General features: G+C 43.2%; 1 protein-coding gene across 1 annotated transcript; it reads left to right on the top strand.

Moving 5' to 3' along the window:
- The first annotated feature begins 1,616 nt into the window (after window positions 1–1,616).
- LOC135515020 (pleiotrophin-A-like) lies at window positions 1,617–51,914 on the top strand. The gene is made up of 5 exons (XM_064938812.1): window positions 1,617–1,852; window positions 39,544–39,638; window positions 39,969–40,142; window positions 43,370–43,531; window positions 51,065–51,914. The coding sequence occupies exons 1-5, from the start codon at window positions 1,788–1,790 to the stop codon at window positions 51,118–51,120; spliced, it is 552 nt and encodes a 183-aa protein (XP_064794884.1). The 5' UTR covers window positions 1,617–1,787; the 3' UTR covers window positions 51,121–51,914.
- The last annotated feature ends 6,483 nt before the right edge of the window (window positions 51,915–58,397 follow it).

The following is a 58,397-nucleotide window of genomic DNA, read 5'->3' as shown; positions in this document are numbered from 1 at the left end:
AGTGTAAAAGCAGGTGAGCTGGTTCTACTCTTTTTGGCCATTTTCTGGTGCTTTATGGTAAAAAAAACTGAGTGAGTTGAACATAACAAATTAATCCTGTTACCCATAGATAGACAGGCTAGAAATGCCCAAAAAAAAATTGCCTCTCCCTGCTGCAGTCAACAAGCTTCCTTTCCCCCTGTCACAAAGGGATTCGTGGCTGATTTAACTAGTAATTACCAGTTTGAGGGCCATTCAAGTGGATTTTCCCCAAATGTGGTAAATTCCCACTCCCCACTTGGATACAAACACACCATAACTCAGCTAACCATCCACTGTAGATCCATATAATACCACTCATTGGAAGCACAAGACTTACACCAACATTTTGACATATTGTGGAGTGTTGTACGAATAATCGTTTTTATTTAAACCGATAACTCAAATACAAAAATTATAAAAATAGCTTCCCTTTTTTGTCATTATTTAATTAAGCTGAAGTAATACATTTTTTATTTTGAGATGGGAACATTTTATAAAGTTGAACGTGCTCTTTATGACAGAATGTTACATTTAGGTGAAATCAAACGTACATTACTTACCATAACAATTTTGGGCTTAGTGGACCAAAAATAATTATCACCATTGATCAATACATAATCAGTAATTTAAGAAGCTGACATAGGAACCACTTTGACCACCCGGTAGATTAGGTGTCACTGTCATTCATTTCTGGAATATTGTCAGTCATTACATGCATTTGAGCAAAGATGCAAATGTATGTACATGTACACTACCGATCAAAAGATACCACCCCTACCTTGTCACAACACAACTGATTGGCTCAAATGCATTAAGAAGGAAAGAAATTCCACAAATGAACTTTTAAGAAGGCACACCTGTTCATTGAAATTCATTCCAGGTGACTGCCTCATGAAGCTGGTTGAGAGAGTGTGCAAAGCTGTGTCATCAAGGCAAAGGGTGGCTATTTGAATAATCTCAAATATAAAATATATTTTGATTTGTTGAACACTTTTTTGGTTAATACATGATTCCAAATGTGTTATTTCATAGTTTTGATGTCTTCGCCATTATTCTACAATGTAGAAAATAGTAAAATAAAGAAAAACCCCTGAATGAGTAGGTGTGTCCAAACTTTTAACCGTTAGTGTATTTGAAATACATTTTATGTGACGTTAAATATATTGAAAAATATTTTTTCCTGTATGGGTACTGTTCTCCATGCTGTTGTCCATGTTGTTCTTTATGTTGTTTATATAACTACTGCATATTAGATGACTGGGGCTATCCTGTCAGAGCCCATCTGTAGCTAACCCCACCCCACCCCAACCCAACCCAACTCAACCCAACCTCTCTCTCTCTCTCTCTCTCTCTCTCTCTCTCTCTCTCTCTCTCTCTCTCGCTCTATCTCTGTCCCCAGTGTGACTCCATAGCTCCAGTTCTGGCTCTAAGTGCTCCCTCTCCTCCCTCCTGTCTCCCTCTCTACCCCCTCTTTCTCTCTTCTTCTCTCTCTCTCTCTGAGTGCTGTTCCCCTGCCAAGCGGGCCGTCCCTGGAGTGACCTTGTGGCAATGAGATCCTGATCACGAGTCAGGAAACCAAGCTTTTAAGAACGCCCTCCTCTCTCAGCAACAGAAATGAGAGGAAGAGAGAGAGGGAGAGAGAGAGGGGGGAGAGAGAGAGAGAAAACAGCTTTGTGGAGAGACAAGAGTGAGAGAGTAAGTGAAAGAAAGAGAGGGAGGTAGAGAGAGAGAATTAGAGAGTGACTGACAGCAGGGGTGAGGAGCAGATGAGAGGAGAGTTCTCACAAACTATTGCAAAGCGTTGGAACAACCACCAGACCTCCAGTTCAAAGTAAGTACTTATAACTGGAGCAGGGTGCACACTTGGATGTGTGGTGGTAGTTGGGTGACCAGGAGAGTTGTGGTGTGTGAAGCTATTGGGGCTGAGATGAGGAGGGAGATTTCAGAACTGTGAGAGGCAGGCAGGGACTCGCAATGCTGGGAGGCTGTGGAGTATGAATGGGCCGAGACTCAATCAGATCCAATCCAACTGTAGCCTAGACAGATATGGACAATTAGTGATGGCAGAAGGAGCGTAGGGGGTGTTTGTGTTGTGGGATAGTGGAACTGGTGTCTTTGAGTTGGCAGCATCGTTATTAACTCTCTGTGTAGTAAGTGTTCTCAGGCTGGCTTTGTTTTGGATGTCGTGCCACATCCCAGGCTAATAATACACTAAACACTGCGACAAACCAAAGTATCGCTCGAGAACCTTTTTGTGAAGTTTTTTTCCTTGGATATCTCGATTATAATTTATGGTTGCAGATACTAATCACCACAAGTTATGGGTGTTGTTTTTGTATCCCTTTTTACTGTAAACCATGTTGATTGTGTGTTTTCTATGGTCTAATCAGGTATATGAACATAAAAGCTCTTGTTTTTTCAATTACAAAGGATGTATAATTTAAACTGGATATATTTCTCTTTCAGGCTTTTCCCCCCCCCTTAAATGATCTAGATGCACTATTGTAAAGTGGCTGTTCCACTGGATGTCATAAGGTGAATTCAGCCAATTTGTAAGTCGCTCTGGATAAGAGCGTCTGCCAAATGACTTAAATGTAAATGTAACAAATAAAACAGTAAAGAACAAGAAGCTCAAAACAAGCTCATGAGGAAATGACAATAGTAGAGAGAGCTGCAGGGCTTTGTGTTTACCATCTCCCTGTAACATTTAGTGTTTGCATTACAGTAAGGGATTTACTCCAAAAGTAGCATTTATCCAAATACTTAGAATGCTGTAGGACTCATTGCAAACTTCAAGACTTCTAAGAGCATCTATGTTTCCTCTAGTCTATAAAGATATTTCGTTTTTCTTCATATTGTAGCACAACTGCTTGAATCACTCCATCAGTCAAGTTTCACAATTCTACAGAGGTGCACGCCCACCAGAACATAACCCTTCATTCTCCAAGCATATCATTTTATTGGCTTCGTTTGGTGTCCTCTTATAAAGACCTATGCTTGCAGTGTATGTGAGTGTGTTTGACAGAGCGTATTTGTGCGTGGCCGTGCATGTGCGTGCGTATCTGTGTTGTTGGGGACAGGGTTTTTCCCAGGATATTGTAATTTGGGTCAGGCCTGACTGGAATGAGAAACTGAGGGCATCGGTATTGTAGCACTCCTATGGTTGAGCAGACCTTGCGCCTGTGTTGCCATAGTTATGTACACCCCTGGTATAGGAACCCCAACTTCGACCAACATCTCTGGCATTCCTACTGTGTACAAAAGAGCCCTGGTCTCGATCTAGATTTAAATGAGCTTTGGCCACTTCATTGCTTTAGAAGTAACACATGGTGTGTTCCTAATGAAAGAGCTGGGAGATTAAACATGAGGCAATAGGTGGAGAGATGAGCTTGAGAAACCAGCTTTGGTCAGTGGGAAGTCAAGCTCATTGAGAGACCCGAGGTGGAGCTGAGCTGCCCGGATGGAAGCCAGGAGGGTGAGCTAACTCTCACATAACAAGTCCCATTTATCAATGTGCACTGGCGTTTATGAAAGGGCTGCCATTTGAGGAAGATAAGGCAAGGCACATTTTACGGATCCTGCTTTCCCTCAATGTTATGTTGTCCCTTACATTTCAAACACTTTCTATGTGCAACACTGAGAGATGCTATTTAGCATGGAACACAAAGCCAATGCATTTCACCCATGTATTTCACCCATGGAAGACCTGGAGCAATAAGGTATAGAATGGTCTGTGAGATGCCTAAGAAGGCTGCTTCACAGTGGGGAAGGGTCACGGTCTCAAAGGAGCCAGGTCCGGTCTATAGGGAGTAAGTGGCTGAGAGAGAGAGAGAGAGAGTGGCAGGGATAAGGAAAATGCACAAAGATCCCCACTTTGAGTGGCTGGTTCATTCTTGTGGTGTACACATTGACCTCTCACATCACATGTAGGCTGAACACAGAGGCTGTTGATGGGGTCTGGAGAGGTAGGGAGGAAGAGGGCTGTCAGACCCAAACCAGAGACGGACCCCAGTCTAGGCCCTGAGAAGCCCCTTCCCCTGTTTTCACCGAATAGCCCTCTCTGGCTGTCGTCATGCCAACGACAACCTCATAAGTTGTCAGTACAGCACAACAGTTCTGGGACCAGGCTGAGCTCGGAAGTGCATGGGCTGTATGCTGTTTGGTACTGTAGCTAGACTAGAGCCATCAGCTGGGACCCTGCAATAAGATAGATAAGGGTCAACAGTATCCACTATCACAGAGCTAGAAGAGGCTACTAAGATACTATGATACTAAGAAATGACTGGCTCTCTATTTCATCAAATCTTCTCAGAATGTCCATAGGTAATCATGGTATGGGATTTAGTCTAAGCTGAGGGGCTGTGTCGTTTAAATGGTTAAATGTTATATTGAGGAAATGCACATATTCTAAGACATATTCTGAGACATCAATTAGACGGCTATTTCATTACAACAAAACCGCAACAATTTCTGGCTTACTGAAAATCCTTAAATCCAGCTATGAGAAAATGAATTTCACAGTTTTGAAATCTGCCATTGGCCCATTGCTTGACAGAGTCTCTTTGTAGGGAGGAATCTGATGGGTGCATCATGTCTGTGTCCATCTGTTTGTGTGTCTGTCTGTGTTTTTGTCTTACTGTGTGTTTGATGGGACAGACTTCGAATCACATAACCATGTACATCAAACTTCAGATTCAGACCACCTTCCCACCAATGGCCAAATAATATATTCGTAGGAATTGAATGAATATGAACTTTCTGTGGAGTACCTATATTGTGGATAGCTAGTTTGCCCGTGGTAATATAAAGATCTAACTGTGACTGTGGCGTCCTGTGGAGCGCCTGTGGTTTGGCCCTTGTATCTGCCTCATTGGCTGTATGATCCTCTGAGGAACAATGACGGCCAGAGGCCTTCCACCCTGATCAATTAGTTCATTAGTCTCCCACAGTCACAGCTTGGCTGGCATACTCCTGGCACCATCCCTTGGCCTCTGATTGGCCCACACTGCTGGTGAAGTCATAGGTCAGGGGGGTGATGTCTGTCTGTAAATACCAATTACACAAGAAAGGAAAACTCAATGTGTGACCTGACAGGGTTTGTGTGTGTGCGTGTGTGTGCGTGTTTGTGCGTGTGTGTGCGTGTGCGTGTTTGTGCGTGTGTGTGTGTGCCTGCACATGTGTGCATTCCCATGCATGCGTATGTAATCAGTCAAGTTGAATCAGATATTTGTGTCTGTGGAATAGAATGCAAATAAAGCCTCCCTCCAGTCCTGTTGACTGTGACTGGTGCCATGAGAGAAGTTTGGAGTCCAGTGTCTGTTTGATAGACGTTTGGAGTCCAGTGTCTGTTTTGATAGAAGTTTGGAGTCCAGTGTCTGTTTTGATAGAAGTTTGGAGTCCAGTGTATGTTTTGATAGAAGTTTGGAGTCCAGTGACTGTTTGAAAGAAGTTTGGAGTCCAGTGTCTGTTTTGATAGAAGTTTGGAGTCCAGTGTCTGTTTTGATAGAAGTTTGGAGTCCAGTGTCTGTTTTGATAGAAGTTTGGAGTCCAGTGACTGTTTGAAAGAAGTTTGGAGTCCAGTGTCTGTTTTGATAGAAGTTTGGAGTCCAGTGTCTGTTTTGATAGAAGTTTGGAGTCTGGTGTCTGAGTGTGTATAGGATGAGCATTTCTCCCTTTCTGTGTTTGTGTGTACTGGCTGCAGTTACCACACCATGGAGGACCAGCCTGTTTGTGTTTGTCTAATGAACTGAGGGAACACAGAAGGGAGAAGATAGGGAGATGGAGAGAGGGATGGGGATGGAGAGGGAGGGAGAGGACAGAGAGAGAGAGGAAAGAGAGAGCAAGAGAGAGGGAGAGAGAGAGAGAGAGATGAAAGAGAGAGCAGGACAGAGAGAGGAAAGAGAGAGAGAGAGGAAAGAGAGAGAGCAGGACAGAGAGAGAGCGAGCGAGCGAGGAAAGAGCGAGAGGAATGAGAGAGAGCAGGAGCGAGAGAGAAAAGAGAGAGAGCAAGAGAGAGAGAGATGAAAGAGAGCAAGATAGAGAGAGAGCAAGAGTGAGAGAGGGCAAAGAGAGAGAGCAAGAGAGAGAGAGAGCAAGAGAGGGAGAGAGAGCAAGAGAGAGTAAGAGCAAGAGAGCGCGAGAGAGTGCGAGAGAGCAAGAGAGAGCGGAAAGAGAGAGAGAGCAAGAAACTTTCTGTGTTTGTGTGTACAGGCTGCAGTTACCACACCATGGGGGACCAGCCTGTTTGTGTTTGTCTAATGAACTGAGAGATCACAGGAGGGAGAAGATAGGGAGATGGAGAGAGAGATAGGGATGGATAGGGAGGGAGGGAGAGGACAGAGAGAGAGAGGAAAGAGAGCGAGCAAGTGAGAGAGAGGAAAGAGAGGGAGTGAGAGAGGAGATAGAGAGAGAGGAAGGGAAGAGAGAGAGAGAGAGAGAGAGAGGAGGGGAAGAGAGAGTGAGAGACAAGAGAGTGAAAGAGAGGGGGAGAGCAAAAGAGGAGAGAGAGAGAGAGAGAGAGAGGAGGGGAAGAGAGAGTAAGAGAGAGAGAGTAAGTAAAAGAAAGAAAGGGGGCAAGTCAGTGGAATAATTGACCGAGAAGAAGAGATGTAGGGATCTATGCTTTCATGTCTGTGTCATGTGGCGGTATAGATTCTTGTATGTGGTGTGTAGAAGTGAGATTCAGAGCCATTCATCAATCATGAAGCACATTCTACATAGTGACAATCCATCCATCCTTACAGTACATTGCATTGTTAAAATCGACTGGTTTACATAAGCTAAGCAGGGTAGGGCTGGGTTAATCCCTGGATGGGAGACCACATCAGAAAGTGTAGTTGCTGTTGTTGGAGGTGGTACTGGAGGGCCAGTAGTAACCTTTTCTCCATATGGTATTAGGGAATCTCTCCAAGTACTACACATGCTCACTGATGCATTTAAATGCACTATATAAATGCAACAATCCATTACAAACAACATTAAATGTGTCCTTTTATGCATATTGGGAAAATGCAACTATCCATATCCCTTTCAGCAACCTTTCCTGGCAATAGAGGTGCCTATATAACATTTAACACTCCTTGAGGGCACAATAACATGACATACAGTCTATGTGCCACCTCCAATGCAAAAATCTAAAATGTTCAAATCTATAAAGGCAATCAATGCTAATCTCATTGTATTTACCTGACCTTTTAGTTGCACTGTGGCTGAGTTACTTCGATCCACCGTAGAGGATTTTATTCAATATTATGGCCACTGTTAATCAGAAAGGAGACTGTCGTCAGGCATAAACAGTGCAGGGCTAAAAAGGAAATACAGAAAATGATCGAGACACCGACCAAGAATACTCCCCATATTGGTTTGATGAACCATAGTCCGTCTTTAGGGGACTGTCAGTCTGTCTGCCCTTGACAGGTAGGCTGTACGGCTGTACAGACAGACACAACTGAGAGCCATTTCCACTGATGTGGCCAGTCCACTCAAGGTGAATGGAAACATTAACTGAGCGCGAGCAGTATCCTGCAGCATTCTACCACTTTGTTTTCTTATTCCATTCTCACTGCTAATAGGATGACTAATGCAAAGGAGAGATGCAGTGGAATGGGGATAATAGCCTAATGACAAGGCATTGCACGGCTCAAATGGAAAGTTTTGATGGAATTAAGTTAGACATCCTATATTCGATATACTGTGATGCGGAGATGATTTTGAAGCTGATTGATGAATGATTATGATGAATGTAAGGATGTTGCCAACAGACCATCATCACAAATGACATTAGATCCAATCCATTTATCAATAATCTGTTTGTATTTGTCTCTGACTTGATCAATTCTTGTTAAAAACAAGAGCATACGTTGCATGTACATGATCAAGCCTGCAATCAATGCCAGACATCCTCTTATCTTTGCCTAGTTCTGCACTTGTTTTTCTTTTTTAAAATCTGCATCAGTTATGGATGACGGCTGTTTTTAAAGTTGCCTGAATTGGAGATGTTGCAAAAAGCTATATTTCAAAGTCCTTGTTAAAGTCAAATGTAATCAGACTTTGTGCGTTAAATATGGAGCTTAATCCTACTCCATTTAAATCTCACCAGGTTTTAATGGGACTCTGTGGAGACATTCACAAGCTGATAGCGTTCTGGGATGTTTTTATTTCTTTGAGGGCTGCGTTCAGGAGTGAGAGAATGATTTGATAACTTTACCACATAGAATGGCTAGGGGGGGATTAGGTAAGCCCACTCTATGGAGCTAAGACCAAAGCGGTGCTAGTACCCACCAAAAGGTGATCAGAGCTTCAGGATCACAACAACTATGAGGAGGGTTGCCTTCAGCAGCGCCTCAGGGGGACATTCAAGAACACTTTTTATCCCTGTCCTCATTAAACCTCCCACTAAATTCCCCCAGACTGACTTGTGTGGCTCAGAAATCCCTTTGCAAATCCCTCACTAAGGAAACAATCTTTAATGTGCTTGAAGTTGCGTCTTCAATGTGGTGGATTATGGCTCACACATACTGTGTTTGTTGTGGAGAGAGAGAGAAAGAAAGAGAGAGAGAGAGAGAGGGAGAGAGAGGGGAAGAGAGAGGGAGATAGAGAGAGGGAGAGGAAGAGAGAGAGAGAAAGAAGGAGAGAGAGGGGAAGAGAGAGGGAGATAGGGAGAGGAAGAGAGAGGGAGAGGAAGAGAGAGAGAGAGAAAGAAGGAGAGAGAGGGGAAGAGAGAGGGAGATAGAGAGAGGGAGAGGAAGAGAGAGTGAGGGAGAGGAAGAGAGAGAAATGAGAGAGAAAGGAGAGAGAGAGGAAGAGAGAAAGAAGGAGAGACAGGAGAGATGAGAACGATGGAGAGGGAGGAAGAAAGGTGGAGAAATAGAGAGGAAGCGGGTTGGAGAGTGAGAGCGCGAGAGACAGGCACCCCATTAGTCATAAATTAGTATTCTGTCCACAGCTCATAGTGAGAGACAGCCGGTCTACACTAACACCAGAGAAGGACATGGCTCATTAGAACTTTCTACTCTTTTTTTTACCAATAGCTCAAATTCTCCTGACTGTATACAAAAGGCAGAGAAACACATCCATATTTCAAAAAACAGAGAAACACCTCCATGTTTCAGAAGGCAGAAACACATATCCATGTTTCAGAAGGCAGAGAAACACATCCATGTTTCAGAAGGCAGAGAAACACATCATGTTTCAGAAGGCAGAAAAACACCTCCATGTTTCAGAAGGCAGAGAATCACCTCCATGTTTCAGAAGGCAGAGAAACACATCATGTTTCAGAAGGCAAAGAAACACCTCCATATTTCAAAAGGCAGAGGAACACCATGTTTCAAAAGGCAGACGAACACCATGTTTCAAAAGGCAGAGAATCACCTCCATGTTTCAAAAGGCAGAGAATCACCTCCATGTTTCAAAAGGCAGAGAATCACCTCCATGTTTCAAAAGGCAGAGAATCACCTCCATGTTTCAAAAGGCAGAGGAACACCATGTTTCAAAAGGTAGAGAATCACCTCCATGTTTCAAAAGGCAGAGAATCACCTCCATGTTTCAAAAGGCAGAGAATCACCTCCATGTTTCAAAAGGCAGAGAATCACCTCCATGTTTCAAAAGGCAGAGAATCACCTCCATGTTTCAAAAGGCAGAGAAACACCTCCATGTTTCAAAAGGCAGAGAATCACCTCCATGTTTCAGAAGGCAGAGAAACACCTCCATGTTTCAAAAGGCAGAGAATCACCTCCATGTTTCAAAAGGCAGAGAGACACCTCCATGTTTCAAAAGGCAGAGAAACACCTCCATGTTTCAAAAGGCAGAGAATCACCTCCATGTTTCAAAAGGCAGAGAAACACCTCCATGTTTCAAAAGGCAGAGAAACACCTCCATGTTTCAGAAGGCAGAGAAACATTGATTCCAACGAAGTTCAGGGATGTACTACTTGTATTTGCGAACAAACTTCCATATTCTCCTCAGGAATTTTATATCTCCAGGAAAGGGAGGAGAAACCAAGGTCCAGAGAGAAAGGTAGTCAGGCAGATAGAAGAAATTGTTGAAGCAAGATTGTTTCTCGTACCCCTCGGATGAACACTAACGGATTGCTCCATACATGCAACTGGGTAATGCCCCCGGTGATTTGCGTCTGCTGGTTGAGGGGGATTTTCTGTCATCCCCCTGTGCCGGTCATCCAGGCCAGACACCCCCTGGAGCTGCTCGGAGAGAGCCCCTGGGGGCTAATTGGACCAGTGCATCGTGAGCTGAACACTGATGCTGCACTGTGGACACTGTCAGACTGTTGTGAGAAGGGGCCAACAGCTAAACCGGCATCAACAACCAGGGTTGGGTAGGTTACTTTCTAAATATAAGCCGTTACAGTTACTAGTTACAGTGCCTGTCCAAAATGATCAGTAATGTAACTTTTAGATTACCCAAACACAGTAACGTCTGATTACTTTTGGATTACTTTACCCTTAAGAGACATTAGAAGAAGATGAAAAGGATCCATCAAACGCATTTGGTTTGTCATCATAGTGGTCTTTGACTTGTGGTCAGATTCGCTCAGGTGGAACAAACTTAAAATTGTGCCTGTTTTCAATGCTGAATTGAATGTCATTGAGAAAACAGAAATTTGTCATGTCTTTTTTTGCAAACATCCTTTCTGAATTTAAATATAATCCAATTAGTAATATATATATATATATTTTTAAGTATCTGTAATCTGATTACAATATTTTTTTAAATGGTGCCTATTTTCAATGCTGAATTGAATGTCATTGAGAAAACAGAAAGTTGTCATGTCTTTTTTTGCAAACATCCTTTCTGAATTTAAATATAATCCAACTAGTAATATATATTTTTTTTAAGTATCTGTAATCTGATTACAATATTTTAGCTGGTAACGGATTAGTTGTAGTTGTTTTTGTAATCAGATTACATGTAATCACTTACTCCCCAACCCAGTGAATAACCAATTTATGCAACTATGGTGGATGTGTAACCAGGACAACCCAGTACAGCTCAGCTTGGTTTGACGCAGAAGTGTGAAAACGGTATTAGATAACTATACAAACACACACCCAGACAGACAGGTCAGGATCATTAAAAAAAAGTGTGATTTCTTCAGTTTTGACGTGCCGATCTGTTGTGATGTATTCTCTGAGGGGGAAACCACATATGCCATAACCTGTTTGTCTGTGTGACCCAGTTCAATGTGACAGAGGTGGTCAGAGAAGGCATGGCACGTTGCACAATCAACCACACTTCAACTCATGGAAAAGGAGGGTGTTTCTGCGCAGTCTTGCGTAATGTTCTGTGGCATGTTGAAAGGGCCCGGTCAATGCTCTGGGCTGTGCTGTGTCTGTGAGCAGGTGGCCGGAAACTATCTTGATCCCACCATGACCAGAGACAGTGATGGGAACACTGCAAGAAACATTTAGTTTTTTCTGAGAAGAAACATAGGGATTGAGTGGAGGTTGTCATGTATGCTGGCTCCCTGGAGTGTTGTTATTCCCTTTGAGGAAGATGAAAGTGGAAAACTATAAGCACTCCACAGCAAAAAAAAAGAGCTCCTCAATGTACTTGCAAGTTGTCCTTTGGAAAGAAGCATGTATGTAGGGTCTACTAACCACCTGTCCTGGCAACCCACACTGCGTTCACCTGGCAACCATCATTGTGCACACCTGCTCCCCATCGTTAAGCACACCTGGACTTCATCACCACCCTGATTACTCTCCGTTCATATAGCCCTCAGTTGCTTCATTCATCAGGCAGTATTGGTTAAGGTTACGTTCAGCATGCAGCTTCTGTTTTGTAGTATTGTCGTGTTTATTATTGAACTGACATTCTGCACTTGCTTCCTGACTCCCTGCGTATACGTTACAGATACTTATGTTGGTGGGTTAACAGGGTGTGCATCCCAAATGGCACCATAACCCTAGGGGTCCTGGTCAAAAGTTGTGCACTATATAGGAATAGGGTGCCATTTGGGAACCAGGATAACAATACATGTGTTATGGATTTGCATGTGTTGAAGAGGATGATGCCAGTGATGTGAACAGATGAAGTTGGTAGACAGGGTTGGCAGAATGTTCCTCAGTAAGGACAATAAATGAAATAGCCTCTGAAAAGAAACTGAGGCAGGAATTTCACATGCAAATGCTTTTACTCGTGTGTGTGTGTGTGTGTGTGTTTGGGACCTTTGGTTTTGGCAATGGGAGTACATAAAGCTGACTAAGGCATTGTGGAGTTGATGTTGTATTTTATGTGTGGTACTCTGATTCAAATATGCCAAGGAGACACTAATTGTGTCATGACAGAATAGTTCTGGTTAGTATGGCTTGAGACGGTAACATTCAAAATAGCTAGCTAGCATTGGAGACTGAGGGGAGGACGGCTCATAATAATGTCAGGAATGGAGCCAATGGAATGGCATCAAACACGTGGTTTCCATGTGGTTGATACCGTTCCATTTACTCCATTCCAGACATTATTATGAGCCGTCCTCCCTCAGCAGCCTCCACTGCCAGCTAACTAATAACACTTTTAGGCTGCTGGAACATTTTCATAATAAAGGCTGGACTTGACTTCATACAGTGCATACAAATATCCATCTCTTTAACGACAAATCAATGCAACGACAAATCATTTTTCTCAGATGAATCTTTCAGCATCAGTAAATAATGTGTGCATATACTGTAGTACATTCCACAGCCGGTGCACACAGAAACAGACAAACAAGCCTCTGTCGGTTTTATTGTGGAATAAATTAGGCAGCGTTGCTGTGTATCGAATTCCCATCAGCCCTCTCTGCTGACTGACGTCACAGTGCCCCAAGCGATGGATCTCTCATGGCTCTGCTGCACATGTTTTTGACAGTGGCTGGCTGCATGCTCTTCATCAAACAGCTCTATTAGCCCTATATCTCTACACTAGCAGATCATCCAACAGTTCTAGTATTCCTATATCTGTACACTAGTAGATCATCCAACAGATCTAGTATCGCTATATCTACAGACTAGCAGATCATGCAACAGATCAGGTATCCCTATATCTCCAAATCAAATCAAATAAATCACATTTTATTGGTCACATACACGTGTTTAGCAGATGTTATTGCAGGTGTAGCGAAATGCTTGTGCTTCTAGTTCCGACAGTGCAGCAATATCTAACAAATAATTTCTAACAATTTCACAACAAATACCTATTACACACAAATCTAAGTAAAGGAATGGAATTAAGAATGTATAAATATATGAATGAGCAATGTCTGAGCGGCATAGACTAAGATACAGTAGATAGTATAGAATACAGTATATACTATACATATGAGATGAGTAAGGCAAGATATGTAAACATTATTATAAGTGACATTATTAAAGTGGCTAGTGTTCCATTTATTAAAGTGGCCAATAATTTCAAGTCTGTGTATATAGGCAGCAGCCTCTCTGTGCTAGTGGTGGCTATTTAACAGTCTGATGGCCTTGAGATAGAAGCTGTTTTTTCAGTCTCTTGATCCCAGCTTTGATGCACCTGTATTGACCTCGCCTTCTGGATGATAGCGAGGTGAACAGGCAGTGGCTCGGGTGGTTGTTGTCCTTGATGATCTTTTTGGCCTTCCTGTGACATCGAGTGCTGTAGGTGTCCTGGAGGGTAGGTAGTTTACCCCCGGTGATGCGTTGTGCAGACCACACCACCCTATAGAGAGCCTTGCGGTTGTGGGCGGTGCAGTTGCTGTACCAGGCAGTGATACAGCCAGACAGGATGCTCTCATTTGTTCATTTGTAAAAGTTTGTGAGTGTTTTAGGTGACAAGCCAAAGTTCTTCAGCCTCCTGAGGTTGAAGAGGCACTGTTGTGCCTTCTTCACCACGCTGTCTGTGTGGGTGGACCCTTTCAGTTTGTCAGTGATATGTATGCAGAGGGACATAAAACTTTCCACCTTCTCCACTGCTGTCTCATCGATGTGGATAGGGGGGTGTTCCCTATAGGGGGGTGTTCCCTGTTTCCTGGATGGGGGGTCCACGATCATCTGCTTTGTTTTGTTGACATTGAGTGAGAGGTTATTTTCCTGACACCACACTCCTAGAGTCCTCAACCCTTCCCTTCAGGCTGTCTCGTCATTGTTGGTAATCAAGCCTACTACTGTTGTGTCATCTGCAAACTTGATGATTGAGTTGGAGGAGTGCATGACCAAGCAGTCATGGGTGAAAGGGAGTACAGGAGAGGGCTGAGAACGCACCCTTGAGGGGCCCCAGTATTGAGGATCAGTGAAGAGGAGATGTTGTTTCCTACGTTCACCACCTGGGGGCGGCCTGTCAGGAAGTCCAGGACCCAATTGCACAGGGCGGGGTTCAGACCCAGGGCCCCGCGCTTATTGATGAGCTTGGAGGGTACTATGGTGTTGAGTGCTGAGCTATAGTCAATGAACAGCATTCTTACATGCAGCTTAACTGACAGAAACCAGATACAAAGAATTCAGAAAAGATATTGAACTATATATAGTACCAGTCAAAGGTTTGGACACACCTACTCATTCAAGGGTTTTTCATGATTTATTTTCTTTATTTTACTATTTTCTACATTGTAGAATAAAAGTGAAGACATCAAAACTATGAAATAACACATATGGAATTATGTAGTAATAAAAAAAGTGTTACACAAATCAAATTCCATTTTAGATTTTAGATTCTTCAATGTAGCCACCCTTTTTTTTTAAAATTTATTTATTTTTAATTTTACCTTTATTTATACAAGTTTTTTCTCATTGAGAAAGTCTCTTTTCCAAGAGAGACCTGGTCCAATAGCAGCAGGGGGAACAACGTTTCAGACAAAACAACTTACATACACTAACAACATTAAACAAAACTATAAACACACATACAGTACAACAAAAACATTTTACATTAACATTTACATTAACATTAAACAAAACTATAAACACCCATACAGTACAACAATTGCATATTACATTAAAAACACAAACACCTTGACTAAAAACAGCTGGCCTAAAAACAATTACACTCTTCTATGATATAATACATCGATCAAGTGTTTAAACTCCACCAACGAAACTAGATCATCACATTTTAAAATGTTCAGGAGAGAATTCCAGGACCACGGTGCTAAGTAACTAAAACTATTTCTACCATGACCTGTTCTAAATTTTGGTACTGTTAGAAGCAAATCAGAATGGGACCGTAATTGATATTTATTTACTGACCTGACCTGACTAAAAATAACAGAGATAAAAAGGCATTTTACCAAATATGGCCTTATAAATCAGTGGATACCAATGTTTAAGCCTACGCGAGTTCGAAGACGACGAGCCAACAGCGCTGTAGATATTAGACGTTGTGTTAGATGTTTCTGATTTGTAATGAACCTGAGGCTGCATGATACACTGAATCAAGTGCTCTCAGGGTAGTGGCTGAGGTCTGCATATGTATAACATCACTAAAATCTAAAACCGCCAGTAATGTTCATCTTACCAGCTCACTCCTGGACTCAAAAGAAAAACAAGCCTTATGCCGGTAATAAAATCCTATTTTCAGCTTGAGCTTCCTTATCAAGTTCTCTACATGCACAGTGAAGCTCAGCTTATTAACCCACACACCCAAATATTTGTACACTTTAACTTACTCTATAGTATGTCCAGCCAATGTAGCAATGACATGATTTGTAACATGTCTGGCATTTGAAAATACACGCATTTTCTTTTACCGAATTTAGAATCAGCTTTAAATCATACAGATTATGTTGTATGATGTTAAATGCTCTTTGGGCATTTTCAAAGGCTAAAGATAAACTACTACCACTTGAACAGCATCATCGGTATAAAAATGAACATCCGCTGTTTCAATAAGATTCCCAATGTTGTTGATATTCAAAATGATCAACAGTGGGCCCAAAATAGAACCTTGCGGAACACCTGAGCACACCTCTATGGACTCAGATTTACAACCATCCGCCAATACACATTGTGTACGATTTGATAGGTAATTTATAAACCAATCTAGAGCATGACCAGTAAAAAAAGTGAATGGCCATTCAAAGCACCTGCCCATTGACTTTGTTATAATTTTGAGAAGAAGAACGCATTATTAGCCATTGCAAAATGCATAGAATTGCAGGAAATTTGCTTTAAAACGGCAAAATTGTCTCGGCTCCATGTCAAGCTGTGTAGAATTGTTGGAAATTAGCTTTGAAGCTTCCCTAGAGTTTCTACTTCCTCTTCCAATGAACAGTGTGGAGGTCAAAATAATGAATCTCTCTGCAAAATCTATTCATTTTAAAATGTTGATTACTTCTACTTGCCATTATCATTCACCTGATGATAAGACAAGGCGCACATATTTTTTTTGCTAACATATGATGGGGTCTGTGGGTCGCCAGTTTGCCTGGGAGGGGGTCCCTTGGCAAGAAACATTTGAGCAGTGTTTCTCAACCTCCGGTTCTGGGACAAGCATCGGTCCCTGGGATGATGCTGACCGGTACCTCTGATGATCCGTTGACATGAATGTTTTTATCAGTGTCACGCCCTGATCATAGAGAGCATTTTATGTTCTATGTTCTATGATTTTCTATTTCTATGTGTTTGGCCGGGTGTGGTTCTCAATCAGAGGCAGCTGTCTATCGTTGTCTCTGATTGAGAACCATACTTAGGTACCCTTTTCCCCCATCTGTTTTGTGGGAAGTTAACTTTGTCGTTGTTCAGGGCACATAACCCAAAGCTTCACGAGTTGGTTTTTGTTCTTCGTTTTGTCGGCGTAATTTGTTTTATAAAAAGAAAATGTACGCTTACCCCGCTGCACCTTGGTCCAGTCCTTCAGCCAGCCTTGACAGAACTTCCCACCACCAACGGACCAAGCAGCATGGTAAGGTGGACTCCTGGACATGGGAGGACGTTCTGGATGGCAAGGGAGTCTACACATGGGAGGGGATCCTGGCGGGAAGGGATCGCCTTCCATGGGAACAGGTGGAGGCAGCTAGGAGAGCAGAGGCAGGCGGAGAAAAGAACCAGCGGTATGTGGGAACACACGGGGAGTGGTCCAGAGTCAGGAAGCAGACCTGAGCCAACTCCCCGTGCTTACCGTGGAGAGCATGGGACTGGTCAGTCCCCGTGCTATGGGTGATGCTCACGGTGTCGAAGCGGAGCATTCACAGGCCGGTGTGCTCGGTGCCAGCGTCCCGCATTTGCCGAGTGGAAGCTGGCATCCAGCCAGAACGGGTGGGGCCAGCTCTGCGCTCGAGACCACCAGTGCACCACGGCCCAGTGTATCCGGTGCCTCGGCCAAGGAAGTGGCCTCCTGGATGTCTCCCCAGCCCGGTGTGTCCTGTGCCTGCTCCCAGAGCCAGGTCTTCTGTGTGTCTCCCCAGCCCGGTGAGTCCTGTGTCTCCTTCCTGTCCGGAGCTGCCAGAGTCTCCCTCCTGTCCGGAGCTGCCAGAGTCTCCCCCCTGTCCGGAGCTGCCAGAGTCTCCCTCCTGTCCGGAGCTGCCAGAGTCTCCCTCCTGTCCGGAGCTGCCAGAGTCTCCCTCCTGTCCGGAGCTGCCAGAGTCTCCCTCCTGTCCGGAGCTGCCAGAGTCTCCCTCCTGTCCGGAGCTGCCAGAGTCTCCCGCCTGTCCGGAGCTGCCAGAGTCTCCCTCCTGCCCGGGGCCCGCTACAAGGGACCCCAGTCCGGGGTCGGCGGCGAGCGCCACCTAAGTGGGTCGAGCCAGAGGTGGAGCGGGGTCTACATCCCTCGCCAGAGCCGCCACAGCGGAGGAGAAATGCCCACCCAGACCCTCCTCTATAGGTTCAGGTTTTGCGGCCGGAGTCCTCACCTTTTGGTTTGGTCAGGGTGTGATTTGGGTGGGCAATCTCTGTTCTATGATTTTCTGATTTTCTATGTGTTTGGCCGGGTGTGGTTCTCAGAGGCAGCTGTCTATCATTGTCTCTGATTGAGAACTAAACGTAGGTACCCTTTTCCCCCACCTGTTTTGTGGGAAGTTAACTTTGTCTTTGTTCAGGGCACATAGCCCAAAGCTTCACAGTTTGGTTTTTGTTCTTCGTTTTGTCGGCATCATTTTTTAACCTCTTGATACTCCCCATCCCGGATCCGGGATCGTGAATAAAGCCTCAGGCTCATTAGCATAACGCAACGTTAACGATTTCTGAAAATCGCAAATAAAATGAAAATAATGCGCCTGCTCTCAAGCTTAGCCTTTTCTTAACAACACTGTCATCTCAGATTTTCAAAATATGCTTTTGAACCATAGCAAATCACTAATTTGTGTAAGAGTATGCTAAGCTAGCTTAGCATTTTGAGTAGCATTTAGCACGCAACATTTTCACAAAAACCAGATAACCAAATAAATAAAATCATTTACCTTTGAAGAGCTTCGGATGTTTTCAATGAGGAGACTCTCAGTTACATAGCAAATGTTCAGTTTTTCCTGAAAGAATCTTTGTGTAGGAGAAATCGCTCCGTTTTGTACATCACATTTGGCTACCGAAACGAACCGAAAATTCAGTTACCAAAACGTCAAACTTTTTCCGAATTAACTCCATAATATCGACCGAAACATGGTAAACGTTGTTTAGAATCAATCCTCAAGGTGTTTTTTCCACATATCTCTTCATTGATATGCAGTTCGTGGAAGCCTGCTTTCCCCTCAGAATCGCATGGAAAAATACCAGCAGCTGAAAAAGACGCACCAATTTCGACGGAGGACACCGGGCGGACACCTGGAAAATGTAGTCTCTTATGGTCAATCTTCCAATGATATGCCTACAAATACGTCACAATGCTGCAGACACCTTGGGGAAACGACAGAAAGGGCAGGCTCATTCCTCTCGCATTCACAGCCATATAAGGAGACAATGGAAAACGGAGCCTCAAAAATCCTGCTGGTTTCCTGGTTGTCGTTTCATCTTGGTTTTGCCTGTAGCTCCCGTTCTAGGGCACCCACAGACAATATCTTTGCAGTTCTGGAAAATTCAGAGTGTTTTCTTTCCAAAGCTATCAATTATATTCATAGTCGAGCATCTTTTTGTGACAAACTATCTTGTTTAAAACGGGAACGTTTTTCATCCAAAAATGAAATTGCGTTTCAAGAGGTTAATGAAGAGAAAATGTACGCTTATGATGCTGCACCTTGGTCCAGTCCTTCAGCCAGCTGTGACAGTCAGTTTTCATTTAGTTATAGTATATTGTAATCAGTCCCTTGAGGAGGAAGTACCATAGCTTACAGAAAACGTTGGAGAAACACATGATTTGAGGAATATACTTTTACACTGAAGGCATGGCCCATCAAAAAAGCCCCGAAGACAGTGCAATAACATGACTTGTTTTGGCTTGGAGTAATGTCCTTCACATAACAGTGTTGTCCAATCTGTTCACACCCACCATCTTAAATAAATAACCTCCCTCTCTGCATCCCAGAGAGCTGAAAATAAGAAATAGTGCATCTCGCCCATATTGACAGATGGTGTAATTAAATTAGCAGAAAGTCAGAAATAGTAGTTAAATATGGACAGTGCAAGTAGTTAAATAGAGACAGCGCTCCATCCATGTGCCTGTAAATATCTTCTGGGTCCATATTCAGAACACACACCCACTGGGCAAAAATTGGTTGAATCAATGTAACCACATCATTTCATCCCAAAAATTAAATGTGATGTAGAATCATTGTGGAAAACTGATTAGATTAGAAAATAGTCATCAATGTTAGGAAATGTCATTATTTTTTCAGCCAACTTTTAAACTAAATCCAATGACATGGTGAAATATTTTGATTTCACGTTAAATTTGTTAGTTGACAACTCAACCAAATGTCAATCAAAACTAGACGTTGAACTGAGATCTGTGCTCAGTGGTAATGCAGGGTTTGTTTGCCGACAGACACTAGAATAAGACTCTCTGGAAGAGAAATGAAACTAAATGTACACAGCAGACGTGAGCCTCTCTCTCTCATGACAATCTGCTGCTTGTACCATCGGAGGGTGATCATTCTGCTTTGACTACTGACTACTGTAAACTTGCTGAATTTTGATTGATTGGGCACTATGGCCAAATGTATTACTCCATTCAGACTGTGCTGTCTGTCTTTGTGTTTAGTGTCTAATCCAAAATGGCAGGTACTTAGGAGAAGCACCAGTGTCAAATTCTTGTTCCGCCACTACTTGCATTAGATCAGCGTCTCATAGGACTGATATTTGAATGATTCAGGCTCAGTGGAGACTTGGTGTAAAATCAAAGCCTGACAAAATGATTTGCTATCAAAGATGAATAGTTTTTGCCTCAGGGCACAGAACACCCTTAACATGCCAGAAATAACAACTCTTTCATAGTCCACGTAAAAGGGAATACATGATCTGAATGTCACAAACATGTTATTCAGCCATAGTACTGAGCCTGCCTGTTTATGAATGACTGGAGACGTCCTATATGTGAAATCTTACAGCAGCGCTCTATCACTGGGAGGATTTGACATGTTACAGAAACTCTCATAAATGTTATAACACTGGTCCTCATTTCTCCAGACAGTACCTAAGACAGCCCAGAAGAGGGCAGTGTGTAGTTAATGAGAAGGACTAGAACTCAAGATTTTCCATGACTGAATGTCAACAAAAGTCGTTCTCTCAAGAGACAAAAAACACCTACACATGGAGGTTTCAGTAAAGTTGTGAAGATAGATATAATTTAAGCCGCTAGAGCGGGAAATATTATGAAGAGAAATCAATGGAAACACTCGCTATACTAAGACAAAAGAGACTGGATGTGTGGAAGCCAAGCAAGGCAGAGAGCTGTAAGCATGATGAAGTACAAGGCTATTGCTGCCTGTATTAGCAGTGGAAGACAGTAGAGCCTGTTCAGTATTTCAGGAGAGAAGGGATGTGGGCTGCATTCAGCAAGCCACAACGTTTTGGAGGAAATAGAAACGGATAGAAATATAAACTGTAGAACAAACACTGTAGAAGAAGGAATAATGTCCTCTCTATTCTTGACTTTCTACTTGCAACGTTCCACAAGGGTTGCCTATTGAACAAAGCCCTGGTGCTCGTTCAGGATTACACAACAGAATGGAGGGGGAGAGAGGTCGCTGTCTGTCTGCAACTACTACAGATCATGAGAGCCTCTACGTCATACAGTTGGAAGATCCCAGCGCCATCAGAATGAACCAAATATGTTCTGGAACACTAAGAGCATTTTGTTCATGGTGGAGTATTGAGGGGTATTTAACACAAAAGAACAAAAGCTTCTATAGGTCTATATTATAAATGCTTTATAAATGAAAATGTCACGTTACGATACATGAGCACTCTAACACTTGGTGGGAGAGGAAGATGAGGTTTTAATCATAGGAAGGATGGTAAAAGGTATAATTCAGCACACCCACTATATACCACCAACATGTAGACATTTACTGTATGTCGTCAAAAAGTAGTAACTTATTCCTGATGCCGATATTAAGGTTGCTGTCACACCCTGACCATAGTTTATTTTTATGTTTCTATGTTTTGGTTGGTCAGGGTGTGAGCTGAGTGGGCATTCTATGTTGGATGTCTTGTTTGTCTATTTCTATGTCTGGCCTGATATGGTTCTCAATCAGAGGCAGGTGTTAGTCATTGTCTCTGATTGGGAACCATATTTAGGTAGCCTGGGTTTCACTGTGTGTTTGTGGGTGATTGTTCCTGTCTCTGTGTTTGTTGCACCAGATATGGCTGTTTCGGTTTTCCATGTTTGTTGTTTTGTATTGTTCGTGTTTCATCTTCATTGAAGATGTATCTAACTAACCACGCTGCATTTTGGTCCAATCCTTGTTCCACCTCTTCGTCAGAGGAGGAGTTAGAAGAAACTCGTTACAGAATCACCCACCACAACAGGACCAAGCGGAGTGGTGTCAAGCAGTGGCACCAGGAGCAGCGATCACAGGACTTCTGGACTTGGGAGGAGATATTGGACGGAAAAGGACCCTGGACACAGCCTGGAGAATATCGCCGTCCCAGGGAAGAACTGGAGGCGGAGAAAGAGGAGAGGCGCTGGTTTGAAGAGGCAGCACGGCAACGCGGTTGGAAGCCCGAGAGTCAGCCCCAAAAATTTCTTGGGGGGGTGCTCACAGGGAGTATGGCTACGCCAGGTAGGAGACCTGCGCAAACTTCCTGTGCTTACCGGGGGACTAGAGAGACCGGGCAGGCACCGTGTTATGCTGTGGTGCGCACGGTGTCTCCAGTGCGGGTGCATAGCCCGGTGCGTTCTATTCCAGCTCCGCGTATAGGCCGGGCTAGATTGAGCGTCGAGCCAAATGCCATGAAGCCGGCTCTACGCATCTGGTCCCCAGTGCGTCTCCTTGGGCCGGCTTACATGGCACCAGCCTTACGCTCGGTGTCCCCGGTTCACCTGCATAGCACAGTGCGGGCTAGTCCACCTTGCCGCACTGGCAGAGCGACCGTGAGTATTCAACCAGGTAAGGTTGGGCAGGCTCGGTGCTCAAGAGCTCCAGTGCGCCTGCACGGTCCGGTCTAACAAGTACCACCTCCACACCCCAGCACTCCGGTGGCAGCTCCCCGCACCAGGCTTCCTGTGCGTGTCCTCGGCCCAGTACCACCAGTGCCAGCACCACGCATCAGACCTACTGTGTGCCTCGCCTCTCCAGCGCTGCCGGAGCCTTCCTCCTCTCCTGCGCTGCCGGAGTCTCCCACCTGTTCAGCGCAGCCAGAGCCTTCCTCCTCTCCTGCGCTGTTGGAGTCTCCCGCCTGTTTAGCGCTGCCAGAGTCTTCCGCCTCTACAGCGTTGCCGGAGTCTCCTGCCCGTTTAGAGCAGCCAGAGCTGCCAGTCTGCATGGAGTAGCCAGAGCTGTCAGTCTGCATAGAGCAGCCAGAGCTGTCAGTCTGCATGGAGCTGCCAGTCCTCATGGAGTTGCCAGTCTGCAAGGAGCTGCCAGTCTGCAAGGAGCTGCCAGTCTGCAAGGAGCTGCCAGTCTGCAAGGAGCTGCCAGAGCTGCTAGTCTGCATAGAGCAGCCAGAGCTGCCAGTCTTTAAGAAGCCGCCAGAGCTGCCAATCTGCATGGAGCAGCCAGAGCCACCAGTCAGCATGGAGCAGCCAGAGCCGCCAGTCAGCATGGAGCAGCCAGAGCCGCCAGTCAGCATGGAGCAGCCAGAGCCGCCAGTCAGCATGGAGCAGCCAGAGCCGCCAGTCAGCATGGAGCAGCCAGAGCAGCCAGTCAGCATGAAGCAGCCAGAGCTGTCAGTCAGCATGGAGCAGCCAGAGCCATCAGTCTGCAAGGATCCACCAGTCAGCCAGACTCTTCCAGATCTGCCAGTCAACCAGACTCTTCCAGATCTGCCAGTCAGCCAGACTCTTCCAGATCCGCCAGTCAGCCAGACTCTTCCAGATCCGCCAGTCAGCCAGACTCTTCCAGATCCGCCAGTCAGCCAGGATCTGCCAGAACTGCCAGCCAGCCAGGATCTGCTGGATTCAACTACCTGGCTGAGCTTCCTCTCAGTACTGGGCTTCCTCTCAGTGCTGGGCTTCCTCTCAGCCCCGAGCTTCCCCTCAGTGCTGAGCTTCCCCTCAGTGCTGAGCTGCCCCTGTCCCGAGCTGCCCCTGTCCCGAGCTGCCCCTCTGTCCCGAGCTGCCCCTCTGTCCCGAGCTGCCCCTCTGTCCCGAGCTGCCCCTCTGTCCCGTGTTATTTAGTAGGGTTGCCATGGCTAGGAGGTCACGGAAGCGGACAAGGTGGGGGAGGACTACGGTGAAGTGGGGGCCAGGTCCAGCACCGGAGCCGCCACCGCGGACAGATGCCCACCCAGACCCTCCCCGATAGGTTCAGGTTTTCCGCACCTTGGGGGGGGTACTGTCACACCCTGACCATAGTTTATTTGTATGTTTCTATGTTTTGGGTGGTCAGGGTGTGATCTGAGTGGGCATTCTACGCTGCATTTTGGTCCAATCCTTGTTCCACCTCTTCATCAGAGGAGGAGTTAGAAGAAACTCGTTACAGTTGCCTTCATTTCCCCATCTTCATACTCCAGGACCTGCTCCAACAACTTGCTTACGATCAAATCACATGAACTTGATTAACCTTTGAGGGCTATTAAAATGCAGTTATTGATCGAGAGCTCAAAGAACATTTTCAATCCTGTTTAGTCTAGACTACTATCCACCCAGACAGATCAGCACAGACACGACATCATCCCTGGACTGTTTATCTACACTTCAATGTTAACTCCAATCTGGATATTTCCATCCAACAAACAGAAACAACTCAACAGAATACATTGCACATCCACACACAAGTACAATAGATGAATGCTTTCATATTGAATTAAAATCCCCCCTCTATGGATATCTAACCTCAGACAGGTGCTTGTGGAATATATTCATAAAAACAACTTGGAAAAGGTGTTTGAATGTTGGGCACAAGCACTAATTTGTTCACTCCACACACCTACTACTAGCATGTGTGTACATCTGGAGTCAATTAGGACGTCAGTGACAAGGGTCTCAAGAGAAAACGACTGAAAATTACCAGCCACTTGTACAAAAGCGAACAGGTTAGTGATTACAAACTAAAATGGAAAGTTTTAAGTATCTGAAAAGGAACTAAAAATATAGGTTGTGTGGAGGACTGAAATCAATGTGACACAGAACGGGCATTTACTTTGTTTAAGGGAACACAAACCAATATGCTTTTGGACCACCTCAGGAGGAGCTATAGGAGGACAGGGTCATTGTAATACCTGGAATGGAATATATAGAACTGTATCAAAATTATGGAAACCACTCGGTTACATTAATTCCATTTCAGCCATTACAATCATCCCATCCTCCTATAACTCCTCCCACCAGCCTACACTGCATTGGTATTATATATCCCACACATAGTAGCAATCTCTTGTCAGGGAAAGCTGAGGTGAGACACTAATCGAAGGGAATTTACTACTGTTGGCTTTTGTGTATGTCATAATCTTCACCTAAGCCTCGTTCCCTCGCCCAGTTTACTGTCTTGTCTTTTACAGGCTAGTTTTCTAGAGGACCTTGTTGCATTGAGTAAAGACACCTAGGTACCCCTGACTCTAATAAGGAAAAGGTAGAAACACTGCCTAGATATGGTTATGCTTGGAATGTCAAAAGGCCATTTGGGACACTGGTTTCCATATTCTATTCCCTTAGCCAGGCTGGTTCCATCTTGTCCTCTAACAGCTTTAGCCAGGCTGGTTACATCTTGTCCTCTAGCAGCTTTAGCCATGCTGGTTACATCTTGTCCTCTAACAGCTTTAGCCAGGCTGGTTCCATCTTGTCCTCTAGCAGCTTTAGCCAGGCTGGTTCCATCTTGTCCTCTAACAGCTTTAGCCAGGCTGGTTACATCTTGTCCTCTAACAGCTTTAGCCAGGCTGGTTCCATCTTGTCCTCTAACAGCTTTAGCCAGGCTGGTTCCATCTTGTCCTCTAACAGCTTTAGCCAGGCTGGTTACATATTGTCCTCTAACAGCTTTAGCCAGGCTGGTTCCATCTTGTCCTCTAACAGCTTTAGCCAGGCTGGTTACATCTGGTCCTCTAACAGCTTTAGCCAGGCTGGTTCCATCTTGTCCTCTAACAGCTTTAGCCAGGCTGGTTACATCTTGTCCTCTAACAGCTTTAGCCAGGCTGGTTCCATCTTGTCCTCTAACAGCTTTAGCCAGGCTGGTTCCATCTTGTCCTCTAACAGCTTTAGCCAGGCTGGTTACATATTGTCCTCTAACAGCTTTAGCCAGGCTGGTTCCATCTTGTCCTCTAACAGCTTTAGCCAGGCTGGTTACATCTGGTCCTCTAACAGCTTTAGCCAGGCTGGTTCCATCTTGTCCTCTAACAGCTTTAGCCAGGCTGGTTACATCTGGTCCTCTAACAGCTTTAGCCAGGCTGGTTCCATCTTGTCCTCTAACAGCTTTAGCCAGGCTGGTTCCATCTTGTCCTCTAGCAGCTTTAGCCATGCTGGTTACATCTTGTCTCTTGCTCTGAAACCCTTCGCATTGTAATGCCATGTCGTTGAGGAGGGGGTGGGGAATATTGTGGAAGTGGTGTCTCTGTGACACAGGAGGTTGGTGGCACCTTAATTGGGGAGGATGGGGTCATGGTAATGACTGGAGCGGAATCAGTGGAATGGTATCAAATACATGGTTTCTATGTGTTTGATTCCATTCCAATCGCTCCGTTCCAGACATTATTATATACCATCCTCCCCTCAGCAGCCTCCCCTGCTCTATGAATGTGCCGGTTTGAATGAACATACCGTATTGTAGATGGGTCTTCTCTGCTCAAAACAAAGCTTCTAAAATCGATTGAATGTTAACACTACTATCATTTTAAATCAATCATCTGAGGGTTGGTTTGTTCTTTCAGTTCCATAATTTTTCTACTTTCAGGTTAAGTGAAACATTTTCAGTTACTGATTCATTGCAAATTCAAGGTTGGTAATCAGAAGTATAGAGTCAAATTTTGATTCCAAAAAGTATTGAGTGATGTTAAAAGTAAGCCTGTGGCCTTTAACGTTCTGCAGTAGAATGTTTTGCACCTATAGTAGTGAAGTCAAGACACAGTCAAGCTTCCACCGTCAGAGCCAAAGAGCACATTGGAGCTGGTGTTTGCATAACGTTGTGGGTTTAACATATTGACATCTCACTGCAGTTAATTAAATCCTTGGAGCCCTTCGACTCTATTCATGCATCTATGATGTTAATGCGAATAATTTATTGTTAAAGCATTATTCATTATTTAGCCTCACTGTCCTTGGCACTGACATTCATGTTGAAAACAATCAGTCCTTTTTAATAACCACCGTCATCCACTCAGTTTCCTGTGACTGACATCAAAACAATGCTCCAGAAAGTAGCATAAACATATGAGCACACTGCCTGTGTGATAGAGGGAGAAAACCAGAGAGCACATCCGAGAGGAGCGACAGCGCTTTAATCAAAAGCCCGACCAATCTCCCCAAGGTGTACGCAAACGCTGTCTTTCAGACCTGATTTAATGAACTAGTGTCTCAAGGTGCTTTCACCAACGTCTCTTCAATTAGGAGGACTGATCTAAATTGGAAGCTTTTGAGAGGGAGCTAATAAAGGTACACAGAGAGAGAGAGAGAGAGAGAGAGATAAGGAGAGAGAGAGGGGGAGAGAAGGAGAGAGAGAGAGGAGAGAGAGGGAGCTAATAAAGGTAGAGAGAGAGAGAGAGAGATAAGGAGAGAGAGAGGGGAGAGAGAGAGGAGAGAGAGAGAGAGAGAGAGGGGAGAGAAGGAGAGAGAGAGAGATAAGGAGAGAGAGGGGGAGAGAGAGGGGAGAGAGAGAGAGAGAGAGAGAGAGAGAGAGGGGGAGATAAGCAGAGAGAGAGGGGGAGATAAGGAGAGAGGGGGGAGAGGAGAGAGAGAGAGAGAGAGAGAGAGATAAGCAGAGAGAGAGGGGAGATAAGGAGAGAGAGGGGGAGATAGAGGGAGAGAGAGAGGGGGAGATAAGCAGAGAGGGGGAGATAAGGAGAGAGGGGAGAGAGAGAGAGAGAGAGAGAGAGAGAGGGAGATAAGGAGAGAGAGGGGGAGAGGGGGAGATAGAGGGAGAGAGAGGGGGAGAGAGGGGGATATAAGGAGAGAGAGAGAAAATACTGTATATATATTTATAATATGACATTTGTAATGTCTTTATTGTTTTGAAACTTCTGTATGTGTGATGTTTACTGTTAATTTTTATTGTTTATTTCACTTTGGCAATGTTAACACATGTTTCCCATGCCAATAAAGCCCTTGAATTGAAGAGAGAGAGAGAGAGAGGGGGGGAGATAAGCAGAGAGAGAGGGGGAGATAAGGAGAGAGGGAGAGAGAGAGAGAGAGAGAGAGAGAGAGAGAGAGGGGAGATAAGGAGAGAGAGAGGGGGAGAAGGGGAGATAGAGAGAGAGAGAGAGATAAGGAGAGAGAGAGAGGGGAGCGATAAGGAGAGAGAGAGAGGGGGAGATAAGGAGAGAGAGGGAGAGAGGGGGAGATAAGGAGAGAGAGAGAGAGGGGGAGATAAAGAGAGAGAAATATGGAGATGACTGAGGTGCTAACAGTGTGAGGCTAGAGGGACAGGCTGCTGTCACTTGGCTGCCATTCAGGACTGCATGTGAGAGGGGATCAGAAGAACACAACTGGCAAGTGAGACAGGATCTAAAGTGAACAAAAAAAGCTGCTACTTCCAGCAAACAAGAAGGGGGAAAGGGGATACATAGTCAGTTGCACATCTGAATGCATTCAACCGAACTGTGTCCTCCACATTTACCCCAACCTCAGAGAGAGAGAGAGAGAGAGAGAGAGAAAGAGAGAATCTCTCCAATAGCCAGAGGCATCCCATAGCTAATTCAAGCGTGACTTCTACCCATCTCACTATGATGAATTCTGATCAAAACGAAGAGGGGGTGAAAGCGCTTCCGGAAAATTGTAATATTTCAGCTCCGCCCTAGTGCCGCCATCTCAAGTCCCTGTTGAAAATGAATATTCATAAAATATGCTAATTTGTACGAGCCAGAAACAAAACACAAACAAACATGGCCATCTTTGTTGAGTAAAGCCTTTGAATGCAGAAGACAGGAGGACTAATGGTAATGCACCATTACAGTGTTTAACATGCTAAACTGCTGAGGCAACGCAGCTCGAGCTGCACGCTAACCTGCCGGGGTGCACGAAGACGCTTAAAGGAAATCTTTTTACTTCGATTTTATCTGGAGAGTTGTGACGATCTCCATGAGCACAAAACTGCTCATTTTTTGAGAGACATTTAGGTACAGCAGACTTTTCTAAAACAGACATGGGATTCCCATCTGTCTTACTTCAAACAGCTCACAGCTCAACAGATATACTGGCAGTCAAGTGGAAAAAGATCTAAACAAGAGATGTTTGCATTGAGACTCTGTTTATCATAAAGAGGGGCTGTTTGTTTGGAGAGTTTATACTGTGGTGGTGGTTAATGGACTGTATGCTTTTTGCAAGGGAGAGATCCTAGGATCTTTGGATAGTGTGTGTGTGTGTGTGTTTGGAAGTGTAAGAGAGAGCGATTGATGAAGAGGAAATGGAGAGGGTTTAGGGTGTGGGATACAGAGGGTGGGTGTCTAGATGCTAAATGTAATTTGTTGAATGTAATGGAGGCATTCACGCATAATTTGATGTCTTCCATTTGAGTCTTTTCAGCTCTGATGCACTCACTGAGCCACTGCGTGTCATTGTTAATAATGTGTTTTATCATTAAACAAGCCTGTTGCCTCGGCTATGTAGATTCCTGCTCTATTCGGCACCTTGCAACACACACACACACACACACACACACACACACACACACACACACACACACACACACACACACACACACACACACACACACACACACACACACACACACACACACACACACACACACACACACACACACACACACACACACACACACACACACACACACACACACACACACACACACACACACACACGTTAACCATGACTTTAACTCTCTTCCTTTGGCTGGTGGAGGTTTGTTAACAATGACTTTGACTCTCTTCCTCTGGCTGGTGGAGGTTTGTTAACCATGACTTTGACTCTCTTCCTCAGGCTGGTGGAGGTTTGTTAACCATGACTTTGACTCTCTTCCTCTGGCTGGTGGAGGTTTGTTAACCATGACTTTGACTCTCTTGCTCTGGCTGGTGGAGGTTTGTTAACCATGACTTTGACTATCTTCCTCTGGCTGTTGGAGGTTTGTTTACCATGACTTTGACTCTCTTCCTCAGGCTGGTGGAGGTTTGTTTACCATGACTTTGACTATCTTCCTCAGGCTGTTGGAGGTTTGTTTACCATGACTTTGACTCTCTTCCTCAGGCTGGTGGAGGTTTGTTAACCATGACTTTGACTCTCTTCCTCTGGCTGGTGGAGGTTTGTTATCAATGACTTTGACTCTCTTCCTCTGGCTGGTGGAGGTTTGTTAACCATGACTTTGACTCTCTTCCTCTGGCTGGTGGAGGTTTGTTAACCATGACTTTGACTCTCTTCCTCTGGCTGGTGGAGGTTTGTTAACCATGACTTTGACTCTCTTCCTCTGGCTGGTGGAGGTTTGTTAACCATGATTTTGACTCTCTTCCTCTGGCTGTTGGAGGTTTGTTAACCATGACTTTGACTATCTTCCTCTGGCTGGTGGAGGTTTGTTAACCATGACTTTGACTATCTTCCTCTGGCTGGTGGAGGTTTGTTAACCATGACTTTGACTCTCTTCCTCTGGCTGTTGGAGGTTTGTTAACCATGACTTTGACTATCTTCCTCTGGCTGTTGGAGGTTTGTTTACCATGACTTTGACTATCTTCCTCTGGCTGTTGGAGGTTTGTTTACCATGACTTTGACTCTCTTCCTCAGGCTGGTGGAGGTTTGTTAACCATGACTTTAACTCTCTTCCTCTGGCTGGTGGAGGTTTGTTAACCATGACTTTGACTCTCTTCCTCTGGCTGGTGGAGGTTTGTTAACCATGACTTTGACTCTCTTCCTCAGGCTGGTGGAGGTTTGTTAACCATGACTTTGACTCTCTTCCTCTGGCTGGTGGAGGTTTGTTAACCATGACTTTGACTCTCTTGCTCTGGCTGGTGGAGGTTTGTTAACCATGACTTTGACTCTCTTCCTCTGGCTGTTGGAGGTTTGTTAACCATGACTTTGACTCTCTTCCTCTGGCTGGTGGAGGTTTGTTAACCATGACTTTGACTATCTTCCTCTGGCTGGTGGAGGTTTGTTAACCATGACTTTGACTCTCTTCCTCTGGCTGTTGGAGGTTTGTTAACCATGACTTTGACTATCTTCCTCTGGCTGTTGGAGGTTTGTTTACCATGACTTTGACTATCTTCCTCTGGCTGTTGGAGGTTTGTTTACCATGACTTTGACTCTCTTCCTCAGGCTGGTGGAGGTTTGTTTACCATGACTTTGACTATCTTCCTCAGGCTGTTGGAGGTTTGTTTACCATGACTTTGACTCTCTTCCTCTGGCTGGTGGAGGTTTGTTATCAATGACTTTGACTCTCTTCCTCTGGCTGGTGGAGGTTTGTTAACCATGACTTTGACTCTCTTCCTCTGGCTGGTGGAGGTTTGTTAACCATGACTTTAACTCTCTTCCTCTGGCTGGTGGAGGTTTGTTAACCATGACTTTAACTCTCTTCCTCTGGCTGGTGGAGGTTTGTTAACCATGACTTTGACTCTCTTCCTCTGGCTGGTGGAGGTTTGTTAACCATGACTTTGACTCTCTTCCTCAGGCTGGTGGAGGTTTGTTAACCATGACTTTGACTCTCTTCCTCTGGCTGGTGGAGGTTTGTTAACCATGACTTTGACTCTCTTCCTCTGGCTGGTGGAGGTTTGTTAACCATGACTTTGACTCTCTTCCTCTGGCTGGTGGAGGTTTGTTAACCATGACTTTGACTCTCTTCCTCTGGCTGTTGGAGGTTTGTTAACCATGACTTTGACTCTCTTCCTCTGGCTGGTGGAGGTTTGTTTACCATGACTTTGACTATCTTCCTCTGGCTGGTGGAGGTTTGGGGTAGGAAGCTTTTTCTATCAAATCAAATCAAAGTTTATTGGTCACGTACACAGTTTTGCAGATGTTATCGCAGATGCAGCGAAAGGCTTGTGTTTCTAGCTCCAACAGTGCAGCAATATCTAGCAATACAGTAATATCTGTTTTCCTGGGGTTTTGTGAACTTTGTTATGTTGTTCCGGTCATACTGTTGTTCCGGTCATACTGTTGTTCCGGTCATACTGTTGTTTTGGTCATACTGTTGTTCCGGTCATACTGTTGTTCCGGTCATACTGTTGTTTTGGTCATACTGTTGTTCTGGTCATACTGTTGTTCTGGTCATACTGTTGTTCTGGTCATACTGTTGGTCCGGTCATACTGTTGTTCCGGTCATACTGTTGTTCCGGTCATACTGTTGTTCCGGTCATACTGTTGTTCCGGTCATACTGTTGTTCCGGTCATACTGTTGTTCTGGTCATACTGTTGTTCTGGTCATACTGTTGTTCTGGTCATACTGTTGTTCCGGTCATACTGTTGTTCCGGTCATACTGTTGTTTTGGTCATACTGTTGTTCCGGTCATACTGTTGTTTTGGTCATACTGTTGTTCTGGTCATACTGTTGTTCCGGTCATACTGTTGTTCTGGTCATACTGTTGTTCCGGTCATACTGTTGTTCTGGTCATACTGTTGTTCCGGTCATACTGTTGTTCCGGTCATACTGTTGTTTTGGTCATACTGTTGTTCCGGTCATACTGTTGTTTTGGTCATACTGTTGTTCTGGTCATACTGTTGTTCTGGTCATACTGTTGTTCCGGTCATACTGTTGTTCTGGTCATACTGTTGTTCCGGTCATACTGTTGTTCCGGTCATACTGTTGTTTTGGTCATACTGTTGTTCCGGTCATACTGTTGTTTTGGTCATACTGTTGTTCTGGTCATACTGTTGTTCAGGTCATACTGTTGTTCCGGTCATACTGTTGTTCCGGTCATACTGTTGTTCCGGTCATACTGTTGTTTTGGTCATACTGTTGTTCCGGTCATACTGTTGTTTTGGTCATACTGTTGTTCTGGTCATACTGTTGTTCTGGTCATACTGTTGTTCCGGTCATACTGTTGTTCTGGTCATACTGTTGTTCTGGTCATACTGTTGTTCTGGTCATACTGTTGTTCCGGTCATACTGTTGTTCCGGTCATACTGTTGTTCTGGTCATACTGTTGTTTTGGTCATACTGTTGTTCCGGTCATACTGTTGTTTTGGTCATACTGTTGTTCTGGTCATACTGTTGTTCTGGTCATACTGTTGTTCTGGTCATACTGTTGTTCAGGTCATACTGTTGTTCTGGTCATACTGTTGTTCCAGTTATACTGTTGTTCCGGTCATACTGTTGTTCTGGTCATACTGTTGTTCTGGTCATACTGTTGTTCCAGTTATACTGTTGTTCCGGTCATACTGTTGTTCTGGTCATACTGTTGTTCCGGTCATACTGTTGTTCTGGTCATACTGTTGTTCTGGTCATACTGTTGTTCTGGTCATACTGTTGTTCTGGTCATACTGTTGTTCTGGTCATACTGTTGTTCTGGTCATACTGTTGTTCTGGTCATACTGTTGTTCTGGTCATACTGTTGTTTTGTTGTTCATACTGTTGTTTTGGTCATACTGTTGTTCTGGTCATACTGTTGTTCTGGTCATACTGTTGTTCCGGTCATACTGTTGTTCTGGTCATACTGTTGTTCTGGTCATACTGTTGTTCTGGTCATACTGTTGTTCCGGTCATACTGTTGTTCTGGTCATACTGTTGTTCTGGTCATACTGTTGTTCTGGTCATACTGTTGTTCTGGTCATACTGTTGTTCCGGTCATACTGTTGTTCCGGTCATACTGTTGTTCTGGTCATACTGTTGTTCTGGTCATACTGTTGTTTTGGTCATACTGTTGTTCAGGTCATACTGTTGTTCTGGTCATACTGTTGTTCTGGTCATACTGTTGTTCAGGTCATACTGTTGTTTTGGTCATACTGTATACCTGGTGGCTGTGTTTGCAACCAGTCTTTCACTGCACTCCGTAGTCAAGATGTTTTTCCTCTGTTTAGAAATGTATCTTAAGGTGTGATGATGAAACACAAACAGGCAAACACTCAACAAGAAACACATCCTTTTAATGTACTGTGTGTCTGGATGAAGCATTTTTCTGCTTCTCTAAAATAGACCTAAAACACCTCAAAGGTGTATATCCATGCTACTTTCCCCAAGGACAAATAGAAAAATACTCAAACATTTTCCCTTTCAGTAAGAGTCAACAGAAAGTAATAGCTAAACCAACAAGTGAATCGTGATCTTTTGAGATAGCTTGGCATCACGTTTTAAACTAGGGTCACCTCATTGAAAGTGACGTGATGACCTGATCTTACTAAGGCCTGGAGTTTCTCACAAAGTCAGGAAAGACTTCTGGCCCTCTCATAGCCCTGTACAAGGCATGAGTGGTTGTTGTACCTTTTATATTGCTAAGTAATAAGATATCACAACGACGTCTTAAGGAGTATATAAACCCGCCAGGTGACCAGCCAGTCACAGGACACTGTAATCTGACAAATGTCACTTCCAGAACTAGGTTTTACACCCTGGTTTAGTGGCATTGATAGACATCTCTCTAGCCTACATAAACACCGTTGCACTGTTATTGTCGGTCACCTTCTCACTAAGATAACAGAGTATTGTCATGTATGCATTACATTTTGCAACAACAAAACTAGGCATAGGACAGGGAAGGGAGGGAGTTACTGCTCCCTGTTAGGGCTATTTGTTTTCGTAATCTGTGAGCGGCTGAGGTTGGATGAACAGCGGAAGGTTTATTTGAACCTAACCTGCTTTGAAAGGCTACACTTATCTCTAAATACGCTCTATGTATAATTTAATTCTTGCTGGTTTAAGAAAATGGGGATTTGCCTCTGAGCCTTTAGGAGGATAGAATTCAATGCAGGTTTTATTTTCTTTATCCCCCTCATTTGTTAGGATATTTCCCTCCATCATACCAGTAGAGAGTTGCAATGGTTGGATTACCATATCATCTATTCCGCTCAAAATATTAAAACATGAAAAAAAGATCAAGTGTACATTTTCGTTCTTTGGAGGATGACTGTGGTCCAATATTTTGCATGTAACTTTAGAAAGCTAATACCCTCCAGTTGTTTCTCTTTCTACCGTCTTCTAATTTATTCATTTTAACGGCTCTTTTCTTCCACGGCTAAACACTTTATTGCCTCCGTTCTATTGGTTCAAATGCTACTGAAAGGATCAGATAATATGAATATATAATATGAATAGAGGCTTTAACTATGGAAGCAGTATCAATGAGAGAGGGAGTGGAGCGGGAATGGAGGTGAAGGAGTTTGTGGTGAGTTCCAGGGCTCGTCTTGGCCTCTGAGTGGCACAGCCTTTTGTGTATAGCTCTGGAGCGCTTCATTGAGGACCCATCGATTTCAGGCCCAGCGTCTAGCCAGCTATCCTCCATTGCTTCCCTATCTGAGCGCCGCCACCTCTGTTCACAGATCAATGGGGAAATGGAGTGTTTGATAGGACTAATTCTGCCTGGCTCATGGACTGTGTCTGCCACAGTGTTTCTGTCGAGGGCTGAGGAGGACTGAGGTGCACCCGCCTGCTTGGCAGCTGGTGAACGCAAGTTCTCCTGTGGTCCCTAAGCCATGTCGTCCTCCTCTAACGGAGTGGTTGGGGTTGAGCCTCACACGCCTACCCAGCACTCCACACTGTGATCTTCCCCGCTGCGCCACAGGAAAGAATCCCACTTCATTGTGACAGAAAGGAGTGATGACTCATCGTATTTGGCCTTCTCATTTGGCTTCCAGTGGTATTCAAACTTTTTCAGCTTTGACCCCATTTTTTCCCCACCAGAATTTCTGGGGACCCTACTTTTTTTCACAATAATTTCTCACGACCCCACCCCACCTCAAATCGAATGACAACCTTAAAAGCTGTACATTTACATTTTTTACTTCAACAAATAACCTTCAATTCTGATTGAAATGAAAAGTACCCAATAAATACTGTGAAGTTGATCATGTATTTTGTTTTTGCAACAACTCAGATCTACAGACGGGAATCAAATAAATCTCTAACCAAAGAAAACAGAGGCTTCAATCATTCCTGTAAACTTGGCAGGAGTGCTGAACCATTAGTGCATTTTCCGGTCGGTTTCGGTTACATTAAAAATGAAAGGTTTTCGATTTCGGTTTCGATTATTTGTGTTGAAACACAGAATAAAACAATGAAAAGTCCCATGATGGTAGTGACTGCCCATTACTGCTTATCACTTATTAACCATAATTTATTCACATTAGTTTACTTTAATAAAATAATGCAATTCTTGTTTATATTATATTTGATTACTTTCTTAATGTTACGGTTTTCTTCTGGTGAAAGAGAGGACCAAAATGCAGCGTGGTTATCTTTATACATCTTGAATGAAAGATGAAAAATTAACAATATACAAAACAAGAAACGTGAATAACCAAAACAGCCCTATCTGGTGCAAAAAACACAGAGACAGGAACAATCACCCACAAAATACCCAAAGAATATGGCTGCCTAAATATGGTTCCCAATCAGAGACAACGATAAACACCTGCCTCTGATTGAGAATCACTCCAGGCAACCATAGACTTTCCTAGACAACTCTACTAAACACAACCCCATAAATCTAATAAACCCCTAGACAAGACAAGACACATAAATCACCCATGTCACACCCTGGCCTGACCAAAATAATAAAGAAAACACAAAATACTAAGGCCAGGGCGTGACACTTAATTCATTCCAAGTCATCATCTAATCGCTATAGAGCTGCTGCCTATGCTGTCTGACAAAAATCACTATTTTGTAGTTCTTCAAAGTAAATAATGCATGCTTTTATGACACCTGAATACCAACCATCAAGTCCTTTGATCATGTATTTTCAGGTAGAGATACCTTGCCAAGCAACAGCTGATCTCTGCATCCCCTCACGATACAGCATTCTTGTCTCCTCCGTAGCAGGTGTAAAGAAGCATACATAGTTTCAAACTGTACTGTCTTTGGAAACACAGACCGGACAATTAGATTATGGTCATTGTAGTTAATTACCATGTTGTATGCGCTAAACTATGTAGAATATTGGCCTCTAGAAACTACAACTCCCTACTATATTGCACAGTTCAGGCTGGATTTGATTCATCCATGGAGATTCTGTGCAATTGCACAATTGAGCAAAATAGAATGAAATAGAACTGATGTCTGTCAATTAGTTGTTTAAAAAACAGACAATAACAGATATGTTGGTTAATCGCTCAGGGCAAACTGGCAACAAGCCAACCTGTTACCTGGATGTTTTGTCTAACAAGCAAAGAAATGATAAGCTTCTTGTAGCAATGCATCACAAACCCTACCAATTACCTAATTGACAGTCAACTTCAATAAAGGTATGAAAAAGGTACATACACATTCAGGTAATATATTCCACGTGATAAATATTCCCACATCAATAACAGTCAATAAATGTGATTTTCATAATAAACGGGTGTTAATCGATGTCTGGACATACATAATCAGGCAAGACTTTGGCTTATGTGACAGAGGACATTGGACGATAGTCACAAATATATTCACTCAATAAAATTGTATTTTTCAAATAATCTTTATCAAAATGTTTGTATATTGTCCAATACAATAATCTGTACTCTTAGTTGTTTGGTAAATTAATAATAAAAAAATATATATATCTATAAAAATGTACCATTTTGGCACCCAACTTGAGGTTCACGACCCCAACTTTGAATCCCCCTGTTATAGGGTGTCTGGTTGTGAAATGAGAAGTTATAAATCCCACAATTTGAAATTATCTATGGGTTTTGGGAGGGATAGTGAGAATTATTTTCCCTCAGCAGTGGACAGAACAGGGATTGAATCAAGAATCAATGTTGATATTTTTTTCTTCTGGCTCAATGTTTCCTGACTGTTACTCTGTCAGATGATTTACCCCAGTTTGGATCTCACTATGGGCCAATGTGGGTGAAGTAGCACCTTAGGAAGTCAAACCCACATGACATTTCACAGGGTTCAGGGCCGCAAAAAATGTTAACTTTTTTTATTTGTTATACGATATCCTGGGTATGGTACAGTATGCATGGTGTGAACAGTATCTAAGAACTCAGGTATTATTGATTGGACTCTATAGTAGCCGGGTGGCACGTGGCGCAGCAGCAAGAGTGTTGGGCCAGTAACCAAAAGGTTGATGAATATGAGCCAACAAGGTGGAAAATTGATGTGCCCTTGAGCAAGGCACTTAAAGCCTAATTTGGTTCAGGGGCACTGTACTACTATGGCTGACCCTGTAAAACAACACATTTCACTTTACCTATCTATCTGGTGTATGTGACAATAACAACATCCTTATTTTTATTGTAAAAGTTTACAATGGAGATGCATATGTATTATCTAAAAGTCAAGTGTACTGAATCAATCCATTCATCCATTATGGAAAGTGTTGTCATGCTCTGAGACAGAAAGGGATTTGGTGTAAATATTTCATGCACAGCACCAGTGAGTGAAAGGAGGAACACTTGATTCCATTGCAATGAGGGAAACCCTGTGGCCTACCCCTCAGCATACTATGCTGTCTGAATGTACTGAACGCTGCAGGAGGTTGATATCCCTCTTTAACCTGTAGCCCTCCTCAACTTTACCTGGACTGGAACTCATCTGCAGACTGCTTATGAATCATTAAAGGGAAAGACTTCTCCTTTGAAAAGTCACAATGCCGTAGCTTCCAAAATGGTTTGGTTGCAAACCTGGAGTATAATTGGGGAATTTTTCAGAAAACACTTTAGGTTTCGTGGGGTTGTCTATTTATAGAAACGATCAAAGCTGTTGGACGAACAATATTTTTCTTGGAATAGAGAGAAGAATGGACCATTGGCTGAACAGTTTGACTGACACAAAACAGTCTATCTAAAGGGGTTCTCAAATCAAATCAAATGTTATTCTGCCTCAGTTAAAGTGGGTATGCCATATGCTTCCACTGTTGAGGGTTCAAGCCCTGTATTGTTAGGGTTCAGATGAGTTCAACTCAGAGTCGACTCATTAAATATAGATGCACTGAGAGCAGAAGTGAATTCAACCAGTGAACACTCTATTAATAAAGGCTAATAATAAAAGAAAAGAAAGAGTTTGAATGCCATCTTTTTAAATTGATTATCATCTTGCCTACATGGCTAATAGACATGGGGTGTATCAACTTCTGCAAAGTCTCAAACTGGAGAGGACTAAAAATACAGGCCCAAGTGCGTCAGGGGGTTGGTAAGAGCCATGTCAGCTCATGATTAATTAAAATTGACGAATGTAAATGATTTCCCCGCCAGGCTGTACCTCTTGCAGTCATCTGGGCACAGTGGAGCATTTTGGCATCCAAGATGCTCTGTAATTGCTTAAATCTCACGCTGATTCCCCTTCTGTGGGTTTTAGGGTATCTCCAAAATAAACAGGGGGAAAGTGAAAAGAGGGAATGAATGCGCTAATTCTACCACCCAGAGTTCCCGAGCACAGCAGCACCCGCGATTAGAATGGTGCTTCTCTTTATTTGGCCGCTTGGAGTCCGGGGAGCGCCTGGAGGGGAAACAATTAGTCTATTCATAAAGAACATGCAAAAAAGGTTTATTTCTATTTCCAAATCGTCTGTATCATTGTCTGACAGCCGATAATTTCCCCATGTCATCGTACACGTCTGTAGACACGAGCACAGTGCAGCACACAGCAGGCCATTGGAGCAAATAACAACCGTTTATTCCACAAATAGCCTGAGCTTGCCTTCACCTGTAACTGTGAACCATACATGTAAGTAGGGGCAAGCTGTGGTTCTTTGTCAGGTCTGCCCCTTCGTCTGAAGAAATGAGAGGGTGGTGAAGGGGAGGCCTTTGATGGAATGTCTCCCACAGAGTTACATAGGTTGCTCTACTTGTTATTCCTCTGTGTCTGTTCTCTCTCTCTCCTAGCATGTCAGGACAGCAGCACTGGACACTTCTGGCCGTCATGGCCCTCCTGGTCCTCACAGTGACAGCAGGCGAGGGGGGGAAAGCTGAGAAACAAGGTGAGAAACACCGGCAGATTGGTAGCAGTCAGACAGACAGTTGATATGTGGATGGAAGGGGATCTCCTATTACAGTACCTGCTACAAGGTATGAATGGTAATTTGATGTAAAGCTCAAATCAGGTCAGATTTGTACATAAATACACTTTAAGCAGGGGGGCTCACTTCAGACTCACAATGACAGACGCACATCTCGGTGCTTTATAAATTTGAATACTTTGACCTTTCACGGTGGTAGTGTAGCTCTAGACGGGCCTAATTACAGCCCACATAATTATGTTCCAGACATAACTGCAGTATAAGGTTGGTGTGTGTGTGCGACCCTTGCAGGGAAGAAGGAGCGTAAGTCGGACTGTGGGGAATGGCAGTGGAGTGTGTGCGTGGCCAATGAGGGTGACTGCGGCCTGGGCACCAGGGAGGGCACACGCACTGGCACCGACTGCAAGCAGACCATCAAGACCCAGCGCTGCAAGATCCCCTGTAACTGGAAGAAGCAGTTTGGAGGTGTGTGAGTGTGGTCATGGGGAGCGGACTCACATTTACAATTCAGCACGAACATGACTGATCTAGGGATTTTATGTCATGCTTTTTTGGTCATATTTTTTGTTGTGTATCCATGTCCATTAAAGGGGAAAACATGCTGCTACTCAATGGAGTAGGATTTCAGTTTAGCTTCCAATTCAGTTTTCATGTTTGGACATCCCCAGAGAATGATGGCCTGGTTCAGGAAATTACAGCCTGGGTGTATACAGCAGGGATGTGTGTCATCTTCAAACAGAGCATGGGCTTCCTGCTACTTTCCCTACTTGCTTATAGAGCACCACTTACTCCTGATTCAGCTCACACTCCGTCTTACCAGTCGGTGCCACATGAAAAGCTAGATATTCTCTGGCGCTAGTGGGGACACTTCAGGCTGAGGAGTAAGGTTCACACATGCTCATATGCTACATGAGTTCACTGCCAAATTATAGGTACAGAGGCACACGCTTTTAGAGCACTCTGTTTTGAAGATCCCTGTAGAATTCCCAGAACAATGGTCCTGTCAACCCCCTCACCCCCCCTCCGCTCCCCTCATCCGAGTGCCCTGGGATTTCAGAGCCAGGTTACAGCGGCCCAAGCTTTTATCTGAAAGGAGTAGGGAAACGAGTGTCACAGCCAAGAGGGAGCTACGCCAGAGTCCAACAAAAGGAAGGGAGAGAGATGGAGGGATGACAGACACACAAACAGACACACAAACACGCACACACACACACACAAATGCGGACACATTCTTACACACAAGAACGGGGCATGGCTAACCTTTCCTGGAACAGCCCTGCATCCTTGGGGGAGGAGTTTAAGGAGGACTGAATATAATGTAAAATAAGATCCTTAATGAAATCCAACCTGTAGACTGCTTAAATGTTTTCCTTCCATAAAGATAATAAAATATCAAGTGAGAGAGTGGAGGCCCTCTTTGAAAGGCAGAGAATGCCAGACTGTCTGTGTATGGGAAAGACAGATGGAATCTTCAGAGTGGAGAAACTGGGCAAAATGGAGCATAAAGGAGACAATCCGGTCTTGGCAGGAAAGCCATACATTGGCTAATAACACTGTGCACTGGTTTTTGGTTGATAAAGAAAGTCCTGGGGCTGAGAGTTGTTGGAATGTAATTATTTTTGCAAATATTACCAGTTCTGGTGTTTTTGAGTGGAAGATCAGATTATTTAATGGACTACAAAAAATAAAATAAACTTTTCCAGTAAAAGAAAGCATGTTCCTGAACAGCAGCTCTCTGAGCTTGAGGGTCCAGGTCTTAATTGCTGATTCTAGGCCGAAAAATGTAATTACATGTAATTTTCTGCTTGATCAGCTGTATTAAATCTATGGGATATCTTCTGGGTGCTGCAATTACCATAATACAAGCAACCTGGACTTAGGGGTAAACGTAACATAGTAATTACAAATCTGGGACACTCAAATTATTATGATATGGTATGTATTAATTTGTTGTTACGTCCGTCGTTAGAAGGAGGCCAAGGTGCAGCGTGGTAGGCGTACATTTCATTTTATTTTAAAATGACACAAAAAAAAAATCCGACCGAACGTCAAGTTCTGCAGGCTCCACAGCAACTATGCAAAAACAAGATCCCACAAACTCAGATGGAAAACAGGCTGCCAAGGTATGATTCCCTATCAGAGACAACGATAGACAGCTGCCACTGATTGGGAACCATACCCGGCCAACAAAGAAATAGAAAACTAGAATGCCCACCCAAATCACATCCTGACCTAACCAAATAGAGAAATTAACAGGCTCTCTAAGGTGACATTTGTGTGACATTTGTGGCTGTCCATCCATTTTGTATGATATGTTACAAATTACAATAAGTATGATATGTTACAAATTCCAATTTGTTGTTAATGTTAGCTAGGGGGCTAAGTGGCTAACTCTAACATTAGCTAGATGGTAGAGCCAGTTGGAGCTGTTTTGTGAAGGGAGTCATACACAGCGTTGTACGAGATTTTCAGTTTCTTGGCAATTTCTTGCATGGAATAGCCTTAATTTCTCAGAACAAGAATAGACTGACAAGTTTCAGAAGAAAGTCCTTTGTTTCTGGCCATTTTGAGCCTGTAATCGAACCCACAAATGCTGATGCTACAGATACTCAACTAGTCTAAAGAGGCCAGTTTTATTACTTCTTTAATCAGCACAACCGTTTTCAGCTATGCTAACATAATTGCAAAAGGGTTTTCTAATGATCAATTAGCCATTTAAAATGATAGCTAACACAACGTGGCATTGGAGTGATGGTTGCTGATAATGGGCCTCTGTACACCTATGTAGATATTCCATAAAAAATCTGCCATTTACAGCTACAATAGTCATTTACACATTAACAATGTCTACACTGTATTTCTGATCAAGGATTAGACCCCTTTTTTTCAATTTTCGCCTAAAATGACATACCCAAATCTAACTGCTTGTAGCTCAGGCCTTGAAGCAAGGATATGCATATTCTTGATACCATTTGAAAGGAACAACGTTGAAGTTTAAGGAAATGTGAAAGGAATGTAGTAGAATATCACACAATAGATCTGGTAAAAGACAATGCAAAGAAAAAAACAACCATTCTTTTGTATTTTCTTTGTACCATCATCTTTGAAATGCAAGAGAAAGGCCATAATGTATTATTCCAGCCCAGGTGCAATTTAGATTTTGGCCACTAGATGACATCAGTGTATGTGCAATGTTTTAGACTGATCCAATGAAACATTGCATTTCTGTTCAAAATGTTGTATCAAGTCTGCCTAAATGTGCCTAATTGGTTTATTAATAACTTTTCATGTTCAAAATTGTGCACATTCCTCAAACAATAGCATGGCATTATTTCACTGTAATAGCTACTGTATATTGGACAGTGCAGTTAGATTAACAATAATTTAAGCTTTCTGACAATATCAGATATGTCTATGTCCTGAGAAATGTTCTTGTTACTTACAACCTCATGCTAATTGCATTAATCTATGTTAGCTCAACTGTCCCGTGGAAGGGACACCGATCCCAAAGAAGATTTGTTAATGTTATTTTAATGGACAAATAATGTGCTTTTCGTTAAAAACAAGGGCATTTCTAAGTGACCTCAAGCTTTTGAACGGTAGTGTATATACAGTAGGTACGTCTGTAACAATCCTGTAAAATGTGTGTTTTGCATTGTACATGTATGTCTGTTGTAACCATCTTTCTGTAGGTGAATGCAAGTATGACTTCCAGGCCTGGGGAGAGTGTGACATGGTGACGGGGAAGAAGAACCGGTCAGGGGTGCTGAAACGAGCTCTCATGGATGCCACCTGTCCTAACACAGTGAGCGCCACCAAGCCCTGCGGCAAGATCCCCAAGACCAAGCTGCAAGGTAGGCTGAGGGGGAGTGTGGGAGAGCATACCAGCAAAGCCATAGATTTACATATATGGTAAATATATGTCTTTACCAGTAGTGTATATCCTGAGGGGTTTGAATGGTAAGATAAACCACTGCAAAGGGAACACATGTTTAGTGAATGTTTAATTAACTTACAATACCATGAAATAGTGTAGGTACCAGTCAATATATCACTAGGCTAAAAATATATATACAGTACCAGTCAAAAGTTTGGACACACCTACTCATTCAAGGGTTTTTCTTTATTTTGACTATTTTCTACATTGTAGAATAATAGTGAAGACATAAACACTATGAAATAACACATGGAATAATGTAATAAGCTTAAAAGGTGTTAAACAAATCAAAATATTTGTTATATTTTAGATTCTTCAAAGTAGCTACGCTTTGCCTTGATGGCAGCTTTGCACACGCATTCTCTCAACCAGCTTCACTTGGAATGCTTTTCCAACAGTCTTGATGGAGTTCCGACATATAGTGAGCTGCTTTTGTTGGCTGCTTTTCCTTCACTCTGCGGTCCAACTCATCCCAAACCATCTCAATTGGGTTGAGGTCGGGTGATTGTGGAGGCCAGGTCATCTGATGCAGCACTCCATCACTCTCCTTCTTGGTCAAATAGCCCTTACACAGCCTGAAGGTGTGTTAGGTCATTGTCCTGTTGAAAACAAATGATAGTCCCACTAAGCACAAACCAGATGGGATGGCGTGTCGCTGCAGAATGCATCAGACCAAAGGACAGATTTCCACTGGTCTAATGTCCATTGCTTGTGTTTCTTGGCCCAAGCAAGTCTCTTCTTATTATTTTATTTGGGTCCTTTAGTAATGGTATCTTTGCAGCAATTCAACCACAAAGGCCTGATTCAAGCAGTCTCCTCTGAACAGTTGATGCTGAGATGTGTCTGTTACTTGTGTGTCTGTCTGTTGTGTCTGATTTTGAGATGTGTCCGCATTTATTTGGGCTGCAATTTCTGAGACTGGTAACTCTAAATAACGTATTATTATTGTTTTTGTATTTTTTAATTTAACCTTTATTTAGCTGGGCAAGTCAGTTAACAACAAATTCTTATTTTACAATGATGGCCTACCCTGGCCAAACCCTCCCTTAACCTGGATAATGCTGGGCGCCACCCTATAGGACTCCCGATCACGGCCGGTTGTGATACAGCCCGGGCTCAAACCAGGGTATATAATGACGCCTCTTGCACTGAGATGCAGTGCCTTAGACTCTGTGCCACTAAGGAGCCCTTATCCACTGCAGCAGAGGTAACTGGGTCTTCCTTTCCTGTGACGGTCCTCATGAGAGACAGTTTTATCATAGCGCTTGATGGTTTTTGCGAATGTGCTTGAAGAAACTTTCAAAGTCTTGAAATGTTCCGTATTGACTGACCTTGAAGTAATGATGGACTTTTGTTTCTCTTTGCTTATTTGTGTTGTTTTGCCATAATATGGACTTGGTCTTTTACCAAATAGTTCTATCCACCCCTACCTTGTCACAGCACAACATATTGGCTTAAATGCATTAAGAAGGAAATAATTTCAACAAATTCACTTTTAACAAGGCACACTTGTTAATTGAAATGCATTCCAGGTGACTACCTCATGAAGCTGGTTGAGAGAATGCAAAGCTGTCAACAAGGCAAAGGGTGGCTACTTTGAAGAATCACAAATATAAAATATATTTTGATTTGTTTAACACTTTTTTTGGTTACTACATGATTCCATTTGTGTTATTTCATAGTTTTAATGGCTTCACTATTATTCTACAATGTGGAAAATAGTCCAAATTAAGAAAAACCCTTGAATAAGTAGGTGTGTCCACACTTTTGACTGGTACTGTACATGGTTGGAGAGGACAAAACACAAAGTTAAAGGATCCATTTTAAACACAATAGTCAATACATTGGAGAGTGAATCTCCATAAATGTGCAGAAGCGTTGGAAGATGATATTACTTTCAGGTAATTAAACCGTCAGAAAAGGACCATTTTCACCTGCTCCTTTTATGCTTTATATTTAAAGCACGTTGCCACTTTTAGTCAACTTTTTACAACATTTAACCTTGCTAACGTATATTTATTAGCATATTATTTGGCAGTACTTTCACAGCTCACACCGATGACATCCTGCTGAAGACTCCACATCCTCTGAATGATTCATTCTGCGATAGTGCTGGACTTGTCAGAGATTCATGTTTAATCCAGCTCCACTATGGTGGAATTAGCCCCTTCACTGAGCCTAAAATGTTCAGTGGGAGTGATTTTTATAAGTCTTCAACTAGGGTGAACTAAGGTAAATACAAGTATTGAGCAGTCAAGTATGAAAATGTAATTCTGCATTCTCTCAGTACCTGCCAGTAGACATCTAGACTCACCCATTTAAAGAAGACAATAGGAGACGTCAAGAAACATTGATTTTTCTCTTTCAATTATGGAAAGCAGTGAGACTGAGATGGTCATGTGAGTTAGTCCAAACAGAACTACTGATCACAGGACATGACATGGAGGATTGCAGATGATGGTTTTAGTTGGCATTTCGCCCAACAGACATTATAGATTCCTAATGTATTTAGTCTTGGTTCATTTCACCTGTCTGATACAATGAACGAGATGAGTATCTTAATAGAATAATGATATTTTGATATCAATTAAATTGCATATTCAATATTTAGGTCAGCCACAGTTAGCCCTGTTTGTCTAACTACTTCATTCAATGCGCTGATGAACATGGCCATTCATCATTCATCAAACCGTGTTTAACATAAGACATTCTTTGCCATTCAGTTTGTTATAAGACCTCATGTCCAAACATGACAAAATGTTCCAAAAGCAAACCAGATGAATACTTTAGTTCAATGCTCCATCATTAATACAGTGACAGAATGTTTCCAACATGTAGAAGACAACACACAGATTTTCATCTATCTTCCCACATAAAGGCTTTATTAACGACTCCCACTTGTCTGTTATTTAGCTGATGACTCCAACTGTTAAAACCAATCATGTGAGAGCAGAAGTTGTTTAAAAATATAATGAATGCTCGATGATGTTGCCGGTAAAGGACTCATGGGGCTAGTGTGTACACTGTGTCCAATCTGACTGCGTTTTGAGAAGTAGGCTACTGTGGTGATATGTTGAGAGTGTGAAACTGGAATAAGGGGAGATTTGGCAGCCGTAATCTGCTGTATGAGAGGGTGTGCCAGAACAGAACAGAATCTCCAGGAGTGACTGGACCAGAGCCTCATTGTGTTTCAGGCAGGCTGCTTACAGTTAAGACTGTAAGACTGCTTGAGGACAGAGAAAAACACTCCTATCAATCTGATTGCGATTTTGGGTTCAATTCAAGTTTCCCTCGCCTCCTAATAACCTGGGAGTTAGGGAAATGAAAAGGCTAAAAAGCTGGTAAGACTGTAAGACTCTCACTGTGACGGAAAAAACATGTCAGATTGACAGTGGAGTGGAACCCCTGGCTTGGGTAATGGTTCTCGAAAAAACTACAATATCTTTACACATAAGCTGAGCAAAGCCTACTTAGGATGTCACGTGCAAGGAATCTGATCCAAATTAAAAGCATATTTGTGTTGGTGTATTTCTTCGGTGCACATGTATTTCAGTGACAGAAATAGCAAGGTGACACACAGAATTAACATTATTTCTGCAGTGAATAACATTTAATGGTATTCTCTGTACAGTGTGTGTGTGTGTGTGTGCACGCGCGTGTGCGTGCAAACACATGAGCAAGACTGTATAGCACTGTACCTGTATGAATTATCATATACTCCCAAATGAATCCTGTGTGATGGAGGCCAGTCCTGTTTTAAGTCGGGCCTACTGCCCTGGGGAGGGTGAGAACCACAGTATGAAATGAGGAGGGAGGGATGACGGTGGAGAAGAAGAATGGAGGGAGTTGAAAAGAAAGACCTGCTATCTGAGAGTATGATTTCCCATGTCTGCCATTTGACAGATAAGCCCTGGTAAGCTAAGGGGTTACTGGGAAACAGAGAGGCTGACGATGTTTGTGTGTGCGTGTGCGTGTGCGTGTGCGTGTGTGTGTGCGTGTGTGTGTGTGCGTGTGTGCGTGTGTGTGTGTGTGTGTGTGTGTGTGTTTGTGTGTGTGTGTGTGCGCTTGCCTGTGTGTGTGTTTGTGTGTGTGTTGGAAGGGGATTCCAGGCCAGGCAGAGTCACAGAGGGATCAGAGGACTTGTAATGAACCCCGGCTACAGAGCGATCTCACTTCCGGCTGGGGCCACCATATCCACCCAGTCATATTTACAATTCTAAACAAGCCACCTTGTCTTCTGCTGCCAGGAGCAATGGAGAAAACATCTGTCAGGCCCATAGTCTTGAGGAGACAATGCTGCGAGGCAGCGAGGGAGTGACCTGAGATTCAATGTCAGCTTCTCCCTTGTCTAACCTCAGGTAGAGACGGGCCCCACGGAATGAAATGGAAAGGCCGGAAAACAGAGAGTGACAGAAATGAAGCAGAAATGAAACATTATGAATACCTGTAGAATTCTCCTATTCTCCTCCCTCCTTACCCAGAAGAATGAGCAGGGGAGCCACAGTGGGGAGCGGAAAATGTCAGAGATGATTTAGGGGGAAACAAAAGGCTTTATAGTGATGAAAACCCTGCGGCTGCCGTCAAGGAGTTGTTTTACGGTTTATCATTCCCCTGAGAAGGGCTGTGTTGTGTGTCTGTGTACAAGACTGCCCATTCAGACACAGAATTCAGTTTTATTGCATTCAGCCTGTTTCATGGCATCCCGGTTCAAAACACATTCTCTCCGAGCCGCTCTGATTATTATGAGTCTGTGTCAAAAGTGCGGTGGCAGAAATGAGAGCGGAGAGAGTAACACAGTAATGTGCCTATGCAGCAGAAAGCACTCCGGCATGGTGAGAGCTCCAATCTCACAGACGGGGCTCGCAGAGGGAATGTGATTCTCTCTGTCTCCCTAGGGAGCCAAATGTGCTTACAAAGGCACAGGCAAAAACACAGTTAAACAAATTAAAACTGGCCAAACAAATGGAGCGAGGAGCAATTTTCAGTGGATTTGTATAAACACCCACGTCCCAATCTCCAAACTCACAGAACTCTCTAGGCTTGCCCGCAACACGTATGCTTATGAGAAATGTATAGATTAGATAGCAGGTCCCTGGGGCATTGACGCCAGCATTATATTTGAGGAGGATTCGAGTGATTGCACACACATTATGCAAGTTAGTAGCACAGACAACATCTGGTAGGCTATCATCAATCAGTGAGACACTTGTGAATCATGAGTCATCTCTAGGTCTGTGCATTGGCCTGAGGCATATCGACCCTTACAACGGGTTCATTTATACCCACTTATTAATGATTTGCAAATTCTATACAAGTAAGGAATCATTACTTCTGTATTTACCGATGGATTGCATTGTTTGTTTATCAGGGATTAAAGATTAGCATAGGGATGATTTACAATAGTTTATATGCTGATTATCATCACATTAATGCTCCACTGCTGATTGGATGTTTCACATAGATTATTAAAGGGCATGTGAAGGAAAGCAAATGATTCCTCAATGTTTTCATGACTTTGTTACTGTTTAATGCTGATGGCTTATTGTACTGTACATGACATGGCTTGGTACAGTATATTGGCTAACACTGCATTGGTGGTGAATAGATCGATTCATGTGCTGTAAATTTAAATCCAGTTTGAATCGTTCTAATATGTTGCAGTGGAGCAGCAACGTACAGTAGTATTGATGGAGTGTTTGTTTATGTTGAGGATGTTTTTCTCAGATTAGCTGGAGAGGGTGGCAAGGCTTTCATCAACAAACTGACGTGGGAGGATCTTAAATTAGTGGCAGGTGGGAACTTGCTTTAGATCAGGTACAAAAAAAACAGGTGTTGATTAGCCAGTTGACATCCTCGTCTGTTACCGCCCACCAACAACATCCCACCCTGTAATCTACAATGATAGGAGCTCCTGGGGGAAACAGACTATAGATGAGTCCTGCCTTTTCCTTGTTGTTTACTTTCTCCCTCACGCTCTTCTAAACACACACATAGACAGACCCACAGACAGGCAGAAAGACAGGCAGGCAGACAGATAAACAGGCAGGCAGGCAGACAGACATACAGACAGACAGACAGACAGACAGACAGACAGACAGACAGACAGACAGACAGACAGACAGGCAGGCAGGCAGGCAGGCAGACAGACAGACAGACAGACAGATAGACAAGCAGACAGATAGACAGATGGATGGATGGATAGATAGCAAAATATATGCATGGGGTATGACAGACAGACAGGCAGGCAGGCAGTTGCTCCTGTTCATCAGACCAGAGACAGACTCCTGTTCATCAGACTAGAGACTAGGGTATGTTGACAGTTCATAGACAGAGACTGGGGATGGATCCTGTTCATCAGACCAGAGACTGGGGTATGTTACTCCTGTTCATCAGACCAGAGACTGGGGTATGTTGCTCCTGTTCATCAGACCAGAGACTGGGGTATGTTGCTCCTGTTCATCAGACCAGAGACTGGGGTATGTTGCTCCTGTTCATCAGACCAGAGACTGGGGTATTTTGCTCCTGTTCATCAGACCAGAGACTGGGGTATGTTGCTCCTGTTCATCAGACCAGAGACTGGGGTATGTTGCTCCTGTTCATCAGACCAGAGACTGGGGTATGTTGCTCCTGTTCATCAGACCAGAGACTGGGGTATGTTGCTCCTGTTCATCAGACCAGAGACTGGGGTATGTTGCTCCTGTTCATCAGACCAGAGACTGGGGTATGTTGCTCCTGTTCATCAGACCAGAGACTGGGGTATGTTGCTCCTGTTCATCAGACCAGAGACTGGGGTATGTTGCTCCTGTTCATCAGACCAGAGACTGGGGTATGTTGCTCCTGTTCATCAGACCAGAGACTGGGGTATGTTGCTCCTGTTCATCAGACCAGAGACTGGGGTATGTTGCTCCTGTTCATCAGACCAGAGACTGGGGTATGTTGCTCCTGTTCATCAGACCAGAGACTGGGGTATGTTGCTCCTGTTCATCAGACCAGAGACTGGGGTATGTTGCTCCTGTTCATCAGACCAGAGACTGGGGTATGTTGCTCCTGTTCATCAGACCAGAGACTGGGGTATGGACTGTGGTTCCTGTCACGTCTGCCAGGTACTAAAGCCACTCTTGTGGGACGATGATAAAGCACGTTTCATGTTTGTCCACATGCACAGTAAACCTGTGGTAGGATTAGCAACACATCCAGGGAATGACTGAGTGAGACAGGATCTTGAAGTGGAGTGCCAGTTAAGGCCCAAATAAAAATAGCAAAAGATATTCCCTGTTTGATGACCAATGACAAGTTCTACTAAAACCCAAATGGTTCATGATATCTAGAAAACTGGCAAATTCACTTTTCATGGAAGACTGTCTGAAAGGCAGGTTATGATCTTCCCTGACTGCAGGGTAAGTGACAGTATGCATGGAGATTATAATCTGATGCCCACCTGTTTTTGCAGATGCCAAGAAGCCGAAGCGGGAGGGGAAGAAGAGGGAGCGCACCCCGGTGGATTAGTGGTGCATCATAGGAAGCAGGAAGTGGAAGTTGATGCTTATACTGCCCTATCTCAGCATGGTTCCTATTTGTTTGTCCTGTAGGTTTATAGGGGTCTGTAGCAGCTACACAACAAAGAGTTGGATAGTCGTGATAAAATGTATTTCTTTCCTAATTTCTCATAGGAAAATCTTGTAGGGGATTTAATACTCTGTGTGAATAATACAAATTAAGCATTTCTTACTAAAATGCTTAGCTTAACATTTTTCAGGGTCATTTTTGGGAAAACAAAATATATTGGATTTTTGTTAATATTACATAACATCATTTTTGTTTGAGGTGACAAAATTATTCTCACTCAAATAAAAAATAATTTCTTGCATGTCTTGATTTAAAGCAGCGTCAAGTTAAAACCTCATGCCTTTACTGGGGTTTTTAAAGGTTATTTTGCTGGTACCCTCAACAGCAAAATTGCTAACAACTTTTCTAACAGTTTTTGAGGGCATGCATTAATAAGAAAAATAAGTACTCATTGATGTAAAGGAAATTACTTTTCTAATGTTATCTACAGTGAAAGATGTAAACTTTTATCAGATGACTGTATACATTAGCTACTGTACTGTACAGTTGTTAGTGTGTAAGAGGTTGTGTCCAGTATTAGTTGTGGTCTTCCTGCTATTATAACTCACTTTGTAGTTCCCCTGCTCTCCAGTTGAACTCTGAGCAAAACTGTTATTGTAGTTTACAACTTGAGTTGACCTGTCCTAATTATCGATTACATTTGAAAATAAATAAAGTTTGAAATGATGTCCAAATATGTGTGATGTTTACTCACCTTGATTGAAGTAATTACATGTTCAGATGAAGTTATGGAGGCTTATTATGAAAGCTAAATATAAACCTAATGTGTGCAATTTCCAATTCAGACCTAACAAGTGATACATTTCTCCACACCACTTTCATTTCAATAAGCTGGACGCAAAATGCCATGAAACATTTTTCATACATTTTATTTGAATTGATTTAAAAATTGAATATGGCACCATAAATCCACTGAATATGGTTAATATTTTACAGCTTCATAAGTGAATGGCCAGTGATATTAACACTCAGCTTCACTGTCCAGAACTATTAAACAATTAACTAATGGCGCAAAGGAAATCATTAACAATATTACTGTACATTAGGGGCGTGGGAGTATCATATTAGGACAAGGGAGGGTGAGAAGGGAAGGGAACATTCATATAGCTATTAAATATGTGTAGACTTATGTACATTTCAACTGTACCTCATCCAAATTACATATGTATACTATAGAGATATATACAATTAAAATAATATGTTTTTAACAGACAATATATCGACCGTATTAGGAGCCATGAGGCACAGTGGATGAGAGCATAATGATTCAATTTACATACTGACGCAACTGAAAAATGAACACCCTGTACACTCGTAAGAAAAAAAAGGTTCTATCTAGAACCTTAAAGGGTTCTTCGGCTGTCCCAAAAGGAGAACCCTTTCAAAGAACTCTTTTTGGTTCCAGGTAGAACCCTTTGGTTCCAGATAGGGCTCTTTTGGGTTTCATGTAGAACCCTTTCCACACAGGGTTCTACGTGGAACCAAAAATGGTTCTCCGTGGAACCAAAAATGGTTCTCCTATTGGGACAGCTGAAGAACCTTTTGCAAGAGTGTACATTGCTGTATATACATTTTTCACAAAATAGGTTTTTATAATTTGTATTCTGTTTGTCCATTTGAAGAGATATTTAAATGAAGTCGCACCTACAATGGTTCAAAATGGTTCATTCCCTTGAGACAAGACTTTGAATATGTTTCAATAACAATTCCCCCAGATATCTGGAAGAGGTCCAGATGTTTCCAATACTACACTGCATGTTGTAGCAGCTGGTCTCACAGTTTCTCCCTACGGTCAGTCTGTGTCCCTTTTCACTCATCACTCATTTACAAGTTGAGACAAAATGGATGCCGAACACACATCCCTTGGCTGATCATCAGCACTTCATTGTTTGTCAGTAATGGATTTTTTTCTCTACAGATTCAGCAGGTTACTACTTGATTCTCCTCTTCGGCTGATCGTCAGTCTCACAAAGCCCAAACATGCAACAGAGTAAAAAAAAGTGGGACAGTTGAGTGTACTTTAGTTCAGTTTTAAATGTCACACGACAGTGGTCCGTTCTCTCAGAATTGCATTTGTGTTCTCATTTACTTAGCGATGATTCTTTCTTTCCCACCATAATATTGTCACTCCAATAAACACATGTTCAGTCTGGATGCAGTAGTCATCTAACACATACTGACACACTGTTCAATTCTAGATTTTGTACAGCAATATAATAGATATAGCTTTATAAAACGTGATACAAAATGTACAGTATGATGATCACATTGTGTTTACATGTGTTTAGGCAAAAATAAATGTTTGTCTTGTAAATCTTTATCTTTCAGAGTGTGTCTTTGGAAGCCACTTGCTTTTGAGACACTTTTCAAACAGGGAATGTGAGGTGAGGACAGAAGCAACATTGTTTGTTGAATCCTTTATTGTTTCTTACCCCCCTGAATGCAATGTGTGGTTTGTGTTTCTATGGGGTTGTTCTTATTCACAGATGCCACTTGGTGCTTTGACATGCTAAGGGTCTCTTATAGAGCAAAGCACACACACACACACACACACACACACACACACACACACACACACACACACACACACACACACACACACACACACACACACACACACACACACACACACACACACACACACACACACACACACACACACACACACACACACACACACACACACACACACACAAACACACACTCTCTCTCTATTGTGCACAGTCAGACAGACACACACACAGACACATGTGCCCCATCAGATTTGGCCTGTTTAATTAATATATATATATATGTGTGTGTGTGTGTGTGTGTGTGTGTGTGTGTGTGTGGTTGCCGTTGTTTTCTCTGGAATACTACTAGCCACCTAGCAATTCTATAAAGTTGGTTTTAGCCCAGATAGGTTCCCAATCTCCCAACCTCATAAATAACTACCATGAAGCCATTTCAGGCTATCAAGTTAGAGTAGCTAGCTTGTCTAACCATCTTAGCTGGCATGCCTGCTGGCAAGGTTGGTTGACTTTAGAAAAGCAAGCATTAACTAAATGTACTCAATAAGACTCACATTCCTTTCAATCTTTTACCCAGATTTTAGAGATGCAGAGAAGCATATTTAGTTTCTTTAAAAAAGAACCACCTTTCAGGAGTATACAGGCAGCTCAAGAGGTATGTTTAGATATGCAGAAAAATAGACACATTTGGACGTATAATTAAACATAATGATTATGGGTCTAGATTGCAGAAAAAAAGCTGTTTCAGGTGAAAAATGCCAAATTATCCCCCCTCAGGACCACCCCCCAGCCACCTTCACATAGATGTTTGGGGTGCATAACACCCCTGCACACACACACACGCACGCACGCACGCACGCACGCACGCACGCACGCACGCACGCACACACACACACACACACACACACACACACACACACACACACACACACACACACACACACACACACACACACACACACACACACACGTGTTAAAATACCCTCCAAACCTCCAGTGATGAATTAGATTAAATGACATGTTTTCCCCCTTTTACTAAACCTATGACTTCTACGACCACAACGAAGGAGAAAATAAACATTTTAGACTTTAGAAGATCTTGTGCTTTTCTACATCTATGACTGTCACCTTAAATTGCACCACCAGCTAACAAACATTTCATCTACTGAAAATATAAAACATCCATTTAAACATCAATGAGCAATTATAGTAAGCAATGTAATAAGTAATAAGGCACTTCAAATTGCTCAGTATACAATGTGGCGATATATTTGTCTGTTCAGATACACTTCACATACCACATCGCCTTGGAAACATGGCTAGAAGTGGCAGAAGCAGCCCAAATATCTCAACTAGAAACAGAGACTCAGGATGCTCCCATCTCAATGGGTACTAACCCTCTGCTCAAGAACAGACCAAACAACACAGTAACAATCGAAATAAATACTCTTTCACACTCTTTCACACATTTGTGAAGTACTCTATCAAAACATCACAATTCTAACTTACTAACTACTAAACCAAAAAATCCCCAAATATCTAATCAACCACAATCATACATTTAGGGAGAAATAAATCTCCCTAAAAAGGTTTAGCCCTTTGAAACAAGCCGTGTGAAGAGGAGCCCAGCTAGCTCAGACGGCACATGATGATCTATTGACGCCATGGAGACGATGTTTATGTGATGAAGGGGAAATATAATCGTGGAATGAGGCTCTTCGTACGTCGACAAGATCCACTCAATGAGCTATGTCCTGTTACAGTATGGTAATAAAAAGTCTAGCCAAAATCCATCTGAGAGTTACTGTACTCCATCACCTTGTTTCCATCATTCCCTAGACTATACAGTAGCGTGGGATTCCTGAAGGACGGGTAATTTATTTTGTGGAAACCTTTGGCTGACCCCCTTTGGCTGAAATGGCTGACAGTTACCAAACATGGTACCTAAGATGTGAGAGCCTGTTGCAGGCTTATCAGACCGTACAAAGTGGACAGCGCAGGGTTTCTTTTGTCCTGTTAGTCAAACGATATGCTGTTGACAGGTGAGGAGTGCTAAAGGGGTGTGAGCTTTCCACTGTGTCTGAAAGCACCAGAAAGAGCATTCCGCTGAGACACAGTGAGTGACAGCCATCTTGTCTGGGGGCGGTGAACCCTGTCCCTCCATTGGTGATAAATGGCTGTCACTTTCCATCAAACACCCGGATAACTGTTCTCTAAAAAGAGAGAACACTTACTTTCCTGCTGCTATCACTCAAACAACAGCTTAGCCTGAGCTGAATCACACGTTCCGTTCTGGGAAGCTAGGAGGCTCTTAGCAACACCAACCACTGAGACGTGTCACAGATGACACCCAGACATGGGTCCACTTATCAACCTGACGGATGGCTGGATTGTGAACTTGGAGGGATGCCTCTCGCACACTGCTGGGCTCGTGCAGTCGAACAGATTGACTGAATTATACGTGCCAGGCTTCCAGAGGACAACCTGCATTTAAATAAGGAAGATTGCAAGGATTCAGAGGATCTTCATCCTCTTCCACTTCCTTTGCCATCACTATTTCCATTAAAAGCAGAATTTATTAATAATCACTCATGACCTAAATGTTGTGTTATTTTGACGCCTCTAGTGAATTTGTAGTAGGTTGCGTTGTCTTTTATCTTTCCAATATTGGGGGCGATGTTAGTCATAACAATGTCATTAAGTGGGAGGAAGCACTGGGGGACAATGTCAGAGAGAGAGAGAGAGAGAGAGAGAGAGATAGAGAGAGAGAGAGAGAGAGAGAGAGAGAGAGAGAGAGAGAGATAGATAGATAGATAGATAGATAGAGATAGAGAGAGAGAGAGAGAGAGAGAGAGAGAGAGAGAGAGAGAGAGAGAGAGAGAGAGAGAGAGAGAGAGAGAGAGAGAGAGAGAGAGAGATAGAGAGAGAGAGAGAGAGAGAGAGAGAGAGAGAGATAGATAGATAGATAGATAGATAGATAGAAAATGCAAATATGATGTTCCTTATGTTTCACGGGCCTTTAAACAATGCCCTGATATAGTGGACGTCACAGTCACACAAAACGGGATCAGGAGCAAGTGGGACACTATGTGGGACGGGAGGGGAGGGGCTGTGTAAACCGAGCACGTAATAGCCAATCCTTAATCTCCAGTAGGTGTTCCACATCATTTTATCATCTGATCAGGCTCATGGTGAGTTTCCTTTAAAGGCCTGTCCCATATCTCTCTTTAAGGAGACTGCCTTAAGGGGCTGCTCAATGCGGGTGTCATTTGCTGTTAAGCCCCCCTAGCAACCAACGTGGCGACCATCCCATGGCTGCTTTATATTCATGACTTAAATTGGAATACATTAGCATGTTAGAGATAAATGGACTGTGTTGGAGATCAGCATACGGTGTGGACGACATATATGGACACAAATAGTATGGCACAAAACCATGGGAATTCTAGTGTCATATTATTTCTAACATCATTAGACTGTGATCTCAAAAACACATACATAAACATTACAGATGACTTAATCTATATTCACACACACACACACACACACACACACACACACACACACACACACACACACACACACACACACACACACACACACACACACACACACACACACACACACACACACACACACACACACACACACACACACACACACACACACACACAGATTTAGGTGAATTAGTACATCTAACATCGAGTAGCCCTTATAATTCACAAGGCCATGGCCTGTGATTATTGGTATATAACCCCATTCTGGGGTAACAACAGAAACATGCACTTGAAATAACCTCTAAATCTCCATGGTATGACACTCTATCAATCACTCTACAACCTTGGTAACCCCTACCTAACGAATACAAACCACCTCTGATGACAGCAAGACAAAATACAATCCTCTTCAATCTTTCTCTTCATTATCAGTCAGGACTGACATACAACAGGCTCTTGTCACAGGCGGTAACATCTGCAACACAGCGGGATCAAATTATGTTGAAAATCCAATCTCAGAGGAATATCCAACTCACCCCTGGAAAAGCACAAGATCCCTTCCTGTATAATTGAATAGGCTTTGGCTCCAAGCCCCTGCCAACTGCCACCCTCTGAATGTATTTACAAGCTCCAAGCATCAACACACTTTTAGAAAACAGGTTCATTAAGGGTTCTGAAGCTGTCCCCATAGGAGAACCCTTTAAGTTGTCCATGTTGAACTGGGTGGAAAGGGTTCTACATGGAACGCAAAAGGATTCTACTGGATCCAGTAGGGTTCTACCTGGAACCAAAAGGGGTTCTCACAGGGTTCTCCTACGGTGACAGCCAAATAACCATTTTTGGTTCTAGTTAGCACCTTGTTTTCTAAGAGTATAGACTATCTGACAAAAAAAACATCTTAATATACAATCAAATAAACACCAAATTCATCATGTAATAAATTGTTAGAGATCAATTCGCTGATCATCTAAAATGATGTAGAAAACGAATAGCAAGCTAAATAATGTAATTGAACAATGCCTTTTTGGATGTATTTTTACATGATCTATTTATTTGTTTACTCATGACCATTTTCCACCTTTTTCTTTGGTGGGAAGAATCTACTTTTTCAAACAAGTTTCCTAACCTCAGTCCTGTGTTGCGGTGAGAG

The sequence above is a fragment of the Oncorhynchus masou genome, chromosome 26 (genome assembly GCF_036934945.1).
Source record: "Oncorhynchus masou masou isolate Uvic2021 chromosome 26, UVic_Omas_1.1, whole genome shotgun sequence".
Taxonomy (NCBI): Eukaryota; Metazoa; Chordata; class Actinopteri; order Salmoniformes; family Salmonidae; genus Oncorhynchus; species Oncorhynchus masou.
This window is presented reverse-complemented; position numbering and strand designations above follow the sequence as displayed.

Excerpts from the sequence above, each read along its gene's own strand:
- LOC135515020 (XM_064938812.1), top strand. The coding sequence starts at position 1,788 with ATGAGAGGAGAGTTCTCACAAACTATTGCAAAGCGTTGGAACAACCAC. Across the intron at positions 39,639-39,968 it reads GGGGAAAGCTGAGAAACAAG|GGAAGAAGGAGCGTAAGTCG; the intron begins GTGAGAAACACC and ends CGACCCTTGCAG. Across the intron at positions 40,143-43,369 it reads CTGGAAGAAGCAGTTTGGAG|GTGAATGCAAGTATGACTTC; the intron begins GTGTGTGAGTGT and ends ATCTTTCTGTAG.